Source organism: Dendrobates tinctorius, unplaced genomic scaffold, assembly GCF_039654945.1.
Source record: "Dendrobates tinctorius isolate UK_male_01 unplaced genomic scaffold, ASM3965494v1 ptg000133l, whole genome shotgun sequence".
In the NCBI taxonomy this organism is placed as follows: Eukaryota; Metazoa; Chordata; class Amphibia; order Anura; family Dendrobatidae; genus Dendrobates; species Dendrobates tinctorius.
Genome location: NW_027361801.1, coordinates 1565369 through 1637457, shown reverse-complemented (window position 1 = coordinate 1637457; position 72089 = coordinate 1565369). Strand labels below are relative to the sequence as shown.

Sequence of the window (72089 nt, the reverse complement as noted above, 5' to 3'; positions counted from 1 at the left end):
GTATCCCTTTTGAGCTTCGCTAAAGCCCACCAGGACTCCTTGCTTTGCGTGTGATTCCCACTTGGAATGTTTTTCTTTGGTAACATACATAAATGTTTTGCTTCCAAATATCCTGCGGTGCTTCATCATAGGCTTCTCGCAGTTCCATAGCTGATATGAAGTTTTATTGGTGGCTTTACCTGGCACTGTTTTGAAGATAGCAAGCTGTCATAATGGCTTCTCCCCAATATGTTGTAGGTAGATTCGCATCAAACAGCATGCTTCTTCCATTTTCACAGAGAGTACGGTTTTTTCTCTCTGTAATGCCATTTTGTTATGGGTTGTATAGAATGGTTGTCTGGAACACGATCCCATCCATTTTCAAAGTGGTTTGCACCTTACCATTTATATATTTGGTTCCATTATCTGCACACAGAGCTTTTGGCATTCTTCCAAATTTGTTAAACACTACAGCAAGATATTCTTCAAGTTTCTGTGGAACTTCTTCCTTACTGTGAAGCAGGTAGGCGACTGTATATCTGAAGTAGTCATCAATAAATGTGAGAAAATATCTCTTCTTGCTAGGAGTTTGAGCACTCATACTCAACCACATACATCTGTATGTATCAGATCCAGAGGCTGTGCAGATCTAGTGGAGCTTATTTTATTAAAGGATTTTCAGGACATTTTCCCTTTAAGACAGCTAGTGCACTTCATCATTTGATTAAACTGGTTGATTTCAATAGCATTTGCAAGTTGAGCTAGCTTCCTTACTGCTTCTGGGTCTCTGTGCCCAAGAAGTCTGTGTAATACATGGTTACAGTTTTTATGCAGATCCTGTCAAGTTCTCAGGGCCAAGCCTCACTAACCAGAACTACCAGTCCTGGAAATTCAAGGTGAAGATGCTGTTCATAAGAGAAGGTATGTGGGAATATACTCAGGAACAAGTGCCTCATCCATTACCAGATGATTGGCTAGAGAAGGATCAAAAAGCACAAAGCACAATTAGATGATAATCAGATTGTGCATATCTGCAAAGGAGATGTGGGAGTTACAGAAAGTGCAGATCAAATCTCAGCAATAAGCTTTATCTCATGAGAAAGCTGAATCAGTCTAAGCTAAGTGATGGACAGAATATGCAGGACTATATAAAAAAAAACACCCTAGGTATTGTGGAGCGTCTCATGGTTATTTGAGAAGCAACTGAAGATTTTCATGTTGCTGCACTTCTATTAAGTGGTCTTCCAGAGAGTTATGACACACTCGTGACTGCACTAGATACATGGCCAGATGATGAGCTGACACTAGAGTAGGTTAAAAGCAAACTTGTGGATGAATTCAAGAGAAAAATGCAGCATGTAAGAGGCAGTAATGAATCCAGGGCAGAACAGCATTAAAGACACAGGATTTCCCTAAATATAAGAGCAATGTAAGAGAAACTTGTGAAAGTTTTGTGTGTAAAAAGCCCGGCCACCTTAAAAGCAGACTGCAGAATTTGGAAAGCAAGAATGAGTCAGCTTAAAAGGTAGAACAAGCATCAAAGAGTTAAAACAGCTGTAAAGAAAGATTCTGCATATGTTGAAACTGCATTTAATGCCAGTACAGGCCCATCTGCAAAGCATATATGGTGTACAGATTCTGGCGCAAACAGCCATATGACAAATAACAAGGATTTCTTCAGTGTCCTTAATGAAAGCAAGACAGGAAAAGTCATCTTAGCTAATGATCACTATATGACTTCAGAAGGAGTAGGAGAATGCTACCTTCACTGTCCAGTTTACTCAGCACAAAGCAGAAAGATCCCTGTAAAGGATGTTCTCTGTGATCCCAGCCTTGAAAGCAATCTTCTGTCAGTAAAGAAGCTCACTTAAAAGGGGAATGTAGTTACTTTTAAAGATAACAGCTGCATCCTATCAAAGAAGGGTCACACTCTTGCAGAAGAAAAAATCCAACCTGATTTTTATCAGCTAAAATGCAAAGAAAGAGTGTACAGTGCTAGTGGACAGCTTCTCGGTTGCTCTGTGCTGCTTTTGCTTTGGGCTTCTGTTGATGTGTTACTCTGGGGTTCTTTGTCACTCTGGGGCCATAACCTGTTGGCAGTGGATTATTCAGGATACTTTGCAAAGCATGTGACAACAGAGCTTCTTTATTCAGGAATAAATTATAAGCTTAATAAATCAGGAATAAATCATTTTTGTGTCTCTATCTGACATAGGAAAGCATGAAATACAGTCACATACTCTCCCTGTGTGAGCCTCTGGGAGTTTTTTTGTTCTAACTTTATAAACAGCATACAAATCTAGCAACTAAACAATCATAGACAGGAATGAAGTTGTTGCACCAAACATATTCCAACACTCTTTTACTAAACTTTAAGGACTGACAGTAAAACTGACAAAATTGACAAGAAATTGAAGTTTACAGGAAACAAATATTAAGAATCATTCTTTCCTGTATAATGACTTGTATATAAGGCAAAATTTAAAAAAAGAGTTTGAAAAATAACAATTTAATTATTGAATTTTTTATTAATTTGTATTAATTTGTTATTATTTTTTTATAAAAATTGGAAATGTTAGTGTAATTTATGAAGGAAGCAAGAACTGCCAAAATTAAATGGAAAAGGGACTCAGATACACTCTGTATTAGACATCAAGGAGGGCCTCATACACATATGTTCAAATTGTCATGTAGAGGTACTGCTACAATCATAAAAGCTCTGTTCACAGTGCAATGTCATCTATACACCCTTGAAGGCACCAACTATAGCGCCTCACACAAATATTGTGTACAAAGTGTAGTTGTTGTATTCCTACATTGATAAAAGCTCAGCACACAGTGCAAAGCCTGCCAAAAATTACAAGCAGGGTCATCTATACACTTGAGGGCACCAACTGTAGCACCTAATCCAAATATTGTGGACAAAGTGTAGTTGTAGTACTCCTACACTTCTACAAGCTTTGCACACAGTTACCCACACACTGGGTGCAGAATTATTAGGCAAATGAGTATTTTGATCACATCTTTTTCATACATGCTGTCCTACTCCAAGCTGTATAGGCTTAAAAGCCAACTGCCAATTATGTAAATCAGGTGATTTGCATCTCTGTAATGAGGAGTGGTGTGGTCTAATGACATCAACACCCTATATAAGGTGTGCTTAATTATTAGGCAACTTCCTTTCCTTTGGCAAAATGGGTCCGAAGAAAGATTTGACGGACTCTGAAAAGTCAAAAATTGTGAGATGTCTTGCAGAGGAATGCAGCAGTCTTGAAATTGCCAAACTTTTGAAGCGTGATCACTGAGCAATCAAGCGTTTCATGGCAACTATCCAACAGGGTCGCAAGAAGCTTGTTGATAAAAATAAGGCACAAAATAACTGCCCACGAATTGAGGAAAATCAAGCGTGAAGCTGCCAAGATGCAATTTGCCACCACTTTTGCCATATTTCAGAGCTGCAACATTACTGGAATATCAAAAAGCACAAGGTGTGCCATACTCAGGGACAATGGCCAAGCTAAGGAAGGCTGAAAAACCACCACTTTTCAACAAGAAACATCAAGATAAAACATCAAGACTGGGCCAAGAAATATCTTAAGACTGATTTTTCTAAGGTTTTATGGACTGATGAAATGAGAGTGACTCTTGATTGGCCAGATGGATGGGCCCAAGGCTGGATCAGTAAAGGGCAGAGAGCTCTACTCCGACTCAGATGCCAGCAAGGTGGAGGTGGGGTACTGGTATGGGCTGGTATCATGAAAGATGAACTTGTGGGACCTTTTCGGATTGAGGATGGAGTGAAGCTCAATCCCAGACCTACTGGCATTTTCTGGAAGACACCTTCTTCAAGCAGTGGTACAGGAAGAAGTCAGTATCGCTCAAGAAAAATATGATTTTCATGCAGGACAATGCTCCATCACATGCATCCAAATACTCCACAGCATGGCTGGCCAGTAAAGGTCTAAAAGAAGAAAAAATAATGACATGGCCCCCTCATTCACCTGATTTGAACCCCATAGAGAACCTGTGGTCCCTCATAAAATATGAGATCTACAGGGAGTGAAAACATTACACCCCTCCAAACAGTGTCTGGGAGGCTGTGGTGGCTGCGGCACGCAATGTTGATCGTAAACAGATCAAGCAACTGACAGAATCTATGGATGGAAGGCTTTTGAGTGTCATCGTAAAGAAAGGTGGCTATATTGGTCACTGATTTTTTTTGTTTTGTTTTTGAATGTCAGAAATGTTTATTTCTAAATTTTGTGTTGCTCTATTGGTTTACCTGGTGAAAATAAACAATTGAGATGGGTATATATTTGGTTTTTATTAAGTTGCCTAATAATTCTGCACTGTAATAGATACCTACACAAACAGATATCCTCCTAAGATAGCCAAATCTAAAAAAACCCACTCCAACTTCCAAAAATATTAAGCTTTGATATCTATGAGTATTTTGGATTGATTGAGAACATAGTTGTTATTCAATATTAAAAAGAATCCTCTCAAATGCAACTTGCCTAATAATTCTGCACACGGTGTACACCCTTGAAGGCACCAACTATAGTGCCTCTTTCAAATATTGTGTAGAAAGTGTAGTTGTGGTATTCCTGCATTGATAATAGGACTGCACACAGTGCAAAGCTTGCCAAAAATTGCAAGCAGGAACATCCATAAACCCTTGAAGACAACAACTGGGGTGCCTCATTCAGATATTGTGAACAAATCATAGTTGTGGTACTCCTAAACTCATAAAAGGTCTGCACACAGTGCAAATCTGGCCAAAAAATTACATGCAGGGTCATCTATACACACTTGAGGGCACCAACTGTAGAACCTCATTCAAATGTTGTGGACAAAGTGTAGTTGTAGTACTCCTACACTACTAAAAGCTCTGCACACAGTGCAAAGCCTGCCAAAAATTACAAGCAAGGTAAATCATGGACCCTTGAAGTCACCAACTATAGTGCCTCATTCAAATATTGTGTGCAAAGTGTAGTTGTGATACTCCTATACTCATAAAAGCTCTGCACGCAGTACAAAACCTGCTAAAAATTACAAGCAGGGTCATCCATACACCCTTCCAGGCACTAACTGTAGTATCTCATTCAAAAATGTTGAACTAAGTGTAGTTGGAGTACTCCTACAAGGTCTGCATACAGTGCAAATCCTGCTAAAAATTACAAGCAAGATCATCCATACACCCTTGAAGGCACCAACTGTAGTGCCTCATTCAAATATTGTACAAAGTGTAGCTGTGATACTCCTGCACTCATAAAAAATATAAGAAGGGTCATTCATAGACCGTTGAAGGCACCAAATGGAGTAACTCATACACCCTTGAAGGTACCAACTGGAGTGCCTCATCAGATAGTGTGAACAAAGCATAATTGTGGTACTCCTACATTCATAAAAGCTCTGCAGTCAGTGCCAAAAATTACTGTCACAACTTTTGTCAGGTGTCCCGGGACCAGGGGCTCTTCCCTGTCTCTAACACTAGGGACAACCTAGCTTGCTCTGTACCCCGGATTACTTCTGATAATGAAGATGCTTGGGGCTCGTACCTTGCCTTAGCTCCTGAATCCACCCTCAGTCTGTACCTTTCCCTCACCCAGAGAAGAGGAGTTTTGTAGCGTGCTGTAATACGCCAAATAGACTAACAAGATAATATGAACAGGAATGAAAGGAAATACCAAATATACAAATATACTGACACAAACAAGAGAGGTATACTCCGGGAATGATGGGTAAAACCAAAGTAGGAGAAGGAGAAGTAACACATGCCAAAAACCTAGCACCAGTCACAGATAAATACATTGAACGCCAGCAATGTAGCATAAGCTAACTCTGACAATGAGTGTTAGAGTGAACATGTAATCCCTATAAAAACTCATTTATTATGTATTAATATATAAAAAACACCAATTTCCCAGTGAAACCATGGCAAATGCCACACTAAAAGACCATAACTGAGATGCTGCAATGCCCTAAATAGGCCTTTCTGATACCTTCCTAACCGTGGAGGTTGGAACCCTAGGAATCCCGATTTATTGGTGCCCCCACTCAGCGAAGGCTGTCCCTCACTGCCCTGCCGGTCCCTAGTATCACAGGCAGGAAAACAATAACAAGATAGTGCAGAGATGAATAGTAAAAATGCCCTGCGACTATTGCAGACAATCCCAGATACAATAAAAAACAAAAAATTACCACATCATGACATTAAGGTCCACCGCAATTTCAAACCCTAACCATACAGCAAATAGGTACATAAAGTGGCCACTTATCATTTGTGGAATACCCCAACGCGTTTCCCCACAACAGCGGTTCATCAGGAGGCAAAGCTGATAAAAGCGGTGTCCATCATGTCAGATATCAGGATAGGATGGCAATGAGTGCTAGCCAGGACCCAGATTATATAGGAGATGGGAGTGGCTTGCAGTGAACGGTTGAGATGCTGCGGTCTTCTGGCTCCTCTCTGTCACGGTAAACCCATGACAGTTACAAGCAGGGTCATCCATACTGTAGCACATTATTCAAATATTGTGTAAAAAGTGTAGTTGTGGCACTGCCACACTAGTAAAGGCTTTGCTCACAGTGCAAAGCCAGAAGAAAATGATAAAGAAGGGTCATTCAGTCTCTCATAGACCATTAAAGGCAAAAACTGGCGGACCTCATTCAAATATTTTAATAGTTGATGTATTCCTACATTCATAAAGGTTTGCACAAAGTGTAAATCCAGGAAAAAGTTATAAGGAGAGTTTTCCAGTCATCCATAGACCCTTCAAGGCAACTACTAGTGGGCCTCATTGAAATATTTTGAAAGTGTAGTTGATTTACTCCTACACTCATAAAGACTTTGCACAAAGCCAAGAGAAAATGATAAAGAGGGCAATACAGTAATCTTCTTCAGGTGTCCACTTCTTCACTTTCATCCGATTGCTCTCTGGAGTCTCATGGGATTCTGCCATCTTAGTCTCCTTGTCGTCCATTAAGCACATTACACTGTATGGATTACTAATTCAATCCAGAAAAAAGTGTTGAAAGTTTATTTGGAGTGTTATATACCACTGAAATGTAACACAAAATACAAAATACTCTATGGATGACTAATGGAATCCAGAAAAAAATTTGAATGCTTTTTTGGCTGTTATAAAACACTAAAATGTAACAAAATGCACATAATACAATATGGATAACAAAATAAATCCAGAAAATTTTTGAACGCTTTTTTGGGGCATTATATACCACCGAAATGTAACACAAAGCATGTAATACTTTATGAATGATTAATTGAATCCAGACAAATTTTTGAATGGATTTTTGTAGTGTTTTGTGCTACTGAAATGAAACACAAAGCACATGTCATGATCCAATTTCTGGATCTGTGGCAGATCTGCATTCTCACAAGTAAACTTTTTTCCTTTCAGGCCATCGGGAGTTAAAATTAGTTTTTCCCCCTGATGACTGGTGGTGTAATTACATTGCATTGCTAGGTGAGTTTTGCTGATGCAGGTGGTGACCACTCCCATCTTCCTTCAGAAGGTCACCTGATGCTTCAGCTAACTGTAGGTTATAACAGGTCTTTTAGAAACCAACCGTGCTGAAGAAAGGTTCTCTCTGGTGCAGTGATGCTTCAGATGAATGCTATGATCTGGTGCCTAACTCTGCTGTGCCGTGCATTGCAACAGAAAGCTAAGTGTCAGTTGTCTTATCTCGTTTGTTTATCTTCCCTTGGTGTTATATTAGTGCAGCGGTGGGACCAGTGTCCGCACTTGCCAATTCCCTATTGATGGATAGGTGCAGGGCAAGCAAGGGCTAAGGTATCCTGCTCAGCAACGGTTTGAAAGAAACCGTATAGGGACATCAGGATAGACCAGGGCACAGCCTCAGGAGAGTGCAGGAGGTGTCCATTTCCCCATTCCTTATTGCAGGGCCCACCGTTGTAATTGTGTCCCCGGTGTTCCCTTGTTTGTTTGCTGTTTGGTAACTGACCGATTGCTGGGTCGTGTCACACAGGGCCAGTCACTACCTGACAGCACATAATTCTCTATAGATGACTAATTGAATCAAGAAAAATATTTGAATGCTTTTTTGGAGTGTTATATACCATCGAAATCTAACACAAAGCACGTAACAATCTATGGATGACTAATTGAATCCAGAAAAATGTTTGAAAGCTTTTATCGAGTGCTATATACCACTGTAATATTGCACAAAGCATGCAATACGCTATGGATGACAATATAGTCAATTTTTTAACCCTCAAAAAATGTGGTCACATGCAGCAGTTATAAAGCCCTAAGCCATGCCTAGAGACAGTATTCAGCCACTCTCCCTGCTCCTGCAATGGTCCCTAGTCTAAATGCAGAATGTATCTGATAAAAACAGCAAAGCACTCTATTAGCCCTTAGAAGGACTGTTAGTATGATGGTTCAGCTTCAGCATCAGTATCAACACTAGAGGACTCTGATTAGTTAAACTGTACACACACGGTGCCTGGATAACTGCTCTCTCCCTCCAATCAGAACTGTCCCTGAGCTGTGCAACGGCATCAGTTAACCGAGCACAGCAGAGGCACCAGTCCTTTTATAACCTCTGATGAGGTAACGTGGCTAGCCAATCCCAGTAATGCTACTTCCAAGATGGCTACAGCATTGCAGTGACTGACAGGTATTGGCATTTTCAGCAATGTCATCAATGTGGTGTGACACAAACATGACATCACACTGGGTCTGCTTATCAGAAGAAGTGTTGGAGAAACTGGCAGATAGGAGGAGTTTTGCAGGACTCTGGTCTGGCAGTCACGAAATACTAACATGACCGCTGGACCTTTTCTCATCTCTGACCAACAGTATCATAATATTGAAATAAGCCTTTAAAGTAAAGAAATGTATACCAGTAAAACTGCTTAATTTGCAATGTACAGTGCATTTATAGAATGGTACCATGTCGAAATGAGAAACATGGTACAGGTTGTTTTGCCCAGTGTTTAAAAAAACTATGTGACTAATCAGTCCCATACACAATAGACTAATGTCAGCTGAGTTTAAGAGATGTCTCTTAGAGAAACCAGGAATACTCCTGTCTATGGAATAGATGGCCAGGATGACTGCGGCTGATGGACAGCTAAAGCATTGTTTGGCCAACTGCTATCTGGTGTGTATGGCTGACTTAAGTAAATTAAAGGGGTTGTCCACTGCTCATAAATCCTGTGAGTCCAACGTGTTGTTACTCCTCTGTAGATCACTTGTAAAGCCAAATCTAGAATATGGGATCCAGTTTTGGGCTCCAAATTTTATAAAGGATATTCACAAGTTATAGTCAGTTCGAAGATGGGCAACTATATTACTACAAGGGATAGAAGGCCTCTCATATCATGAGAGGTTGAAAAAGTTGGGCTTGTTTAGCTTAGAAAAAAGATGCTTTTCAGGAGATCTCATTTATTTGTGTAAATACAAGTATAATCAATCCAAAGGACTGGCACATGATTTATTCCTTCCAAAGACCATACTAAGGACTAGGGGCATGCATTATGGGTGAAAGAAAGGCAATTCCAACAGCTAAACAGGATAGGGTTACTTACAGTTAGAGCAGTCAGACTGAGGAATGCCCTACCACAGGAGGTAGTAATGGCAGACACTACAACAGCTTTTACGAACGGGCTGGGCAATTTCCTCAGTACACATAACATTGTGGGTGCTACAGTAAATAGTTTAGTGACAAGAAATGAATAATTGGTGGAAAAATGTTAAACTTGATGGGCCTAAGTCTTTTTTCAATCTATGTAACTGGGTAACTCTTTTGCAATCCCTTTGTTTTCCCCTTGTATAATAATAACGTCTATATTCACCTCCGGTACCAGCGCCATTCCAGGGGTATTGGCACTGGCTCTTCCGGGGATCCCAGCAGCCAATCATCGATGGCATCACTCTCTTCTCCTACGGATGACTCACATACATCTAGAAGAAATGAGTGAGAAGCAGGTCTCACTTTTTCCAGATTTATATGATATGTCTGAAGGAGGGTGGAATGGAGCCAGCACTGTTTGGCTGAAGGGATTCCTGGAAGAGCCAGTGCCAATACCACTGGAACGGCACCGGCACTGGAGGTGAATATAGGTGTTATTATTTTACAAGGGGGAAACATATGGATTGAGAAGGAGTTGTCTGAGTAGTTGACAATCCCTTAAGGTATGTGAAAGATATATGCATTGCACAAGTATATAAAAAAGAAGAACAGTTCTTTTTACCTGAACTGCTCTGACTATGCTACACCATTATTAGGATCAGTATATTCCAGTAGTAGAGGACAAAAGGCATACTCTATGCAAATTCAATTGAGTTTTCAAACCAATGCTGAATGCTAAATAATACATTTCCATACTGGGCTCTAAAAAGCAGAGTCAATCAACTGAGTAGCCGACTATCCTAACCACAAGGCATTGAGTTTGTGAGAGTCAATTATCTACCTTTGGGCGGAAGGTTCAAAATCAGAGCAGCTCGATGTGAGCTGATGATAAGCGGCTCGGCTCCCTTTTCCCTCTTTATTTGTGTTGTGTTTGCTCTCATGCAGTGAAACAGCATGTGCAGCATTTCATTGGGGATGTCTAGGGATTTAATCAGTTCAAAAAGAAATCTATATTTTTTGTTTTAAAGAAAATCCTAAGAAAAATAAAAAGAAACATTTAAGAATGTTAAATTCATAACGGAATTCAGTGGGAAATTTCATTTAACCTTTCAGGTCGAGGTTCAGTGAAAGATCACATCCCAGTAGGATGCTTAATGTTGGGATGTTTTTATGAATAGATACACTTTCTCTTTATATCTGCACATTGTGCTGGGAGATTTGGGACTGACTTCAGAAATAGAAATTAAATCACTGTAGATTAAGAGATACGATGAGTGACGGCTCGTTGTGAATGAAAATTGGAGACCAATGAGCGACTTTTACCTTTAGAGCTATGACTCTATAATGCTTTAAGACAATTTCTGTAATAGATCCACAATGACTGTCAAGTGTCATTTTTTGCACTGGTCTCCTTATATGGGGCAGTGGGACTCACCCCGAATGTGCACAGGTTACAGCAGAACACTTTGTGCACCTGTAACAGGACACTCTGTGATGAGTTCATTTTTAGGGGCCGTTCCAATAAAATGGAGTGTTCAAAGGAGTTAATTTCTTTATAACTTTGCATACTTTTCTATTAAGTGGCCCCATATCCAGGGAAATAATAGTAGGCATGCAATCTTTGTTTTTAAAAAGAAGACAAAAAAGGAAAAAAAGAGTGCAATCTATATTGGCAATGTGGATCAAGTTTAAAAACAGTTGGACTTTTAGTTTCAATTTTTCAATCACACAAGTAGTAGAGAAAAGTTGGTAAATCTGTGTTGTTGGTTCTGTAGTCACAGTTAAGATCCAGGAGTACCACAACAACAGGCTATCATAGTTCTCCTGATGAATAAGTTTGCTAACTTAATAAAGTGTTGATAATAAAACTGCATATAATGTTTTTAAATCACATATTGGATCTTTACTGTGACTAAAGAACCAGCAGTGCAAATTTACAAACTTTTCTCTACTACTTGATTACTACTTTGACAATCTCAAATTAGGCACAAACATAGCACATTCGGATTCGTGCAACAAGGTGGCATGGGGTGGTAGTCATGGGCGAGTCCATTAAGGCACAGTCAGTGAGCACCCCGGCCCCTTGCACATAAAACAGACAGGACATATGCAATCCCAGGCAATTTATCTTTTTTTCCACAGTCACTGCACCACAGGCAATAAGGGTCCAGGAACACAACCCAGGCACAGTTGTAATCCAACAGAGAAGATGCTTTATTGTAGAAAAGGAAGATGCAATAAACTGGATAAGACTTCCTGCACTTTCCTTAGCAACATTCACCTAAGTATCAGCGGCAACAGCATGGCAGGAGCAGTAGTAGTGGTAGCTTACAGCCGGTATCTGGATGCTTATAGTCCTTGGTGGGGCACTTACACAGTCCTGGCACCCACTTCACTGCCCATGGGTCCAGGGCAGCACTCCCTCCCCTCCAGGGGAGTGTATGGCTTCAGACACTGCTGAGCACCTGCCCTGGGCAAGCCTGCCCGGGCACTGACTGAGTAGTCGGAACTGCCTGCTCCTTTTGGGGCTGTTAGCCCATCCTCTTCATTAACCTCTTCTGTCCCTAGCTAAAACATGGGCACAAACATCATATTACAATACACAGAATTAAAGGGAACTTTACATAGTAAACCATAGTACAAAGCAAACGTAGAAAACACTACACATGAGACATGACATATTCAACTTACAAAAAGGGTCGCATCTGCTCCGTGTGTAGGAGAGGGGAGGCAAACGAGGGTCTCTGCCACTTCCTTACATTTGGACAACTGAGCATTTTTACAAAGAAATCGGCAAAATTCCACCAGAGTTCAGTAGATGATCGCTTTTCAACTAGTCCTTTCTTAGGACTTTGGCTAGGATAGTGGTGCTGTGATGGTGGGATGAGGTTAGAAGAGGTTAGAGGAGCGGCGGACTGAAACAAGGCCAAAATTTGTGAAGAAAAATATTTTGTGCTGGTAATATTTTTTGCCAGCCAGGAGAACACATTTGAAAATACAAATTCATTGTGCTAATAGCATGTTCCTAAAACAATGACACATTTCTGCAGAAAAATATTCCTGGCCTGCTGCACATCGTGTCCTCAAAATTGCCAACTCTTAAGGCCCCGTCTCACTAAGCAATCTCGGTAGCGAGATCGCTGCTGAGTCACAACTTTTGTGACATAACAGCGATCTCACCAGCGAGATCGCTGTGTGTGACAGCGATCAGCGAGCGGCCCCCCTGCCGGTATCGCTGATCGCTGGAAGAAACCTCTGGACATTTCTTTGGTCGCTGGTCTCCCGCTGGCCAGCACGCATCGCTGTGTGTGACAGCGGGAGACCAGCGATCAGGTGTAAAAAATAATAAAAAAAATAAAAAATATAGTTATTCTCACCTTCCGACGTCGCGTTCAGCCATCCCGCCTCTCTCCACGCTCCGGTCACAGTGATCCTTTGCACGAATGACCGCGAGACTTTGTTATCCCGCGAGACTGTGACATCTCGCGGCCATTCGTGCAAAGGATCACTGGGACCGGAGTGTGGAGAGAGGCAGGATGGCTGAACGGGACGTCGGAAGGTGAGAATAATATATTTTTTATTTTGATTCTATTTTTTACAGGATGGCCAGCGATTCCGGGCGCTCGGCATCGCTGTGCTGATCGCTGGTGAAGCTGTCTGTGTGACAGCTCACCAGCGATCACATAGCGATTTACCAGCGATCCTGACACCTTCATATCGGTGTCGGTATCGCTGGTAAGTCGCTTAGTGTGACGGGGCCTTTATACTGGTAGATTTCAACATTGCCACAAACAGCCCCACCTCCCCATCTGCAGCTCAGCCTCTATCTCTACTCACTTCTCTTGGCCTCTTGTAGTTTTCAACCTCTGCGACACAGAAAGTCGGTAACACCCTTGATCTGGTCTTTGCCCGGCTATTTTCAATCCCCTACCTAAATAACTCACCTCTTCCCCTCTCTACCCCAAGAAATTAGGACTAATGACAACTTACATAGTTTTAGGTGCCCTCTAAAACACATCTGTTTAGGGTGGCCCATCACTAGTGTTGAGCGATACCATCCGATATCCAGAAATATCGGATCAGATTAGATTGGCCCAATATACAAGAAGTATCGGGTATCACCGATTCCGATACCGGAAGTCCCATTCAAGTCAATGGAACAGAAATATCAGATTAAAAAAAACCCTTTCTTTCCTTGTACATCCAGTTCAGGAGGGGGGAAGAGTGTGGGCGGTGCGTGGGCGGACACTGTGCATGTCTGTGTGTGCGGGTGGGCTCTGTGCGGGCCTCTCGGGGGGTCTATACGGGCCTAACGGGGTTCTGTGCCGGCTGCCAGCGGTCTGTACGGGCCTGCCGGGGTCTGTGTCGGCTGCCGGGGGTCTGTACGGGCCTGCCAAGGGTCTGTGCCGGCTGCCGGGGGGTCTGTGCAGGCTGCCGGCAGTCTGTACGGGCCTGCCGGAGGTCTGTACGGGCCTGCCAAGGGTCTGTGCCGGCTGCCGAGGGTCTGTACGGGCCTGTCGGGGGTCTGTGCCGGCTGCCGGGGGGTCTGTGCCGGATGCCGGCAGTGTGTACAGGCCTGCCGGGGGTCTGTGTCAGCTGCCAGGGGGTCTGTGTGAGTGTGTGTGCAGGCATCGTCCGATGGGACTACAAGTCCCATCGGGCGATGCCTGCTACAATGACAGTGATTGACATATTAGCCAATGATGGGACAGTAGCAGTCCCATCATCCGGCTAATGTGTTGAATGTAAAAAAAAAAAAAACATACATACTACATACATACAACATACTGTACATACTACATTCATACAGCATACATACATACTACATATATACAACATTCATACAACATACATACTACATATATACAACATTCATACAACATACATACTACATGCATACTACATACATACTACATATATACTACATTCATACAGCATACATACTACATATATACAACATACATACATACTACATACATACTACATACATACTACATACATACTACATTCATACAGCATACATACATACTACATATATACTACATTCATACAGTATACATACATACTACATACATTCTACATGTATACAACATTCATACAACATACATACATACTACATACATAGTACATACATAGTACATACATACTACATTCATACAGCATACATACATACTACATACATACTACTTATATACAACATTCATACAACATACATACATACTACTTACATACTATATACATACTACATTCATACAGCATACATACATACTACATACATACTACATATATGCAACATTCATACATCATACATACTACATACATACTACATATATACTACATTCATACAGCATACATACTACATACATACAGCATATATACATACTACATACATGCTACATATATACAACATTCATACAACATACATACATACATCATACATACTACATACATACTACATTCATACAGCATACATACATACTACATACATACTACATATATACAACATTCATACAACATACATACATACTACATTCATACAGCATACATACATACTACATACATACTACATGTATACAACATTCATACAACATACATACATACTACATACATAGTACATACAGTGAGGCAAAAAAGTATTTAGTCAGTCAGCAATAGTGCAAGTTCCACCACTTAAAAAGATGAGAGGCGTCTGTAATTTACATCATAGGTAGACCTCAACTATGGGAGACAAACTGAGAAAAAAAAATCCAGAAAATCACATTGTCTGTTTTTTTTTTCATTTTATTTGCATATTATGGTGGAAAATAAGTATTTGGTCAGAAACAAGCAATCAAGATTTCTGGCTCTCACAGACCTGTAGCTTCTTCTTTAAGAGTCTCCTCTTTCCTCCACTCATTACCTGTAGTAATGGCACCTGTTTAAACTTGTTATCAGTGTAAAAAGACACCTGTGCACACCCTCAAACAGTCTGACTCCAAACTCCACTATGGTGAAGACCAAAGAGCTGTCAAAGGACACCAGAAACAAAATTGTAGCCCTGCACCAGGCTGGGAAGACTGAATCTGCAATAGCCAACCAGCTTGGAGTGAAGAAATCAACTGTGGGAGCAATAATTAGAAAATGGAAGACATACAAGACCACTGATAATCTCCCTCGATCTGGTGCTCCACGCAAAATCCCACCCCGTGGGGTCAGAATGATCACAAGAACGGTGAGCAAAAATCCCAGAACCACGCAGGGGGACCTAGTGAATGAACTGCAGAGAGCTGGGACCAATGTAACACGGCATACCATAAGTAACACACTACGCCACCATGGACTCAGATCCTGCAGTGCCAGACGTGTCCCACTGCTTAAGCCTGTACATGCCCGGGCCCGTCTGAAGTTTGCTAGAGAGCATTTGGATGATCCAGAGGAGTTTTGGGAGAATGTCCTATGGCCTGATGAAACCAAACTGGAACTGTTTGGTAGAAACACAACTTGTCGTGTTTGGAGGAAAAAGAATACTGAGTTGCATCCATCAAACACCATACCTACTGTAAAGCATGGTGGTGGAAACATCATGCTTTGGGGCTGTTTCTCTGCAAAGGGGCCAGGACGACTGATCCGGGTACATGAAAGAATGAATGGGGCCATGTATCGTGAGATTTTGAGTGCAAACCTCCTTCCATCAGCAAGGGCATTGAAGATGAAACATGGCTGGGTCTTTCAACATGACAATGATCCAAAGCACACCGCCAGGGCAACGAAGGAGTGGCTTCGTAAGAAGCATTTCAAGGTCCTGGAGTGGCCTAGCCAGTCTCCAGATCTTAACCCTGTAGAAAACCTTTGGAGGGAGTTGAAAGTCCGTGTTGCCAAGCGAAAAGCCAAAAACATCACTGCTCTAGAGGAGATCTGCATGGAGGAATGGGCCAACATACCAACAACAGTGTGTGGCAACCTTGTGAAGACTTACAGAAAACGTTTGACCTCTGTCATTGCCAACAAAGGATATATCACAAAGTATTGAGATGAAATTTTGTTTCTGACCAAATACTTATTTTCCACCATAATATGCAAATAAAATGAAAAAAAAACAGACAATGTGATTTTCTGGATTTTTTTTTCTCAGTTTGTCTCCCATAGTTGAGGTCTACCTATGATGTAAATTACAGACGCCTCTCATCTTTTTAAGTGGTGGAACTTGCACTATTGCTGACTGACTAAATACTTTTTTGCCCCACTGTACATAGTACATACATACTACATTCATACAGCATACATACATACTACATACATACTACTTATATACAACATTCATACAACATACATACAACATACATACATACTACATACATACTACATTCATACAGCATACATACATACTACATACATACTACATATATACAACATTCATACAACATACATACTACATACATACTACATATATACTACATTCATACAGCATACATACTACATACATACTACATACATACAGCATATATACATACTACATACATGCTACATATATACAACATTCATACAACATACATACATCATACATACTACATACATACTACATTCATACAGCATACATACATACTACATACATACTACATATATACAACATTCATACAACATACATACTACATACATACAACATTCAAACAACATACATGCATGAATACATACTACATACATACTACATACATACTATATATATACTACATTCATGCAACATACATACATACATACTACAAACATACATACAACATACCTAAAACATACTACAGATATACTACATACATAGTACATACATACTACACACAATACATTCATACATTCATACAATACATACATATAGACATACAGTACATATAACATAGAGTACATACTCACCATTACTTGTTACTTTGATCCCCGAAGCCAGTGTCATCTAAGAAAAATATGAAAAAAACAAACCACCAAATACTCCCTGTTCCGCAGAAATCCACGAGTGAGTGTCCCACGACGATCTCCCGTGGAGAACAGCAGCATCAGCTGATGCGACCGTTCTCTAGGGGCTCCAGGAATCTAATGACGGGAGGTAGGTATCCTTACGCACTGTATTCCTCCGCCACTGTAAAAAAAATAGTCCCTAGTTTCACTTTTGGCATTGCTGTGTGAGAAAGTTCCCACGCAGCTTTTGTCATAAAGTGAGACTAGGGACTATTTTTTTACAGTGGCGGAGGAATACAGTGCGGAAGGATACCTACCTCCCGTCGTTGGATTCCTGGAGCCCCTAGAGAACGGTTGCATCAGCTGATGCTGCTGTTTTCCACGGGAGATCGTCGTGGGACACTCACTCATGGATTTCTGCGGAACAGGGTGTATTTGGTGGTTTGTTTATTTCATATTTTTCATAGATGACACTGGCTTCGGGGAGCAATGTGACAAGTAATGGTGAGTATGTACTCTATGTTATATGTACTGTATGTCTATAAGTATGTATTGTATGAATGTATTGTATGTAGTATGTAGTATGTATGTAGTATATCTGTAGCATGTTTTATGTATGTTGTATGTATGTATGTATGTATGTAGTATGTATGTATGCTGTATGAATGTAGTATATATGTAGTATGTATGTATGCTGTATGAATGTAGTATATATGTAGTATGTATGTATGTTGTATGAATGTTGTATATATGTAGTATGTATGTAGTATGTATGTATGCTGTATGAATGTAGTATATATGTAGTATGTATGAATGTTGTACATATATAGTATGTATGTAGTATGTATGTATGCTGTATGAATGTAGTATATATGTAGTATGTATGTAGTATGTATGTATGTTGTATGAATGTTGTATATATGTAGTATGTATGTAGTATGTATGTATGTATTTATGCTGTATGAATGTAGTATATATGTAGTATATATATAGTATGTATGTAGTATGTATGTATGTTGTATGAATGTTGTATATATGTAGTATGTATGTATGCTGTATGAATGTAGCATGTATGTTGTATGTATGTTTTTTTTTTTTTTACATTCAACACATTAGCCGGATGATGGGACTACTACTGTCCCATCATTGGCTAATGTGTCAATCACTGTCATTGTAGCAGGCATCGCCCGATGGGACTTGTAGTCCCATCGGACGATGCCTGCACACACATAGACCCCCGGCAGGCCCATACAGACTGCCGGCAGCTGGCACAGACCCCCGGCAGCCGGCACAGACCCTCGGTAGGCCCGTACAGACCACCGGCAGCCGGCACAGACCCCCCGACAGGCCCGTACAGACCCCCGGCAGCCGGCACAGACTCCCGGCAGGCACGTACAGACCGCCGGCAGCCGGCACAGACCCCCTCTGGCAGCCGGCACAGACCCCCGGCAGGCCCGTACAGACCGCCGGCACAGACCCCTGGCAGGCCCGTACAGACCCCCGGCAGCCGGCACAGACCCCCGGTAGGCCCATACAGACTGCCAGCAGCCGGCACAGACCCCCCGGCAGCCGGCACAGACTCCCGGCAGGCCCGTACAAACCGCTGGCAGCCGGCACAGACCCCCGGCAGGCCCGTACAGACCCCCGGCAGCCGGCACAGACCCCCGGCAGGCCCGCACTGACCGCGCATCATGATCCGCACAGACCGCGCATCATGATGACATCATTTCAGCAGCCAATCACAGCCACAACAGTGGCTCATTGCATTATGGGAACTTCCGATTCCGGTATCCGATATTGAAAAAATATCGGTACTCGGTATCGGAATTCCGATACAGCGAATATCGGCCGATACCCGAGATTTGCAGTATTAGAATGCTCAACACTACCCATCACATTACCTGATCAAAATCCTTTTTGTATACTTGTATAGCCCAGTCTCTACTTCTCTGAACATAATTAGCCATCAAACTCCACTGCGCTTTAAAGCACTACAAATATTGGCTAGTGACTACCTAATGCAGCCTTTATCTGCAGAAAACACAAAACGATAATGCCAGCTCACTGTTGAAATTTGTAGGAGTCCAGCGTGAACGGAACCAGGAGCCGACCACTCATGTATAGCAATTGCAGGCAAAAGACGAAATTCTCCAGCTTGTGGTAAAATTTTCATAGTAAACTTTATTCCATCAAAAACAATTGAAAAAATATAGTGGACAGGAACAGGAGTCTTTATCTACCCCCCATTTCCTCAAGATGGCTGGACCATCATTTTAAATAAGCACCTGTACTTTGTGTCACCACCACCTAATTGTAGATTGTAAGCTCTTACGAGCGGGGTCGTCATTATTTTTAATTATTGGATTATCGTTAACTTTGTAACTTATGAGTGTTTTATATGAACTGCTGACTTGTAAAGCACTGCGGAATTTGTTTGCACTATGTAAATAAAGATTATTATTAGTAGATTGGAAATGGTGAAGTTCAAGCTCTCAGCTTTGACATGTGTAGGAGGAAATAATCTTTTACGGGACCAAAACTGTGTAAATGAGGACTGGCTGCAATGCTGACAGAGAGTGAAGTAGGGTGAACATGACAAACTGCTGTACTATGAGTGAGGTGCAGGCAGGGATATTATGGTGGATTGAGAAAAATTTGATGGGCTCAGTGTCTGAGTTCAGTCAAACTGCATGCATGTCCACTTCCGTAACAGCTGATGGGCTGTCACTCACCACGCCTGTAGTGGGTAAACAAGTAGAGGTTCTGCAGATGGAGACCTGAGCTTGAATAATCACCACGTTGACGGAGGAGAAAGAAGCAACAGATGTGGTTCATGGGGCAGACAGCGGTTGGCGAGGCTCGCTAGTCTGCATTTTAAGGCAGTGAGAATCCCAGACTAACGCATGTTGATCGTGCATGTGCCGGTTCATGCATGTAATAATTAAATTATTGGATTTTTGGCCTCTACTCAGTTATTTTTTTACACAGTTGGCAGATAACGTGAGTTGGGTCATCCTAATCGGTAAGAATGGACCAGGTCAGCCAACCCTTGCCACCACTGCGAACTGCAGACCCGCCACCACTGTTTGCCACAGACAGAGTGGTGGCTGAGGATGCAGTGCTTGTTGTCGTTGCATTGCTTAGTGTCTGTGTGGGAAGCCGCAAAGTAACCTACTTATCTTCCACCTCCTCCATCTACTCACCTACTCTTATGACTTATTCAGCTGCAACCTCATCGTTATCCTCTTTGCTCTCCCACTCCTTGTCCTAAGAGTCACCTTCCTTCTTTTCCTGCCCTTACATCAAAGTACAGTCTGCGTGCAACTTAGGTATCTGAGTCGCATCATGATCACCTCCACCCCTGGGGGTTAACGTCTGGTGACAAGTATCTAAATTCTGTTCGGACCCTACTTCATCCGGCCCTGGATGCAACTGAAAAAATGTGTGACCATCAGTGCAGATGCTTTCCTAATCTTGAGCCTGTGAATCTTTTGAGCTAACCTCTGATGTCCATGGAATAGAATGTACAAACAGCTCTGCAGACTTACCCATCTGTGATTCCCTACAATCAGTTGGGCGGTTGGAGAGTTGTGGTGTGGGGGGAAACAAGGGTAATTGGGGAGCCACTTCGGAGGACTGTACTGTGTGTGATGTTAAGGTGGAGGAAGAGGAGCAGAGGCCACTGGCTGCAGAGCCTTCCATCCACTGGAGCACATGTTCTTTCTGGCCCTCATCTACAAGGCGTACCGCTGTGCAGCTGCCAAAGAAATGGAGTCGAGTAGCCCATCCAGTAACAAAAGTCGTCAAAATGCTGAGCAATTACTCATTGCAGTGAAACAAACCTACTTCTCATCTGTCATATCATCACTCTCCACTCATCTCAGCTGTAGACTTTGCCTCATTCTTCAAGCAGAAGATTAACAACATAAGGCAAAGATTTTGCCTAAAGTCAGCACAGCCCCTGCTCATAACTACTCCACTCTCCTCCTCCAAAACCAACCTTTCCACAATCACGAAAGATCAACTTTCCTCTTTCCTCTCCAAATCACATTTCACCACCTATGAACTTGACCCAATCCCATTCCACCTGATTCCAAACCTTACCACAATCTTCATCCCAGCCCTATTCACCTCTTCAACCTGTCACGAACCACTGTTGTCTTCCCCTCATGCTTCAAATATACCTCAATCACACCCATTCTCAAAAAGACCTCCCTTTACCCATCCTTTGTGTATTGCCATCGCCCATATTACTTCTCCCCTATGCTTCAAAACTACTGGAACAACATGTCCATTTTGAACTGACCTCCCACCACTCCTCCTGCTCCCTCTTGGACCGCTTACAATCTTATTTTCAACAGCACCATTCCACTGAAACTGCCCTGAATAAATTCACCAACGACCTACTAATTGCCACATCCAAGCAACACTACTTATCTCCTCCTGGAGGACCTGTCATCTGCTTTCAACACAGTGGACCTTTCCCTCTTACTACAACTCTCTCACCACTTGGTATTACAGACTTGGCCCTTTCTTGAATCTCCTCATGCTTAACAGACTGAACATTCTGTGTCTCCCACTCACACACAACCTCCTCATCTCGCCCCTTATTTTTTGGCGTCCCCCAAGGTTCAGTTCTAGAACCCCTGCTCTTCTCCATGTACATCTTTTGGCCTTGGATAGCTCATATGGTCTCATGGATTTCAGTATCACCTCTATGTCTATGCAGATAACACACAGATCTACCTCTCGGGACCTGATATTACCTCCTTACTTACCAGAATCCCCCAACATCTGTTGCCATCTTTTTTCTCTGCTAGATTTCTAAAATCTAACATGAATGAAACCAAATTCATGATCTTTCCACCATTTCATTCAATCCCCTCAACTGATCTATCCATAAAGTCAATGACTGCCCATTTTTTCCAGTCCCAAAAGCTTGACTAATTTCTCCTTCAAACCTAAGATCCAAGCCCTTTCCTCTTCCTGTCGACTCCAATTCCAAAAATATGTCCCAGATCTGTACATTCTCAACCATGAATCTGCAAAAACACTACTGCATGTCCTCATCATCTCCTGCCTCAACTACTGCAACCACCTACTTTGTGGCTTCCCTTTAACACTGTTGCACCCTCCCAATCTATCCTAAACTCTGCTGGCCAACTAATCCACCTGTCACCCCACTATTCCCTTTCTTCTCCTCTCTGTCAATCCCTGCACTGGCTTTCAAATGCCCAGAGACACTAGATCAAAACCCTAAGTTTGGCATACAGAGCCATCCAAAACCTCTCTCCTTCCTACATCTGTGACCTAGTCTCCCGGTGCTTACTTGCAAGCAATCTCTGATCCTCACAAGATCTCCTTCACAGGAAAGGAAAAGAAGGAGAAAGACGTAGAACTGAAACCTAAGCTTCCATAAGAAAGAAAGACAAGTACGGAACGAAGGAGTAGAGAGAACAGAGAGGACATGGGTTAGAAGAGGAACCCTGCCTATAGGTTCTCAGCGCAAGGCCAGGGCCCGGTCCCCGAGGTTGTATGGACACTTATGGTTCTGCAGCAGACACCGGTGGAGTAGTTGGCTGTAAATGCACTACTCCCATCTAAGACTTGGGGCACAACAGCAATTGGATGGAGAGCTGGGACTCAGGAGAAGGGAGTCCCCGAAGCAGGCTACAGCTGTCTGCTGTACAAGTAGAGTTCTTGGGAACATCAGTTAGGAGGAACTCCAGTGTAACTCAGTACTAGGAGATCTTCACACTTTAAGTCACTATAGAGGAGTCGTTCAGAAAGGTACATGTTGGCGGAGTGTTGGAGGGGAGAATCCTAACTTTCCCAGAGGTTGATTGAGTCTCTGACCCGGAGGACACGGCCCGGAGGCAGGCACCTGTGTGTGTGTACAACGGACTGTGAGTAAAGCTTTGGAACTACAAGCCCGGTGTCCTCCATTCATTTGTGCGCTAACACATTCAGCACCGCTACAGCGGGGTACCATTCTCCACACCGCCTGCACCTCTCCTCTTCCATTGCATCCACACTGTCCTGGGGCTACAGCTTCACCTGTGGGAAGCTACACCATCTAGGCTGCAACACACCACCAGCCCTAGAGGATCTGCATCCAGCGTCGGCCTAACATCCTACTTGCCAAACACCACAGGTAGCGTCACGAATTATTCCATTAACTACATCCCCCCAATTGATTTGGGCACCCAGGGCCACGGACCGGGTCACCGCTGCTGCGACACATCCCTCTGACACCGGCCCGGTACCAAGTACCCCACTGCCCTGGGAGGCCGACCCACTACCTCTTCTGAGAAGTGTACAAACTGCAGTAGCCCTCCACCATATCACTGTTAGGCGTCAGGATGCTCCCTCTGCACAGGATGGATCCCAAGCCTTGTCTTCTCCTGCGGTCTCCCATTCAATTTCGACTGCAGTAGATGCTGCTCAGCAACGACATCGGTCTCAGCGTCTTGCTCAGACTTGAGATGTGCTTGTTGTTACAGCTGCCTCTCCAGGGTCAGCTATGGTAACTAACATTAGACAGCGGCGAGCAGTCATTCCTGAGGCTAAGTTCAGGATTTGCTCTACTGATCATGCTGGTGAGGTGGCAACCTCTCATTGGTGGTCGGCTATCAGCTGGTCAGGTCCTGCGCCAGCTTTGGATTGGCCCACGAGCAAGGTCTAGTGTTGAGCATTCCGATACCGCAAGTATCAGGTATCAGCCGATATTCACTGTATCGGAATTCCGATACTGAGTTCCGATACTTTTAGCATATCGAATACCGGAATCGGAAGTTCCCATAATGCTATGAGCCAGTTTGATTTGATTCAGCCAATGACAATCCTCAGAAGTGTGGGCACATCCTGTTAGGCATGTAGGCATGTTAACTAATGGCATGGCTGTGATTGGCTTCTGAAATGATGTTATGATGCACTATAAAAGCCGCCCCCGCCATTTCAGGTTCACTCTGCTTTGAATTCAGTTAGGGACAGGCTGCTGTTCAAGACTGTGAGGGACAGTTAGAGATCGTGATTTTCACAATCATAGTGTGCTTTACCCAGGCTACATAATCCACCACTGTAGCTTTCTTTTGCCTTGCAGCAGTGTTCACAGCTGTCTGCAAGGTCTGTGTGAGGCACCTCATGCTGAGTAGTGTGTCCTGCAGCCACGTCTGGTTGTAGGCCGCTCAGCGTGTGTCACTGCCTCATACATATTTTTCTTTTTTTGCTGCTCATTTTTCATTCTCCTATTAGTGTGCATCCATCTGTATCCATATACGTTGGTTGCAAACACTATAGGAGTAGACAGTGGAGCCTCTCTGCAGCCTTTCTGTGCTAGTGCCCACTTATCTGCACTGTTCACGGCTGTCTGAGAGGTCTCTGTGTGTGAGAGCAGCTCACGCTGTAGTGTTCCTACAGCTACATCTGGTTGTAGGTCGCTCAGCGTGCGTCACTGCCTCACACATATTTTTCTTTTATTGCAGCTCATTTTTTATTCTCCTATTAGTGTGCATCCATCCGTATCCATATACGTTGGTTGCAAACACTATAGGAGTACACAGCGGAGCCTTTCTGCAGCCTTTCAGTGCTAGTGCCCACTTATCTGCACTGTTCACGGCTGTCTGAGAGGTCTCTGTGTGTGAGTGCAGCTCACGCTGTAGTGTATCCTAAAGCTACGTCTGGTTGTAGGCCGCTCACCTTGCGTCACTGCCTCACACATATTTTTCTTTTATTGCAGCTCATTTTTCATTCTCCTATTAGTGTGCATCCATCCGTATCCATCTACATTGGTTGGTTGCAAACACTATATAGGAGTAGATAGAGGAGCCTTTTTTCTGGCTTGTGCCGTTCAGCTGCAGCCAGATTAGTATTACCCTATTTTTTGGAGCCTCATCTTTTGCATTGTAGGTTACCTTCCTGCATTGTAATAGCTCCAAAAAGTTTGTGATACTATCGCTTTCAATTCTTTGGTCACATCCTTTTAGTTTTTTTGAAAAAAAAAACAAAACAAAATAAAGTTCACCAAACACTCCATTTGACAGTTGTGTAGACCACATTAGCTCATATTAAAGTGTAGTCCACACACACTTCATAAAATTAGTGTTTCTTATACCTGTTACCAGCTGTTCTGGAATAAGCACACTAAGCCCCCCCTTTGTACTTTTCTGCCTATCTTTATCAGTCTACCTGTCATGATCCCAGTGCAGGTTTTTGAGCTGCACACCTGGGGTTAATGTCTGGAGCTCGGTGCAGGTTTTGACCTGCACACCTGGGGTTAATCATTGTGGCCTCTTTCTGGTTCTGGGAGAGCTTCTTAAACCCCTGGGAAGCTTCAATCCCTGCCACTTATACTTTTGCCTTTGGCCTAGTGTGCTGACCCCTGTGTGCCTGTTTGTTGCTATAGCTTGTTTATATGGCTCTGACCCGGTTCTGTTTCCCGTTGTGAGTTTGCCTGTTGATTTTGTACTGCGTTATTATCTCTGTGTATGACTCATTGCCTGTGACCTGACTACTCTCTGCTCGCCCCTCTTGTACCTTTGCAGCTATCTCTGTGTGTGACTCATTGGCTACGTCTTGACTATTCTCCCTGTCTATGCCCCCTGGTAACTTTGTCTCGCTGTACCCCACTGCTGCGGGAGGAAAAAAATGAAGCAGTTGTTGGATGGATGGCAGCTAATGCATTGACTTCAATGACTTCCACGTCCTCTCAGGGCCAGAGCACAGAAGAGCAACCTTCTGTCTCTTCACCATCTGCCAAAGTGCCCAGGCAGTCAGAGAGCCCTGGACAGGAGCCATCACAGTCTCTACTTCTGTTCTCTGAATCTGTTGGCTTAGAAAGAGGGGGCCAGCCAAGCAGCATTCAAGAATGTGAAGAAGAGGAAGTATGCAGTGATGCGCAACTTCTTTGTCCCTCTGAATCTGAAGAGGCAGGTGGGCCAGTGCCTATGGTCAGCACACCTCAGTACACATCAGATGATGGCGAGACTCAGGTGCCACTTTCTGGTGCATACGGTACTGGCAAGACTACCCAGGAGAAGCAGGTGTTTGAAGAGGGGAGTGTAGATGATGAGGTCCTTGACCCATCATGGCGTGAGGAACAGGAAGGTGGTGGGAGCAGCTCTGAGGAAGAGATTCCCCGAACGGCCAAAACAGGAGGGAGAGGGAGGGGGCAGACTTGGTTGCCTGTAGCCTCCACTTCGGCACCCGTTAGGAGCATTCCTCTAACCAAAAGCCAAAACGGGCACTCCCAAGACTTGCAGTGCGTGGTCCTTTTCTGACACAGTTGCAGATGACATTTGCAAGCTGTGTCATCAGAAAGTCAAAAGAGGGAAAAATGTCAGCAACCTCAATACCACAAATATGTGGAAACATGTGCGGACCAAGCACGAGCTCAAGTTACACAGACACACTGAAACGTAGGCCAATGTACAGCACCACCTACCACCTCTTCAGCTCGTGTTGTGGCCTCTTCCTCCAGCTCACACACAGCTGATTCGGCTTCCTCACAGGATCTCCAAGGAAGAACCTCTGGCACTGTTGTCCGGAGACCCAGTGACATTCCACCCACAGCACCACGTTCCCAGTCATCCTCACACTCCCAGGCCACTCTACAGCCATCGGTAGCACAGGCATGGGATAAAAGGCGGCCATACTCGGCAAACCAACCCCGAGCACAGGCTCTAAATGCTGGCATTGCCAAACTACTGGCCCTTGAAATGCTCTCATTCAGGCTGGTGGAGACTGACACCTTCCAGAACTTCTTGGCATTGGCAGTCCCACAATACACCATGCCCAGCCACGTTTATTTCAGCAGGCAAGCTGTCCCTGCCCTGCAAAAGCATGTGGAGGGAAAAGTAAAACATGCACTACTAAACGCCGTCAGTAGCAAGGTCCAGCTGACCACCGATGCGTGGACCAGTAACCATGGACAGGGACGATACCTTTCCCTCACTGCCCTTTGGGTCAATGTTGTGGAGCCGGGTACAGATCTGGAGAGTGGCGCTGTACGTGATCTGCCAACTCCACGGATTGCAGGAATCCAGTCTGTACACATTGACTCCTCCTACTCAAGTTCCTCAGAAACAGCGCTGCAGGAGCCTGTTACGACCGATATGAGCACAGCCATGGCCAAACATCAACAGGCCGTACTCAAATTAATTTCTTTGGGGAATCGAAGCCACACAGTGCAGGAGCTCTGGAATGCCATCAAGCAGGAGAGCGACGTGTGGTTTCTGCCAGCGAATCTCCATGCAGGCTTGGTAGTGTGTGACAATGGCCGAAATCTGGTGGCAGCTCTTGGCCTAGGCAACCTCATTCACATCCCATGTCTGGCACATGTGCTGAACTTGGTCGTGCAGAGCTTTCTGAGGGACTATCCCGATCTTGATGCACTGCTGCACAAGGTCCGCACACAGTCCGCTCACTTGCGGCGTTCCAGCACGGCAAGATCGCGCCTTGCTGCTCTGCAGCGCCGATTACACCTTCCGGAACATCGCATCATATGTGACCTACCCACCAGGTGGTATTCAACGTTACATATGTTGAAGCGGTTGTGTGAGCAGCAGGCAGCAGTAATGGAGTACCAGCTCCATCAGGCGCAAACAAGTCGCACTGTGCGCCGGTCACACTTCAGCACCACTGAGTGGGCCTCTATGAAGGACATCTGCCTCGTTTTGCATGCCTTCGATGATTCCACACGGATGGCGAGTGCAGATGATGCACTAGTCAGCATGACTGTCCCCCTTATCTGCCTGCTTCAAAAAACACTGCAAGCACTAAGGGAGGAGGTTTTGGAAGAGGTGGAGGATGAGGAGGCACAAATGTCATCTGCTTCTGGATAGTCTGCGCTACGTGGTTCCTCACAAAGGCCTAGGCAGGGGACACTTTGTGAGGAGGATGAGGAGGAGTCAATGGAGGAGGAAGACATCTCTCCAGAGGAGGGAGGTACACAATGCTCTAGTCAGTATGTACAGCGAGGGTGGGGTGATGCAGAGCAGGCAGAGATGACGCCTCAAGCAGGGGACAGCGTTTCTTTGGCAGTTGGGAGTCTGCAGCACATGGTTGATTTCATGCTGCAGTGCCTGAGAAACGACCGCCGCATCGCCCACATTCTCAACACGGCTGATTATTGGGTGTACACCCTCCTAGATCCTCGCTACTGGGACAACTTACAAAGCCTCATACCACCGTTGAACCAGGAGCGTAAAATGCGGGAGTACCAAGACACACTGGTGCAGTCCATCATGTTCTCCATTCCACCCGACAGCAGTGCTGCTAGTGCTTTACAAAGCAGCTCTGTGCGTCGAGGCAGTGGAGGAAGCTCTGCACAAAGAGGGAGCAGAGGCAGCGCCTCAGCACTACGCAAGACCAGTATGGCTCAAATGTGGCAAAGCTTTGTGTGTCCACTACAAATGTCTACACCATCACAGACGGCTCCAGTCAGCAGGAGGCAACGTTTCCGTCAGATGGTGACAGACTACATGTCTTGCCCTGTCAGTGTACTCCCAGACGGCTCTTCCCCCTTCAAGTTTTGGGTCTCTAAGCTGGATACATGGCCAGAGCTTAGCCAGTATTCATTGGAGGTGCTGGCTTGCCCTGCTGCCAGTGTATTATCAGAACGCGTCTTTAGTGCCGCAGGTGGTGTACTAACAGACCGTCGCACGTGACTATCCTCCGATAACGTTGACCGGCTTACTTTTCTGAAAATGAACAAGGCCTGGATCTCGCCAGAATTTGCGAGTCCTCTTCCAGAATAAATAATTGGTTGGCAACAGTATCCAGGTCTCCTGTTGTGTTCATGTTTCTACCACCTGAACTGTAATCCCTGGGCTTCAACACAGCCAGTTGTCGCTCAGAAGTGCCGTCTGCACAATCCACACTTGTTCCTGTGTTACTGGGGCTCAGTCACGTCAGTTGATCCCCTGATGTGTGTCCGGCAATGTCTCCTGCTCTGTCAACATTCCCATTACTAGTAGTGGGAATGTGGACAGAGCAGGAGATATTGCCGGACACACATCAGGGGATCAACTGACGTGACTGAGCCCCAGTAACACAGGAACAAGTGTGGATTGTGCAGATGCCACTTCAGAGCAGCAACTGGCAGGGTTAGATTCCAGGGGAAATACTAGAGACAGTGGAGCCAGAGGCCGAAGTGGAGCAAGGTTACAATCAGTAGTAGTCTACAACCTATATAAAACTTGCTGCAAGTAGGCCTCCGCCTGCTGCATGATTGTTCCTGGGCTTCAACACAGCCGGTTGTAGCTTGGAAGTGCCGTCTGCACAGAGAGAAACCCTTGCTCCAGTGTTAGTGGGGTGCAGTAATGCCAGCTGCTCCCCTGCTGTGTAGGCGGCAATATCTCCTGCTGCCTCCACATTCAAACTACATCACCTATAAAACTTGCTGCAATTAGGCCTCAGCCTGCTCCATGACTGATCCTGGGCTTCAACACAGCCAGTTATTGCTTGGAAGTGCCGTCTGCACAGAGAGAAACACATGCTCCAGTGTTAGTGGGGTTCAGTAATGCCAGCTGCTCCCCTGCTGTGTGGACGGCAATATCTCCTGCTGCCTCCACATTCAAACTACATCACCTATAAAACTTGCTGCAATTAGGCCTCAGCCTGCTCCATGACTGATCCTGGGCTTCAACACAGCCAGTTGTTGCTTGGAAGTGCCGTCTGCACAGAGAGAAACACATGCTTCAGTGTTAGTGGGGTTCAGTAATGCCAGCTGCTCCCCTGCTGTGTGGACGGCAATATCTCCTGCTGCCTCCACATTCACACTACTACTGATTTCAAACGTGCTCCAACTAGGCCTCTGGCTCCACTCTGTCGCTAGTATTTCCCCTCGCCTCCAACCCCACCAGTTGCTGCTCAGAAGTGGTGTCTACACAATCAACACTTGCTCCTGTGTTACTGGGGTTCAGTAACGTCAGCTGAACCCCAGATGTGTGTCCGGCAATGTCTCCTGCTCTGTCCACATTCCCACTACTAGTAGTGGGAATGTGGACAGAGCAGGAGACATTGCCGGACACACATCAGGGGAACAGCTGACGTTACTGAACCCCAGTAACACAGGAAAAGGTGTTGATTGTGCAGACGCCACTTCTGAGCAGCAACTGGCGGGGTTGGAGGCCAGGGGAAATACTAGAGACAGAGTGGAGCCAGAGGCCTAGTTGGAGCACGTTTAAAATCAGTAGTAGTCTACAACAGATATTAAACTTGATGAAATTAGGCCTTAGCCTACACCCTGATTGACCCTGGGCTCCAACATCACCAGATGCTGTTCAGAAGTGTCTTTGGCACGGGTACTCCCTCCTGCCTATCCTGGTTCCAGCACGCCTGCTGTTTCCGGGGAGTGTCAACGTCACTTTGCCACCAATACGTTGTCCTGTCGTGTTGCGGTCGGGTTAGCCGAGTCTATGGTGCCTGCAGTTTAGGTGCTTCCTATGTGGGCTGCGGGTTCTGGTAATAAAGGCTGGTTCCATAGTGCCAATAGGACAAGCACCCCCTGTAGGACTGTGGGTTTCGGTAACTGCGGCCTGCTCGCGGTCTTGCAACTTTGTTTATCATGGGTACCTTCTTTTACCCATCCGGGTTCCAGCACCGTCAGCTGGTTCTTGGCAGTGCCTTTGGCCGAGGTGCCTCCTTCTCGGTATCCGAGTTCCAGCAGCGTCTGCTGGCTCTTGGTAGTGCTTTTGTAGCACAGGTATCTCCTTCTTAGAAACCGTGTTCCAGCACCATCAGCTGGTCCACGGTTGTGCCATTGGCTCTTGTTCCTTCTGCTGCCACTCTGGGTTCCAGTACCGTCAGCTGGTTCTCGGTAGTTCCATTGACTCTTGTAGCTTCTGCTACCCATCCGGGTTCCTGCACCGTCAGCTGGTTCTCGGCAGTGTCTTTGGCCGAGGTGCCTCCTCGGTTTCTGAGTTCCAGCAACGTCTGCTGGCTCTTGGTAGTGCTTTGTAGCACAGGTACCTCCTGCTTAGAAACTGTGTTCCAGCACCGTCAGCTGGTCCACGGTTGTGCCATTGGCTCTTGTTCCTTCTGCTGCCACTCGGGGTTTCAGTACCGTCAGCTGGTTCTCGGTAGTTCCATTGATTCTTGTAGCTTCTGCTACCCATCCGGGTTCCAGCACCGTCAGCTAGTTCTCGGCAGTGCCTTTGGCCGAGGTGCCTCCTTCTCGGTATCTGAGTTCCAGCAACGTCTGCTGGCTCTTGGTAGTGCTTTGTAGCACAGGTATCTCCTGCTTAGAAACCGTGTTCCAGCACCATCAGCTGGTCCACGGTTGTGCCATTGGCTCTTGTTCCTTCTGCTGCCACTCTGGGTTCCAGTACCGTCAGCTGGTTCTCGGTAGTTCCATTGACTCTTGTAGCTTCTGCTACCCATCCGGGTTCCAGCACCGTCAGCTGGTTCTCGGCAGTGCCTTTGGCCGAGGTGCCTCCTTCTCGTTATCCGTGTTCCAGCAACGTCTGCTGGTTCTTGGTAGTGCTTTGTAGCACAGGTACCTCCTACTTAGAAACCGTGTTCCAGCACCGTCAGCTGGTCCACGGTTGTGCCATTGGCTCTTGTTCCTTCTGCTGCCACTCTGGGTTCCACTACCATCAGCTGGTTCTCGGTAGTTCCATCGACTCTTGTAGCTTCTGCTACCCATCCGGGTTCCAGCACCATCAGCTGGTTCTCGGCAGTGTCTTTGGCACGGGTACTCCCTCCTGCCCAGCCTGGTTCCAGCACGCCTGCTGTGTCCGGGAAGTGTCAACCTCACTTTGCCACCGACTCGTTGTCCGGTCGTGCTGCGGTCAGGTTAGCCGAGTCTATGGTGCCTGCAGTTTAGGTGCTTCCTATGTGGGCTGCGGGTTCTGGTAATAAAGGCTGGTTCCGTAGTGCCAATAGGACAAGCACCCCCTGTAGGACTGTGGGTTTCGTTAACTGCGGCCTGCTCGCGGCCTTGCTACTTTGTTTATTATGGGTACCTTCTGCTACCCATCCAGGTTCCAGCACCGTCAGCTGGTTCTCGGCAGTGCCTTTGGCCGAGGTGCCTCCTTCCCAGTATCCGAGTTCCAGCATCGTCTGCTGGTCCTTGGTAGTGCTTTGTAGCACAGGTACCTCCTGCTTAGTAACCGTGTTCCAGCACCGTCAGCTGGTCCACGGTTGTGCCATTGGCTCTTGTTCCTTCTGCTGCCCTTCCGGGTTCCAGCACTGTCAGCTGGTCCTCGCTAGCTCCATTTGCTCTTGCAGCTTCTGCTACCCATCCGGATTCCAGCACTGTCAGCTGGTTCTCGGCAGTGCCTTTGGCCAAGGTGCCTCCTTCTCGGTATCCGAGTTCCAGCAATGTCTGCTGGTCCTTGGTATTGCTTTCTAGCACAGGTACCTCCTGCTTAGTAACCGTGTTCCAGCACCGTCAGCTGGTGCACAGTTGTGCCATTGGCTCTTGTTCCTTATGCTGCCCCTCCGGGTTCCAGCACCATCAGCTGGTCCTTGCTAGTTCAATTTGCTCTTGTTCCTTCTGCTAATCATCCGGGTTCCAGTACCGTCAGCTGGTTCTCAGCAGTTCCTCAGCCTTCTTGTACCTTCTGCTACTTTTCAAAGTTCGAGCTTATGGAAATGATTTTTGGTTCTCACTCTGGATCTCCCTGATGACGACCCTGAAGACGACGACCCTGAAGACCACACCGAAGAAGACCAAAAAGATGACCCTGAAGAAGATGACCAAGAGGACAAAGAACATGAAGACAACCACCAAGATGCAGAACAACAAGAGACAGAAGACCAAGAAGTAGAAAAACCAAAAGCAGAAGAACATTAAGCATAAGACTAAAAATCAGAGCAAATGATATTATCTAAATTATAAGCAGAAGAAGACTAAGCAGTGTATGGGGGTGAGTCCGTTCCTCCTCGTGGTGCCCCTGGAAAATGCCTGCTGCTGCAGGCCAAACTGAACGCGGACAAATCCTGTTGTAAATCTTTTGTGACAGGCAGAACGGAAGGTGTAATCTTCAAACTTTTATAGATAGCAACTACAGGAATGCCTGTCACAAATAAGAATATGATGAAGAAGAAGAAGAATAGGAAGAAGATGAAGAAGTAGAATATGAAGAAGAATAATAGTTGAATAAGAAGAATATGAAGAATGTAAAAAAAAGAATAATAGGAAGAAGGTGAAGAAGAAGATGAATAAGGTGAAGAAGTTGGTGAAAAAGATGCTGCTGCTGAGGATGATGAAGGAGAAAGTGTGGGAGAAGTAAAAAAGAAGGCGAAGAGCATGGAAGTAGTGAAACATATATATCTGACAAAATATAAAAGAGGTTAACATAGTCAATATCTTTGTAACTCCGAACATCTTTGAAAAAAAATAAAATTCCATTTGATTGAGCTAAACCTCTATGGCTTTAATGTCTTCTACACCTCCCACAATACATTCTACATTATTATTAGTTGTTTTTCTTCATGTAGAATTAACCTACAAGGAAAGAAAGGTTTTTCTTTAGTTCCGATATTTCTGTCCCATTGACTTGAATGGGACTTCCGGGATCGGAATCGGCGATACCCGATACTTTTTGGATATCGGCCGATCCAATCCGATCCGATATTTTTCAATATCGGGTGGTATCGCTCAATACTAGCAAGGTCCTGTCAGACTGAACTTAATAGGGGAGCATATAAAAGGTTCTCTGGTGCGTGCATCGGCGCGATAAGATCATATGTGTTTGATGTGTTGGTGGATATGTTACCACCCTGTGTGCACGTGTGCAGCTACTAGCGCAGCGAGTGTGTGTCTAGACAGGCAGTGTAGGGTGGGAACCCCACTTGACTTAGCATCTGCACCAGGCATCCTAAGTTGCATGTGCCTTCAGCACAAACCGTGTAACAGTGCAAGTTCAACCACCAGTTTAGACTCCCTGGGGGAATAGCCATAGGGACCTCATCTAGCGTCATTACCTCTATGCTCCTGTGACGTCTAATAGGGCATAGCTTAGAGTACACTCAGTTGTTGTACTGCTCTGTGCAGCAACAGTGTGTCAGGTACTTTACACTCAGTTCACACCGAGATGTTTAACTTGGCATGTTTACGGTGCTTGCTCGCAGCTCCTCTCCGCCATTGTTCACATTAGCTGCAGTTTTACATCTCTGCACAGTGGACCCCCGGTGGCTAATGCACCTTATTATCATATTTTATTTGGTGCGTTCCACCAACCCTAACATCGCTGCACAACCAGCTCTACCCTCATCTACTGTATCCTCACCCATCCCTTGTAGATTGTGAGACCTCTCGGGCAGGGTCCTCTCTCCTCCTGTACCAGTCGGTGACTCGTTTTTGTTCAAGATTATTGTACTTGTTTTCTATTTGTACCCATTTTCATATGTAAAGCATCATGAAATAAATGGCACTGTAGTAATAATTGTGCCATTGAGGGTTCATTGATGACACTTTTCCTGGTATCTTCCCCTAATTTGAGCTGTTTTGGCAGCTTTTGGTTTTGCCTCTAATTGAAATAGGGTTTAAGTATGGTTGTTGAATTGTTCGACGAACATGTTTGGCAAACTTTGGGACGTGAGCCAAGCCAAATCGAACCTTTAAAGTTCGGTCATCTCCACCCTCTCACCTGTTGATGTTGCAGAAGCTGGTAGCACTGCTTTCCAAAACGCTAACTTTGCTGTGGGTCACACAATTCACAAGGTGAACAGTTACCACATCCTATATCCTTCACTGGTTAATCAGATAAAACCCTATTGCCCTTGTCTTGTCCCCCTTGTTTCTCCAACTCTAAATCTGATCTTATTTGTTATCCACTTTTAGATGAATGCCCCATTTACTGCACCATGTGTCGTCTAAAGTCTGGATATCACACCTGCATGCCAAAAAAACTTAATGCAAACTGTGTGCCCACAGCTTTGTTGGAAAAATACTAATTAATTGGTGTTGCACAGATGAAAGGGAATTTGTAGACATAAATGGTAAGATGAAGTCCACTGGCATACCTCTAACAGAGGCAGGCCATGCAGCCAATATGGGGCCTGTAAATTGGGGGGGGGCTGCCCCAGTATCACACTTTTAATTGTATCTGCATTCTGCATTATGTATACAGATCTGCATTCTAGATACAGATACAGTTGAAAGCAATGATTGAACAGGGGGCCATCATCTCTCTCCTCATTCTCACTGTGTGCCTGAGCCCCGATGTCTCAGTGTAGAGGATGCGATGACATCACTACATCACTCCTGCTGTGCAAAGATTCAGATCATACACTGTAGAGACCAAAACAAGTGGCGAACTGGTAGAGGTAAGTATTTTTATTTATTTATTTTTTAAAAATCAATGAGTACATTGTGGGGGCAATTATACTGTTTGGAGGGTTATTTGTGGGGTCAATACAGTATACTGTTTGCAGGGCTTCGTGGGAAGGCATTATTCTGCTTGAAGATCTAAATGGGGTAATTTTATTGTTTGGAGGGCTTTGTGGGTGTCATTGTATTATTTGGAGGGCTATGTAGGGGCCATTATACAGTTTTGTGGGCTATGTGGGGCCATTATACTGTGTGTGAGCCATTGTGCAGAGTGGATGGTTGTGTGGGGTCCATAATACTGTATCGAGCATTATGTGGGGACTATCACACAGTGTTGAGGATTGTGGGCCATTATACTGTATGGGGGTTATTATCCTATATGGAGGGCTGTATGGGGGCCATCATATTGTATGCAGGGCATCATACTATGTGGAAGTACTGTGTCGGGGCCATCTGGCTTTGTGTGGCAGTTTGCAGTGATGATGTGCCTGACTACTCATGTGACTGCAGCAGCCAAATACCTGTTTGAGTAACACACCCCAGAGATCAGTGATTGGGTGAATCCGTCACATGTCTGGTCAGGCACAATATATAAAGACAGTGGTGCTGAAATGGGAAAAGGAAAATGACACTGCCGGAATATCATAAACTTCATTTTCCATGGAAATATTTCAAAATAGGCATGAGAGTATTGCCTTTGCCAATATAAAGCTTCACTACTACAAAAAATAGCATTCCAAATAATGATTTTAGGAAAGAAATAAAGAGCAAGTGGCCCTCACCAAACTGCACTAAAAACGTGCCACTTTATTTAAGTCCAGACATAAACATACCATTAGCGCAACCTGTGTAGCTGCACGAGGGTCCAAGATGTAAGGAGGCTCATTTCTACCTCCAAAGTAGGTGGCATTGTGCATTATGATGAGTGATTCCTCTGCAAAGGCACGTATATTGTTCTTGCACAGGAGCCCACTTCTTTCTGTGGCCACTCCTGGTTTCAGGCAACAGTTGCTTTGCCAATTTTTACCAGAATCCGGCCTGAAATGCTCTACTTCTTTGGTTTATGATGCTATTTATCTTTGGACTTAAAGTGACAACTTTTTTATGCAGTTTTGTAAGTGCCGCTTGTATTAGGGGCCCGATTTATCATTTACGGTAATTTCACTTTGTATTATCTTGTGAAGCTCATTGAATTTTTTTGTGCCAAATTCATCGAAATGTTGCACATAGTGCATAAATTTTGCTCTAAATCAGAAATGATTTTTTTTTGTCTGTAACCATTTTTGTGGCTTTTTAGAGCATGTTTTGCAAAATATCACAAAAATTGCTAAAATTGCTAAAAATTTTCTGGTGTACATAAAATCACACTGGGGGACGGGAGTATATTTGCGACAAACTTTGTGACTTTTTGAAAAGTCTTAAATGATAAATCAGGCAAAAACAACTGGAAACCATACACCATGCCCACAGGGGGGACCTAAACAATGGACTTCAAAAAAGGCGCAACTGAAAAGATGAATTAGGTACAAATAAAAAAAAAAAACAAGAGCACCACAGAAAAACTCAACAAAAATACTGGCACAAATGCAAAAATGAATCTAGCCTCATGTTTCTTTTCTGAAATCCACAATAGATCTTTTATTATTGTATCTTTTCCCCTCTGTTACAACCTGTGTTTAAATATTTTGTAATCTGATTTGTGTGTGATACAATAGCTCTAAATAGTCCAGGTTGGTGAAGTGAAGTGAGAAAAATAAAGGCATAAATTAAATTTATGAGATCAAATAACTACAAATTGGTATGTGCATATGTATTTCCCCATTTTTATGATGCCCCTAAAAATTCCTGGTGCAAGCAATTTCCTTCATAAGTCCCATGCTCAGTGAAAGGAAGTCCACCTGTGTGCAATCTAAGCGTCACATTGTCTATTAGTATATACACACCTTTTCTGAAAAGCCACAGAGGATGAAACACCATACACCAAGAGGTACCAATAAACAAACAACACATGAAGTCAGGGACAAAGTTATTGAGAAGTACAAATCAGGGTTTGGTTATAAAAAAAATCCCAATCTCTGATGATCCCCCAGAGCATCATCAAATCTATTATCATCAAATGGAAAGAACATAGTACCACAACAAACATGCCAAGAGAGGGCTGCCCACCAAAACTCAGCCCGGGCAAGGAGGGCATTAATCAGAGTGGCAGCACAGAGACCAAAGGTAACCTTGAAGGAGCTGCATAGTTCCTAAGCAGAGACTGGAGTATCTGTCCATATGACCACAATAAACTGTACACTCCATGACCTTTATGGAAGAGCAGGCAGAAAAAAGCCTTTACTTGCGTACAAAACTTCTAATGCTTGTTTTGAGTTTGCCAAAAGACATTTAGGAGACTCTACAAATGTATGGAGGAAGGTGCTGTGGTCAGATGAGACCAAAATGAAACTTCCTGGCCCCCAAGGTAAACATTATGTCTGGTGCCAAATGAACATAGCTCATCACCCCAAGAACACCACCCTCACAGTGTAACATGGTGGTGGCAGCATCATGCTGTGGGGATGTTTTTCAGCAGTAGGAACAAGGAAAATGGTCCAAGTCGAGGGGAAAATGGATGGTGCAAAATACAGGTACGTTCTTGAGCAAAACCTGTTTCAGTCTGTCAGTGACTTGAGACTGGACTGGAGGTTCACCTTCCAACAAGACAATGACCCAAAGCATACTGCTAAAGCAACACTCAAGTGGTTTAAGGGGAAATGTGTAAATGTTGGGGAGTGGCCTATTAAAAGCCAAGACCTTAATCCAATTTATACTTGGAAGATTGCTGTTCACCAGAGGAAACCATCTAACTTGAAGGAGATGGAGCAGCTTTGCTTTGAGGAATGGGCAAAAATCCCAATGGCAAGATGTGGAAAGTTCATAGAGACTCATACACAGTGACTTACAGCTGTAATTGAAACAAAAGGAGGCTCTAGAAAGCACTGAATTCATGGGGTGAATAGTTATGGACACTGAAGTTTTCGGTTATTTTGTCCTATTTGTTGTTAGCTTCACAATAAAAAGAAAACCAAATGTTCACAGTTGTAGGCAAGTTGTTTACATGAACTGATGTGAACCCTCAAAAAAGATTATGAAATTCCAGGTTGTGGGGTAGCAAAACACAATAAATGCCAAGGGGGAGGGTTGGTGAATAGTTTTGCAAGCCATTGTAAATTTAATCCTGAAAATTAAGGAAAATATTTCACGTACAGGATTTTATATATCGTATGCCATACATGTCAGTTAATACATTATCTCCTTCAGACTTTGTCAAATATGGGGCAATGTGAATCTTAGGAGATGTTTGCAAGCTTTCAGCAATAAGGGGTTGTTTTCCTGACTGCAGCACATGCCGGGGGTATCCACAAACCACTAAGCTTAGGCTATTTGACTAGGATATTCAGATATAAGATTAGGGCTGTGAACTACATAATAGCAGTTTTTCAGTTACACCTAATGACAGTATGTAGCACACTGATATAAAGAGCCTATGTTATTAGATTGATATTGGCATGTCACCATCCATAACAGAGAAGCAAAAGACACAGCATGGGCTAAATTACTATGACATTAAGAAAATATGGTATATGAAGAGCGTAATAATTACCAAATTAATGGTGGCTTAAGCTCCAGCAATGAGGTGGTTAAGTATGTGGCCAGGACCACATTGTGCTTTGCAGCTGTCAAGAGCATGGAGCTCCTTTGTGAAGAGAGGGGTAGATCGCAGATTCCTCTTTTGTTGCCTTGATTGAGATTAAGTACATGTATAAAAAGATCAAAGGGTCTTCTATCAGGGCAGCCTTCCTAACCGCCATGGTATAATGAGCGAGAAGTGTTCTGAATAGCAATGTTCAAGCCTAGAAACAATAGACTACAGAGAAGACCTGCATTCACTGGCCTTTTTACCCAATGCTTGGGAGGTGACTTTTTGTGCTCGAACAGTCAACAAGACTTCTATACTAGTGAATATCAGTTTTGCGCAGTTGTTTACAGGTATGGAATAAATAGTTGAAGGCTCCAAGGCTGAAAGATAACATCAGTGCCTTGAGCTATTTATTAAAACAGATAGAACTGTTTCCCAAGCATGAGGCATTTGCAGCATGAATCTCTCTTCAGTGGTTGAAGTAAGCCTGCTCCGATAAAAGGAACATTGTGTGCACTAGGTACAAAAACCAGGCAATCAGTCTCCAACTTGTAGCCCTGCTGAAAATAGAAATCCTAACAGGAGCAACAAGAGCTCATGGAGATGCATGACCATGTCAGGAACACGTTTGCAGTAAATCAAATTGTAGTAAGGCAAAACGTAGTAGAAACATTTTTACTTCTGAAATCGGTTAACGATGGGTAGTAGTGTGGTATATCAAATCATTTGCATAAAGGAGAACCCACATAGAAGAGCTAGTCAGCAAAAGGCCACTACATTGTCTTCCCCCAAAAAAACTCTATTCCTGGTCCTCAGGGGGCACGTTTAATCCTCGGACCAGACAGAAGCAACTATTTAGCCTATAGTTATACCTATGACTCCAGGGATACCCTGGATAAGTGCTTAATATTGAAAAAATATATTCAAACTTTTAAGGTGGCCATACATCTAAAGGCCCCATCACACACAGCGAGATGGCTAGCGAGATCGCTGATTTTGTGATGCATCAGCGATCTCTCCAGCGATCTCGCTGTGTGTGACATGCATCAGCAACCCCCCCACAGGGTATCACTGATCGTGCAGGAACGTCCTGGGCCATTTTTTGATCGTTGGTCTCCTGCTGGCCAGCGCGCATCGCTACGTGTGGCAGCGGGAGACCATCGATCAGCGAACTCCAAGCGGAGTAAGCAGACGCTGGAAGCTGGTATCCAAGGTAAACAGCAGGTTTCTAAGCGCCGCTCGTCACTTAGAAACCCACTTTTTACCTTGGATACCAGCTCCCAGTGCCAGCATGCTGGTATCCAAGGTGCACAGTGGTAACTAAGCGACGCGCACGCTTGTTACTCACGTCGTCGCTGGTCCTGATCGCTGGTGAGATCTGCCTGTTTGACAGCTCACCAGATATCATGTAGCGACACACCAGCGATCCTGACCAGGTCATATCGTTGTTGGGATCGCTGGTGCATCGGGTGACGGGGGCTTTAGAGCTCTCTCAACCATTGGAATTTGAGCCAATCGCTTATGCGTTTACAATAGTGAGATGAAAGAAAACGCAGACCAATCTTTCTCTTCCCTTAAATCATTTGTTGGAGACACTTTAGATCCCCATGCCCATTAGATAATTGTCCTGTTTGACCAACTTTCTTCTTTGATGTGAGGGGACTTTAGCATAGACTCTAAGTTGTCTTCATTGTCTTTGTCACATTCGTTAAAAACCTCTATTACCCAACTTCAAAGGCTGTCTCGCTGACCAGAAGTCCCATGAAGGTCAGCCTAACTACCAAAACAGGGTAACTAACTGAAATACTTTTTAAAATGTCATTAAAAAAATTAGATCTGGAATCTGATTGAATACCTGTCACGGGTGTGTCAGAGATTGCAGACCATTGCACTGCATCTGACTGCAGGAGGTCTCAGCAGTTTGCGTTGCAGATTTCTTCCTGGTCCTTCTGACTCGAGGACCCAGTGGCAACCATCCTTCTACTTTAATTGACACACCTGGGACCAGGTGTTTATAACTCCCAGCTTCCTTATGGAAGTTGACAGTGATATTTCCATTTCTCTGTGGAGGCTTGAAGCTATAACAGTTGGCTATCTTCCTCTCTGGTGTTTGGATGATGTTTGTGTTTCTTTCTGAGCCTACTCAAGCTAAGTCTTCCCCTTGTTGATGTATCCCATCTGTCTTTAAAGGTAGTGGGGATTGACTAGTGCTCATCCTGTCCTTCAATATGCAGCGCATATTGCCAGGGTCAGGCAGGGGTTAGGTATCCGGCTCGGCCATAGGTACGGAACCTATGTAGGGACATTTAAGGCAGACAGGGTCACGTTAGATCTGCCTAGGGGTCTCCACTCATCTTTTCCCTATCGTTGAGTTCCCTTCCCCTTAGCGCTTTTTGTTGCACTGAGCCTTTCTTTCTTACACTGTGCATGTCAATACCATGGTTGGCTTCTTCACTGTTACAGGCTCACCCGGGGAAGAATATTCTCTAAATCATTGATCAGAGTGAGTAACACAGACAGAAGGTTATATCACAGTGGACAGAACTTGCCAGACATGGATCAGCTAGGGTCAGGACAGGCAGGCAGACAAATGGAGCAGGAAACAGCAAAAGACACAGAGCTAGGAGTGTAATAAGCACAGGAATTGTCAATGTATAATCAGTCCAGGACTTACAGCAATGAAATTGGGAATGGCATAAATATATACTATCAGCAGAATAATGGTCCTGGCAGCGGCACATGTAACCGATAAAGAAATAACTAACTGCATGCAGCAGTGATGAACAGGCAAATCGGATACTTGTTTGTAGAGAAGATGCATACTGTTGCAGCAGTGTTGTAGCATCAACAGCACCAGTATTGACAGAGATTTTGTTAAACTTACAGCAGATGAATGGTTAACTGCGGGTCTGAGCGAGGAAGTAAATGCAGATAGATGATCAATAAGCAGGAGTTCACTGAAGGGATGATTAGCCAATTTAGAGAAATAAATGATGAAGGAAACTCCAGAAGCTTTCTGAATACTCTGGCAGTACATAGCTGCCTAAATCAACCTTAAATTGGTTTATGTGATTATATTATTATTATTTATTATTATAGCGCCATTTATTCCATTTCGCTTTACATGTGAGGAGGGGTTATACATAATACATACAAGTACAGTAATCTTAAACAATACAAGTCACGACTGGTACAGGATGAGAGAGGACCCTGCCCGCGAGGGCTCACAATCTACAATGGGATGGGTGAGGATACAGTAGGCGAGGGTAGAGCTGGTCGTGCAGCGGTTTGGTGGATCGGTGGTTACTGCAAGTTGTAGGCTTGTCGGAAGAGGTAGGTCTTCAAGTTCTTTATGAAGGTTTCCATGGTAGGCAAGAGTCTGATATGTTGTTGTAGAGAGTTTCAGAGTAGGGGGGATGCGCGGGAGAAATCTTGTATGCGATTGTGGGAAGAGGAGATAAGAGGGGAATACAGAAGATTTTGTGAGGATCGGAGGTTTCGTGCAGGTAAGTACCGGGTGACTAGGTCACAGATGTACAGAGGACTCAGGTTGTTGATGGCTTTGTATGTCATGGTTAGGGTTTTGAACTGAAGTCTTTGGGTAATGGGGAGCCAGTGCAGGGATTGACAGAGGGGAGAGGCCAGGGAATAGCGGGGGGACAGGTGGATTAGTCGGGCAGCAGAGTTAAGAATAGATTGGAGGGGTGCGAGAGTGTTAGAGGGGAGGTAACAGAGCAGGAGGTTGCAGTAGTCAAGGCGGGAGATGATGAGGGCAGGGATTAGGGATATGGCAGATTCTTGGTTGAGGAATGTACGGATCCGTGAAATATTTTTGAGTTGAAGTTGGCAGGAAGTGGAAAGGGCTTGGATATGTGGTTTGAAAGAGAGTCAAGGATAACCCCAAGGCAGCGAGCTTGTGAGACTGGAGAGAGTGGGCAGCCATTTACTTTAATGGATAGGTCCATTGGGGGGGTCGCGTGAGATGGGCGAAAGATGATTAATTCTGTTTTGTCCATATTAAGTTTTAGAAATCTAGCGGAGAAGAAGGATGAAATAGCAGACAGACATTGAGGGATTCTGTTTAGTAGGGAGGTGATATCTGGTCCAGAGCTGTAGATCTATGTGTCATCAGCATAGAGATGATACTGAATGCCATGCGATTCTATGAGCTGTCCGAGGCCGAAACGGAGAAGAGCAGGGGAACTAGGACTGAACCTTGCGGGACTCTGAGGGATAGGGGGCGCGGTGAGGTGGTGGTGTGTGAATGGGAGACACTGAATGTCCAGTCTACTAGGTATGACTCAATCCAAGATAGGGCAAAGTCAGTGATAACAAGAGATGAGAGGGTCTGTAGTAATAGGGAATTGTCCACTGTGTCAAAGGCAGAGGACAGGTCCAGGAGGAGGAGGACAGAGTAGTGTCGCTTGGCCTTGGTGGCTAGTAGGTCATTGGTGACCTTAGTTAGGGCAGTTTCATTAGAGTGGTGTGGCCGGAAGCCGGATTGCAAGTGGTCAAGGAGTGAGCAAGAAGAGAGGTGGGAGGATAATTCTAGATGGACGTGTTCCAGTAGTTTTGAGGCATAGGGGAGAAGTGATATAGGGCGATAGCTAGATACAGAGGATGGGTCAAGAGAGGGGTTTTTGAGGATAGGTGTGATTGAGGCATGTTTAAAGCTTGAGGGGAAAACACCAGTTGTTAGTGATAGGTTGAAGAGATGGGTTAGGGTTGGGATGAAGACTGTGATGAGGTTTGGGATGAAGTGGGATGGATCGGGTCAAGTGCACAAGTAGTGAGATGTGATCTTGAGAGTAGAGTGGAGAGTCGATCTTTTGTAATGGTGGAGAAGTTGATTTTGGGGAGGAGGGCAGGGCAGGTAGGAGGAAGGGCACTGGGGGTTGTTGACCAAAACTGTCTCTGATGTTATCAATCTTCTCCTTGAAAAATGAGGCAAAGTCTTCAGCTGAGATGAGTGGAGAGGGAAGAGGTGCTGAGGGGTGGCAGAGAGAATTGAAGGTGTTGAATAACTGTTTAGAGTTGTGAGACAGGGAGCATATGCGAGATGAGAAGTAGGTTTGTTTTGCTGCAGCGAGTGTGGCCTTGAAAGTAGTGAGGGACTGTTTGAATGTGATGAAGTCCTCATTGGAGTGGGATTTTTTCCATCTCCGCTCAGCAGCTCTGGAACCCCGCCTCAGTTCTTTGGTCAGACTGGTGTGCCAGGGCTGTCTGTTGATTTTGCGAGCTTTGGTATGTTTGAGTGGGGCAACTGATTCCAAAGCTACAGCTATTGTGGTGTTATATAGAGCGGCAGCGGCATCCGCATTGTGTAGGGAACTTATGTCTGTAAGAGGGTGGAGGGATTCAGACAGTGAGTGTAGATCGAGGTGTTGAAGATTTCTGCGAAGGTGTGCGAGTTTTTGAGGTGGGGATTGTGGACCTGAGGAGGAGAGGGAAGAGAATGTAAGTAGGTTGTGGTGAGAGAGAGGAAGAAGTGAGTTAGAGAGGCTAGATAGGGAGCACAGGCGAGTGAAGATGAGGTCTAGTGTGTGGCCATCTTTGTGAGTGGCTGCAGAAGACCATTGAGTGAGGCCGAAGGAGGAAGTGAGAGCTAGAAGTTTAGTGGCAGCTGAGAGGGAAGTGTCAATGGTGATGATGAAGTCGCCCAAGATGATAGTGGGGATATCAGTGGAAAGGAAATGAAGTAGCCAGGTGGTGAAGTGGTCAAAGAAGTATCAAAGGAGCTTACCAGATTACTTTAGAGACCCAGCGTTGAGGGCTGTAATCGAGCTATTGGCACTGATGTCAGGACAGGTGAGTAATATCCACTATAAATAAATAATTAAAATGTGCGCTTAATAATGAACCCCTTTAGCTTGTAGTGACCTAAAAAATACACACAAATGAATTGGATTGCTCCAAGTTAGGTAGTTATTACCTTAAGGTGTAATCTGAGCGAATGTCTGGACTCCAGAGGACAAGTAAAGAGCGCTGCGTGTCTTGATGTGAAGTCAGATTGAATGATGTTTGCAAGATAAACGTGGGTTAATACATCGGCTCTTCAGGAGTGCTGTCCCGGCCTGTGACAGACAACTCCACGCTCCCCTCTTCCAGCGGCGCGTCGGCGTGCAGTGTGCACGATGTGAAGCTGTGGCTTGAGATGAGCCAACAGGACCTTTGTGATGTCACCGGTCATGTGATAGAATACAGGGAGCACAGTGGACCAATTCCTCTCCAACTAGTTTAGGAAAAAACACGGTTTCCTTCATCAGTAATATCCACTATTACCATTCTATAGTTATGATAAATCAGAAAGTTTTCTTGGATCTTCAGCCAGAATGCTCAGCCTCTCTTGTCAACTTAGCAGACATCTGTCCAACCACTTGGCAGTTGTCAAATATAAGTAAATTACAGTGACATGACCCTCTAATATTACAGGACAAAAACTCACCTTAAAACACGCAGAGAATACTTACAAACACCTCCAAGATGTTAAATCACAGGCTACTGATGATTGTTGTCTAAACCTGATCTATATGTGATATTAGAGCAAAAGGATATCTTCTTTCTAACTTGATTTGGTCAAGGATTACACGGCTACCTATTTATTTGCATGGTAGCAGTGTAATATTTCATTTTTCTTGAGTAGCATTTTTGTTGAAAAAGGTTTGTCTAATTTGGATAACCCTTTTATGGTACGATTTAGTCATATCCTTTCATATTCCATATCTATAGAGTAGGATATATAGCATGCATAAAATTACATGCATAAAATGATCCACACAATTACTTTATCCATGCTATGGACATTTGCTTATTTCGAAAAAATAACCAGCAGAGACGACTGCATAAACTCTTCACACCACTGATGTGATAACTTTCCTGAACAGAATTTATATGCATTATTGTGATGTGTGTCTTGCCGCTCTACTGCCTGAGGGGGCAACTGAAATGTCACTCTTCTCCTGTCTTATACATAAACATTAGTCTATAGGTGTTATGTACTCAGGTATGTATGTTGACAGTACTAGTGTATATCACCTATTAATTTGATTCTTGATTTGATCAAAAGCATTTACATCCTAACTGATTACATATTTTGGACTTTTGATTTAGCACAGGAACAGCCATACCTTTTTTATAAGTATGGAGTGTATAAAGTGAAAATCCCATCCAAAAACAGGCCAGATTCACATAATGGCCTACTGTGAAGTAATAGAATGTTGTAAGTAGTCACCACACCTTAGCAGATGGAGTATCAAGGTACAACATTTAGCTGCCACCATATAGACGCTAAAGGCCTCCACACATTAGACCAGTGATGGCCAACCTTGTGAGCTCGGTGTTTCAAATTTTGTAAAAAAAAAAAAAAAAATGAGCATAACTCGGGTGGTTTGTCACTTCTAGAAAAATCCATAATCGGGGGATATTTGTAGCTCTAATAACAAAAAGTTATATTTTTAATATATGTACTGTATTTATTAATAATAATAGTAATAATATTTATTAATATAGCGTCAACATATCCCACAGCGCTTTACAGTTTAACAGTTCCAAAACACAAGTCATAAGTAACAACGTTAACAATACAATAATTAAAGCAAAATAAGACGACCCTGCTCATGAGAGCTTACAATTTACAATGAGGTGGGGGAGATATAGAGTACTTGTGTGTATTTACATTGATGGTCCAGCCATATTGAGGGAGTGATTTATTAATAAAGCAAAAACAAATCGAAGTGCTACTAACTTCATCTGTCATTCAGGTTCTTTTATTGATTTTAATATTATTTAAGGTCTCACAAAAGTATGAAAAGGGAAAAATTGTAAGTAAAGCCATCGCTAGATTTTTCAGGGTGCTAAAAGTGTAATCGGTTCCAAGCACTACAAATTTCCTGTTCATAGTGTCACTCCTATATCAATGCTTAGGTCACAGCATGTTTTTATAAGAACCTTACATATTTTGCCTCTTGATGTACTTGTCGGCACTGATTCTAACTTTATCAACTCTTCTCCCATTGTGAGACTGTAGAATGCAGGTACGCGGGATGCAGTGACGAGCAGGAGGCAGAGCAAGATTTACAGGATTTATTACAGGGGATACTCCATGCAGGGAGAGTAAGATGTATGAGGGGAGCAATACTGGCTATTGTGTCAGGGTAAGAACAATGGTTTATGAAACAGTATAAACCCAAAAAAGGCCTAGAAAAAATTGTACTTCCAATTTCAATATGTACCAAATGAAGGAAATTAAGGAAGTTATATACCATAAAATAGATAAGGTAATTTTATTTCAAAAAGTCATTAAAATACATGATTAAAAGAGTGGGAACATATAGCAAAAATACCACAGCAACAAAAATCCCAAGGATTAAGTATAATAGCTAGTGCTAGTGCAAGTTCACCAGAAAAAAAAGCTTCCTATGGAGGCTATTGAAGCATGCCAAAAGTAAAAAAAAAAATGTTTAAAAATATAAAAACAAAATAAACATAAGTTCAAATCACCCCCCTTTTGCCCCAATCAAAATAAAACAATAAAAAAACAAGCATATACATATTTGGTATCACCGCGTGCAGAATTGCCCGATCTATCAATAAAAAAAGGATTAACCTGATTTCTAAACGGCGTAGCGAGGAAAAAGTCAAAACCCCAGGTTATGCTTTTTTGGTGGCTGCAAATTGCATTAAAATGCAATAAAGGGTGATCAAAAGAACGTATCTGCACAAAACTTGTATCATTAAAAACGTCAGCATGCAAAAAATAAGCCCTCACCCAACCCGAGATCACGAAAAATGGAGACGCTACGGGTCTCGGAAAATGGTGCCATTTTATAGCAAACTTTGGAATTTTTTTCACCACCTAAATAAAAGCGAACCTAGACGTGTAACTCGTAATGACCTGGAGAATCATAATGGCAGGTCAGTTTTAGCATTTAGCGAACCTAGCAAAAACGCCAAACAAAAAGCAAGCGTGGGATTGCATTTTTTTTGCAATTTCACCGCACTTGGAATTTTTTTCCCTTTTTTGAGTACATGACATGGTAAAAAAAATAGTGCCGTTCAAAAGTACAACTCTTCCTGCAGAAAAATAAGCCGTATTAATGGAAAAATAAAAAAGTTATGGCTCTGGGAAGAAGGGGAGGGAAAAACAGAAAAGCAAAACCGAAAAAGGGCTCCGTCTTGAAGGGGTTAAAATAAATTATATAATTGTGGTTTTGCTGTAATCATACTGATCCAAAGAATAAAGCAGTCATATCACTTTGACTACAGAATAAACGGCATTAAAAAAAAGTATGAAAAAACAAATCCGACTTCCTGGTTTTTGTTCATTGTCCCTCCCAAAAATCTGAGCAGAAAGCAATCAAAAATTATGTACCAGAATATGGTACCAGTAAAAATATCAACTCAGCCCCCATAAAACAAGAACTCACATAGATTCTAGTGGCACAAATATAAAAAAATTATAGCTCTCAAATTCTGGCAATGCAAAAACTTTTTTTGTATAAAAAGCGATGTTTTTAGTTTGTGATAGTAACTAAACATAAAAAACAATTTAAATCTGTTATCATTGAAATCTAATCAAATTCAGAGAAGAGCTATCAGGATGCTGAGTGGGTAAGCGGACTGTAAGCTATGCCCCACGATGAGCGATTAAAGGTTCTGGGAATGTTTCACTTGCAAAAAAGGAGACTTAATAGATGTGCACAAATATCTGAAGTGATGTCACAGTGTAGGGGAATCATCCTTATTCTCATTTGCACATGGAAACATGAGAAGCAATGGAATGAAACTGAAAGGGTGAAGATACAGATTAGATATTAGAAAAAACTTTTTGACAGTGAGGGGGTGATCAATGAGCGGAACAGGCTGCCATGAGAGGTAGTGAGTTCTCCTTCTCCGGAAGTCTTCAGAGACTGGACAGACATTTGTCTGAGATGGTTTAGTGAACCCTGCATTGAGCAGGGGGTTGGACAAGTGCACAGAACTGCACACAGTAATCCACATGACGCCCGACCAAGGAGGAGTAGAATTGGATAATTACTTCACATGATCTAGACCAGTGTGTCCCAAACTCTGGTCCTCACAGACCCCCACAGGCCATGTTCTCAAGATTTCGAAAGTATTGCACAGGTGAGATAATTCCTGATGTCTTGATGATACTTCCACCACCTGGGCAATACTATGGAAATCCTGAAAACATGACCTGTGGGGATCCGTGAGGACTGGAGTTTGGGAAACACTGATCTAGACTTTATGCTTCTCTTAACACATCCTAGAACTGTATTTGCCTTTTTTCCGCTACATCACTCATGTAACTCATGTGCAGTCTATAATCTAATAATATACCCAAGTACATGTGCTCTTGCTTAGTTCTGTTCTTCCTATTCCACAGATGTAATTTTTGTTTTTCTTGCAGAGATGCAAAATCTTACATTTCTCGCTGTTGAAAACCTTTCTTTTGGTTGCTGCCCATTGTTCAAGCTTATTTAGAACCTTCTGAATCCTTTATCTGCCTTCTCTAGTGTTAGCTATCCTTCCTAGCTTTGCATCATCTGCAAATTTGATTTGTTTACCTTCTGTTCCCTTTTCTAGGTCATTTATAAAATGTTGAACAACACTGGGGCCAGGACAGAGACTTGTGGTACCTCACTTGAAGCATTTTTCCAATTGGATGTGCAACCATTTATTACCACTCTTTGAGGACAATCACAGAGCCACTTATGAATCCACCTAACCGTAGCCTTGTCAATCCCATACTTGGTCATTTTTTCAATAAGGATAGTATGAGATACTGTATCAATTGCTTTGCTGAAGTCAAAAGATACTATATCTACCGCATTTACCTAATGCACCCAGTCAGTGATTTCATCATAGAAGGAAAAATAGATTAATCTGGCAATGACGTATTTGCTACAAACCCATACTGGCTATGTTTAATTACTGTATTCTCATCCAAGTACATATTCATACATGCGGTTTAATAATTTGTTCAAGTGTTTTTCCTGGTATAGAAGTAAGGCTCACTGGTCTGTAATTTCCTGGCTCCATCTTCTTTCCTTTTTTGAAGATAGGGACAACATTTCCCCTCCTCCAATCTTCTGAGACTTCTCCTGTTTTCCATGAATTTTCAAAGCTTCTGGTTAGTGGTTCTGCAATTTCCTCTGCCAACTATTTCAGTACCCTAGGATGTAATTCAGCTGGACCAGGATATTTAAGTTAATTTAAATTAGCTAAGTATTCCCTCACCATCTCTCTGTTTATTGTTATTGTGGATTATTTTATTCCTTTGATAGTACTGTGAAGATCAGTTGATGTTACAATTGATTTCTTAGAGAACACAGATGCAAAATAAGAGTTTAAAAGTTCGGCCTTCTCAACATCATTTTGACCACTTCACCCTTTTCATCTTGTAAAAATCCTATAGCATCTTTAACTTTTCTTTTGCTTTTGGCATACCCTCAAAATCCTTTTTTACTTCTTTTGTTCTCCCTTGCAAGTCTTACTTCATTACTGGTTTCAGCTGTTCTAACTCTTGTCCTGAATTCCCTGTAAACAGCATTGTATTCTTCTTTAGATATGCTCCCCTCTTTCCATTTGATATACATTTCTTTTTTCCTTTTTAACAAGCGATTAAGTTCTGTGTTCATCCATCATTGTCTGTTAAAATGCTTCAAATTCCTCCTTCTTTTAGGGATTGTTACTGATTGTGCAGTGAAAATTTCATTTAGCAAAATCTCCCCATCCTTCTTGGACATTTCTGTCCTTTAGAACATCCACCCATAGGACTTTTCCTACCCTCTCCATTAAAATCTGTCATTCTGGAGTCCAACTTTAAAGTCTGAGTCCTTGCTGATCTTCCTCCACTTGTAATCCAAAATTCAAGGATAGCATGATCACTGCCTGCCTCCTAAATTCCCAGCCACCTTTCCTTCTTCAACCATTTCCTCCATGTTGGTAAAAATTAAGTAACAGATTGCAGATGCTCTTGTTCTTTCTTCTACCTCTTGAAAGATAAAGTGTTGTCCCCTCCCTTCTAAGCCCCACAGTGTGCCTAAATCATATTTAGCATCCACATGTTTAGCATTTCTGTAGCGATGAGAGCTTGCTTAATGTACAGAGTGCATGTCTCCAGAAGCAAGAGCTGGGCACAATGTATGGGCACTGCAATGTACTGGGCACTACTACCTATGGGCACTACAATGCAGGTGTGCAATGTTCATTAAGCAACAGCCATTGCTGCTTGTTTCTGGAAAACACTCTCGCCAGTGCACCTCTATATAAATTACCAGAGGGCTGCAATTTCCAAAATGGGATCACTTAAGGGGGAGGATTTTGCTCTTCTGGCACATGGTGGCTCTTTATATAGAGTCTGCAAACTACAAAAATGTGTTCTTCAAGAGTCAAATAGCGCTTCTACCTTCCCGAGTCTCGCCCTGTGGCTAAGCAGTACTGTAAAGTCAAATAAAGGGTATTGCCATGTTCAGCTGAAATTGTATGACAAATTTTGATGCCATTTATAACCATTTCCCAATGTTAAAATGTAAACTCTTTGTATAAAACTATTTTTCTGTGGTAAAAATAAAAGTTTAAAATTCTGTCACCCACCTGTGGTGTCAATATAATCACTGCACCCCTAGATGAATTAACTGAGAGGTGCAGTTTGTAAAATGGGGTCACTTATGGAGGGCACTGCTGCTCTCGGACCACAGGGGCTCTGCCTATGTGACATGACAGTAGCAAACCATAACAGCAAAATCTGAACACCAATATGGCATTCCTTTCCTTCTAAGCTTTTCACTGTGCCTCAAAAGTAGTTTTCAACCACTTATGGGGTATTGGTGTACTCAGGATAAATTGCATAATAAATTGTCCTTGTCATTTTCTTTTATTACCCATTTTGAAAATTACAGACTTTGGGCCAAAGCATTTTAGTGGAAAAAATGAATAATATTTCATTTACTCAGCAAAATGTTATACCTGAGGGTTAGAAATCCTCATTGCTCCACTAAATGAATTTCAAAGAGGTGTAATTTCTAAAATGGGATCCCTTGTGGAGATTTCTGCTCTTTTGGCATGCAAGGGGCTCTTCAAATGTGACATGGCGCACTCAACCTATTACAGCCAAAATGGCATCCCTTCCCTTCTGAGCCATGTTCTGCACCCATACTGTACAGTAGTTTTCTACCACATATAAAAATTTTATAGTGCATTTTCTTCTATTGAAAATATAAAAAATGTGAGGCTAAAGCAACATTTTTGCACAAAAAATGTGATTTTTTTCATGGCTTAACATTATAAAAGTCTGTGAAGCACCGGAGGGTTCAAGATGTCAACCACACATCTAGATAAATTCCTTGAGGCATAGAGTTACCAAAATGTGATCACATTTGGGGCGTTTCCGCTGTTTAAGCAGATAAGGGGCTATACAAATGTCACATGGCGTCTGCTACCTATTCCAGCAAATTATGCATTCCAAAAGTCCTTCCATTCAGAGCCCTGCCAATGCGACCAAGCGGAAGTTTTCCACCACTTATGGGGTATCAGTTTCCTCAGGAGAAATTGCGCAAAAATGTTGCATGGTCCCTGTCACCCTTGAGAAAATGCAAATTTTGGGGCTGCTATAACTTTTTTGTGGGAAAAAGTAAAATTTTAATAATCCTTCATTATCGGTTTAATTCCCGAGAACCACCTGGTTAATAAACTTCTAGAATGTAGTTTTGAACACTTTGGGGGTGCAGTTTTTAAAATGGTGTCACTATTGTTTATTTTCTGTCACATAGGCCCTTCAAAGTCATGTTAAATGTAATGTGGCCCCTAAAAAAGTTGTTTTTTTTTAAATTTTGTTGGAAAAATGAGAGATTGATGCTAAACTTTTAACCTGCTATTTTGTGTGCTATAACTATCTGGTTTAAGGGTGTAAAAATTAAAAGTTTGAAAATGTTCTACATTTTCTCCCTCAATTCTGATATTTTCACAAATAAACGCCAGTGCAATGTTGATTATGGGATAACCACTTTAAGGTCTCTCTCCCATAAACCTAAGAAACTGCAAATGAACATACTGGATACCTATGATAACGATAATAAAGGTGATCTGACTAAGCTCATGTTTAGCATGCCTACCTTTTCGATCTCGCTAAGTGAGCTGTTATTTGCAAGCGACTTCGTTTCAATGTAATACGCTTTTAGTTGCTATAGCAACAATGACCATTTGTAAAACAAAAGGAAAACGGCTAAAAATATAAAGTCACATTTTGCAAGATTCTTTGCTTAGCGACGCACAACAGACAAATAGTGTCTGCAATAGACCATTACTTGTCAAATAATGCCCTAATGTAGTGACACCCTTGGCATTTCCTAAGGGGCTTCACTCTGTGCCCAGAGGGTATTAAGTGACAGTTAATGGCCCCAAGCATATGCCATTATTGCTCAATGAGATGTTTTGATAACGATCTACACTAAAAAATGATGGATGAAAAAATCTTTGTGACACAATGACAAATAAAGAGGTTCAATAATATGAAGCCGAAATGGTGTTTGTAGGAGACTGTCTGTGCTCATTACTGTTTATTAATTGAGGAATCTTTTTTTATTTGATTTTCTCACTGAAAAAACTTAACACATCTTCTCTACATTGCTTGTACAACCACCGAAATGTCTCAGTTAGTTACTAAATGGTGATGGGAAAGTTCATTGTTGCCAGATTGGGTAAAAAGATGTTGGCTCTGTAAACATTTATCAGCTATCCATGGGGTCCTTCTGTCTTCCCACTAATGTCAACAGGCTCATGCTGCCATCCAACTGAAGTCCATGGGGTCATACTGTTATGCTACTGATGCCCATGGGTTCCTTCTGTCATCCCACTGTTGTCTATGGGGTCCTATGCAGGAGTAGACAGAAGATGGCGCCTGTTCAAGTTCACATACTTTGGAGGTGGAAATGGACCACCTTACTTCTTGGGTCCCTGTGTGTCTGCACAGGTTGCACCAATAATATGTCCAACCTTGGTCCTACTGTCTCCCTACTGATGTCCATGGATTCCTAATGTCATTCTATTAATGTCCATCGGGTCCTACTGTTATCCTTCTCATGTCCATACTGTCCTAGAGTCATCCTACTGATTACTATAGGCTCCTACTGTCAGCCTACTGACTGCTATACTATTGATGTCCTTGGGGTCCTACTGTCAGCCTACTGATGCCCATGGGTCCTACTGTCATCCTTCTGATGTCCATGCTGTCCTACAGTCATCCTACTGATGTCTATAGGCTCCTAATGTTAACCTACTGATGTTCATGGGTCCTACTTTCACCCTACTGATAAAAATGGAGTCCTAATTTCATCCTACTGATGTCCATGCAGTCCAACAGTCATAGTTATTAGAATTGGCTCTCCAGTCCCCTGTTCTTCCATACAGAAGGCATGGAAACTGTCAAATTTCCATGCCTATCATAAAGCTGAATGAATTAGCAGCACGAACCCTCCGTAGAAATCATCTACATTGCATATGTGCTGGTAGGGTGAGTCAGGGAGCTTGGGTCCCCCATTAAGGCTATCAGTGAGGTCTAGTGGAGTGCCAGAGAATTCTTCTACAGCCCCAGGCTCTAACGCAAAATAGGTCCCAAGGTTTAAAGGGGTAACTCCATCTGGGTTATTTATTGCATTTATAGCATATAAAAGCAACTATCTTAACAATTCTCAGCAATTTTCAGCGCTCCTACACAAATAAATGGAGAAAACCTGAGGGTCCACGTCTCTAGTCCTATAACGTATCTTGCTTGCACACATAGTACTTTTGTGGAGGTGCTTCTCCATTTGCGAAAGGGCTCGACAGTGTTAGGATCTGAATCTGTTGGACATATGGGGCATAACCTGTCGATATTCCATAAACAGCCCATGTGTGACAGCGCCTTTAAGCAAGAAACAACCATACATGCGTGTAATGTTAGAAAAATTAATCACTTGCTACTAGGATGATCAGCACCCCTCAATTGCATTGAGTAGGATGCTGATGGCCATTCACCATGTTGAAACATCTTAAATTCTGCTGTCATTACTACAGTATCTCTGATTAAATCAGTTACTGTTGGCTTTACTGTCGGGTACCGGCTATGTAACTTGCACTGTGGCCATGCCTAAGGGAAATAAGATGAGTTATCATCATATCAAGAAGGAATACACTTAACATAAACCAGCAAAGTATTCATCAAGTACAATACCTTTGCATTGTTTCAGTATTTTAAAAGTAAGAAAAACTTAAAGGGAAATAAAGACAAGCAAATACATGTGCAAGACCCTGGTCCAGCGGCCATGTCAATATTCTGTGGTTGCTGAAAGGATAGTAATCTGCACCATCATCATTCTCATCTACTACTTTCTGTACTCTTCCTCCTCTCCCTCCATTGCATTGCCAGGTAAACTTTTGTGTGCGACAGAAACATGCATTCTGTTATTGATTTGCAAAAGAGTCGCATGAGCACAGCCCCAATGGAAGATATTTTGTTGCTATTATTTAAAAAAAAGTCGTGCCTGTTAAGTTTTGGCACAAAATGCTTACATTTTCCCTAAATTAAATGTTTAATGTTCTAGCAATCCAATTTTTTATAAATCTCACAATTCTCACCTTTCTTATCATTTTAAATTTTACTTTGTCTGTATCTAGGCAACTTTACCGTGTGCAGTATTGGGCCCCTGTGCAGGGCAGAGCACAAGGGTCAAAATTGTTGCAACTTATTAAGCCAAAATTCTAGGAATTACATAAATGAAATTTTTTTTCTTGAAATTTCACAATTTGTGTTAAAATTGGTGATTTTTTGGGGTAGGTGATTGGGCATATTAACAGGATAGGATAAGCTGTGCACGCTGCTCTGTAAATTTTTGCAGAAAAGACAGCTGGTGATCACGTGTTTAACCAGGATATCCTTCTTTACTCCCTCTACAAAAATGTGAATGAGTTTTTTGGGCATCACACCCTGAGTGTGTCATTAGAGCAAACAAATAACCAAAGCAGCGGCAGCAATTATAGCATATACTGTATGTCATGATGGACCAGTTGTTTTATCTGCCGTGGCACCATTTAAACAACCAGGTTCTATCATACCTATACTGTTACCTTTTCAGATACCCTAAGCCCCAATACTGTGGATTTCTGGCTCAGCAGTTTGGACCAATGGCAAGAACTGGCCCAGATTGCAATGAGTGTACTGTAATGTCCAACCTTCAGTGTATTAGAGAGTGGATTCCACACGGCCAGTGGCTTTGTCAAGCCCATGAATCAGGCATGTATCAATGCTGACTTTCATACATCTATGGCTGATTCCACAGACTATAACAGCCAGATTATCTGTCTGCCTGTCAGTTGTATATCTTCTACACATTTCTGTTTCCCACCAGTGTCAATGGCCCATGATCATCTACTCCCTTTCCACCATGTAATCTATACTGTAGTACTGATGTTGTACTGTAGTTGTTGTTACTAGACAACCACCATGCCAAATGTAATGCTGCTGCAGTGCAGTATAGCGCAGCCTCCACCAGGGGGTGCTGGTGAGGGAATAGAGGTTGCACAAACAGCATAGCACCACTGGGCAGCAGCACATGGGCTACCAGATGGCAAAAGAGTGGTCAGACGAGCCGAGTCAGAAACAGTCAGGAAAAACAGGACCAGAGGAAAAAGCAATACACGTGGTCAAATACAAGCCAATAGTCAGTGCCAGACGGGAGCCGAGAAAATCGAGACGTAAGACAGTCAAAAAGGTCAGAATACAAGCCGGGTCACAAGAGGTTCAAGCACAGGTAGTGAGCACTAAGACAAGCAGGGTGGTAGAGGGGTGGCAGGAAAGGGAAGTCATGGGAACAGAGTAAACGGGCAGAGGACAAAACACGGTATCAAGGGGTCATCTACTCTAGCCTGGGAGCATGAACTATCACTGACGTTGGTCTGCAGGCCACAGCAGACTGAAATAGCCACACAGAATCCAAAACGAGGCAGAGGTTAACCCCCGCATGACCAGACCAGGGAGAGAATAACAAGAATAACAAGAAACAAACCCCAGCCTGGATCATGACAGTACCCCTCTCTCAATTGGGGGCCACTGGACCCCCAGGTTTACCTGGATAATGAGCATGAAAGGCCCGGCCTAACCAATCGGCATGGATCGAACGTGCCGGCACCCACGACCCTTGCAATGGATCAAATACTGAAGAGAATGGCAGAGCATACGAGAATCCACCACGGGTTCCACCTCATACTCTGTCTGGTCATCCACCACAACAGGTGGTGGATGCAAGAGAGACTCACCTGAGGAAGACACCGATGGCTTCAGAAGCGATTTATCAAACACATTGGGGATGCGCAACGATGAAGGCAGGCGCAGACGAAAGGCCACAGAATTAACCACCTCTAAAATTTCATAAGGACCAATAAGTTTGGGACCCAACTTAGCAGAAGGAATCGTCAACCTTGTATTCTTGGTGGATAACCATACCTTATCCCCTACCTGGAGAGCCGGCCCCACTGAACACCGTTTATCCGCAAAAAATTTATACTTGACCTGAGCCTCCCCAATGTTCCTCTGAACCTCCCTCCAGACCTCTCCCAACCGCTGAAAGGCCAAATAAGCCCCTAAACAGCCTCAATACAGCCAGGAAAACTCACCAAAGTGAGGGTGAAACCCATAGTTGCAAAAGAATGGGGACGTACCAGTGGACTGATTGACACAATTATTGAAAGCAAATTATGCCATGGCTACCAAAGAGCAACAATCATCCTGTCTATACGTGGCAAGACTCTACAATATCTACGCCAAAGACTGATTGGTGCTTTCAGTCTGACCGTTGGTCTCAGGATGATAGGCCAACAATAAGGTAAGACTGATACCCAGCATTTTACAAAAAGCCCTTCAGAATTTCGACACAAATTGCACCCCTCTATCAGACACCACACTGACAGACACACTATGCAATCAGACCACATGCTAAGTGAACAGTTTTGATAGAGTCTCAGCATTAGGAAGACCCGCCAATGGTACAAAATGCACCTGTTTACTGAACTTATCAACAACTGCCTAGATCACGGTTTTGCCATTAGAGGGCAGGAGATCGGTGATAAAATTCAAGGAAAGATGAGTCTATGGTCTATCTGGAATTGGCAGTGGCACCAATTCCCCGGCTGGCCGGTTATGGGAAGTTTTGCAGGTGGACACAAACCCAGTGACGTCAGAATCTGCAATGTGTGCACACACCCTAAGGTGCCCACTTCAGCGCAAGGAAGGAACACAATTAGCAACAGTCGTTCCCTCATTGCATTGTTTTGTATTTTTGAATGGGAGATAACCTGTGCTCTGTATATGGTGTTTTAACAAGCTTAATAAAAGTTATATATTAATACAATTTTCTACTTGAGTGCTTAGTCAGTGAATATAATATTGGTTATTGTAATTTCTAATACCTCCTTTTTCGGTTATTATTGAATTTAAGTTAAAAAAAAAGTCAATTTTAATCTTGTTTGATTGTCTTATATTCTTGATAGTGGTTTGAAGAGATGTAGCGTACACATCCTTGGAGTGGCAATGGTTCAAGCCTGCCATTTGGGAATAGATACTTTCCAAGAAAATACTGATTGTTGTCAGTGTCACATTAATTTATATATTTAAAATTTTATAATTCTCAGCACGGTTCTTTTCTTATGCGGGACTGAAGAAAAAAGAAAAATTCACACATTCTTGGATATTCAGCTAGGATTTTAAATTGTCTTGATTCTGGACTGAATAATTAATATTTGCTACAGGCCATGAAGTCTTCAGCTTGGGTGTTACGCGCTTATCCAATATGCTTCTTGACACTGAGAGCTTGAAAAGTAAAACAGAGGAAGCATAAAAGAAAACAGGAGTAGTCCTGCTCCTCCCCTTAAGCTATGTTTTGATAATAATTGGTCAAAATGATGTTCCTGTTATTTTTAAATAAAGAGGCATTTAATTGACAATTTTTAAATACTCCATTTTACAAAAATACAATATTTAAAGGGAAACTGTGTTATCTCCAGAAGAGCACAATTTTTAGTCTTTTAGTTAGTTTGCATCGAGCCTCCATTCTGTTTGGCCAGAAATACACGTCCCTCATACTTAATGGTGGACAAAACGAGGGGTTGATCCAGCTTCCAGAATTTTTTGCAAAATATTTTCGTCCAAATGTGTAGATATGGTTGCAGCAAGATGGTACCAAAACTTTGTCCAATGTGATGGCCAATTACAAAATATTCATACATGGGGGGAGCTACACTCGAACTGTCACAGCACATCCCCCATACCGTCTGACCGCACTCCAAAGACGTGGCATTTTTAATTTAGTAAATTTTTTTTATTGTAGCTAATTTGTAGGCTGTTATTCCACCAGAGATCTGTGACATCAGCTAGCTGAATCATATATCTGGTACAATTTCCGTCACTTTTTTGGTGGACATTATAATTGTTCAACTACAGAACTCTTACTAAGCTCCAAAAATTATTTTTGAGAAATGCGAAAGGGCACAAAGTTGCAAAATGTTTGGTCAAACACTCCTTGTGCTCAAATACTTCATACGCCAAATAAGTCTTACGTCAGATTTTCCAATTTTTTGAAGCCAGAAAATGTGTAGAAGAAATAAAAAAAATCCAGACTATCTATTGTATATAATGAAAAGTGTTGTACCAAGTATATAAATTGTCCCTTAATAGTATGATAGGGGTATAAATTATTGATCATGAGGGGCCCCACAGTTGGGATCCCTACTAATCTCAAGAACGAGACACTGCAGAGCATTACAATTGGTAAGTTCTGGCAGTTTTATAGAGAAAACGGACTGGAGGTGCGCTTGTTTGCTCAGCCACATTCATATGGGGCTAGACCCTTGTTTTTTTAAATTGGTGGGGGTCCCAGCAGTAAATAAGTTATCCACTTTCCTATAGATAGAGGATAACTTACATACTTGGTACTATCTCTGATACACTTATGTCTTTGAACCCCCTTAGGCACCAGAACTCAGTTGTTGCTGCTACCTCTGCACACTCAGTGGATTCGCCTCTCATCCAAGGGAAGAAGCTCCAACAATCAGATAAGGCATAATATCCTAGCCTTCAATTTCTTTCATTGGAATAACCTTTCTTAGATTGGGGCTAGTACGATAGTTTAAATATGATACAGATGGTAAATGCAAAATATTTGTACTATGACAGTTCACCACCTCTACAATTATGCTAATGCAATAATATTTATACTGTTTTTATTGAAACCAAGCAATATTTTATTTTCTAAATTTTTTAATGCGCTTACATGTCACCTTTTAATTTAATTCAAACTTATGTAGGTTAACCATCTTAGCAAGTCTGTAACAACCTCTAAGAGCTGTGTTTGTGAGTAACAAATTGTGACCATTACACATAGAATAGATCTTACAGTTCTGTAAACTTTATCGATCTGATAAATGTCTGAACAAAATATAAAAAAAAGTACAGGTAAATAAATTAAAAAAAATAAATAAATTGGAGAATGACACAATTTTGGTGGAAGTGCTCAAGGGTGGTTTGCACTTCCATGACTAGGCCAATTTTTACAATTCTGACCACTGTCCCTTTATGAGGTAATAACTCTGAAACGCTTCCATGGATCCCGGTGATTCTGACACTGTTTTCTCATGACATATTGTACTTCATGTTAGTGGTAAAATTTCATTCAAATAACTTGCGTTTATTTGTGAAAAAAACGGAAAATTCGCAATATTCCAACTTTGAATTTTTATGCCCTTAAATCACAGAGATAAGGCACAGAAAAAACTTAATAAAGCTGGTTTCACATTAGCGCTTTTTAAGCGCACGCACGGCCGGGGGTAGCTCCGCCCCCGAGCCGGCTCTCTGCCCGGCGTGCCTGCCCCTTGCTTGTAGCACCGCCTCCTAGCGGACAGCGGCGCCTGCGATCGGCGCACCCTATCTTTAGCATAGGGTGCGCAGATCGTGCGCAGGCCGTGCGCTAGTTGCGCTTTGACCTGCGCTGCGCACTTTTGACGGTGCGCCGTGCGCGCCAAAATCAAACTTTTCGGATTTTGGCTCGCACGGCGCACCGTCAAAAGTGCGCAGCGCAGGTCAAAGCGCAACTAGTGCACGGCCTGCGCACGATCTGCGCACCCTATGCTAAAGATAGGGTGCGCCGATCGCAGGCGCCGCTGTCCGCTAGGAGGCGGCGCTACAAGCAAGGGGCGGGCACGCCGGGCAGAGAGCCGGCTCAGGGGCGGAGCTACCCCTGGCCGTGCGTGCGCTTAAAAAGCGCTAATGTGAAACCAGCCTCAGTAACATTTCACATATGTTTACTTTACATTAGCGCAATTTTGGAACCAAAATTTTTTTTTGTTAGGAAGTTATAAGGGTTAAAAGTTGACAAGCGATTTCCCATTTTTGCAACACCATTTTATTTTTACGGACCACATCACACTTGATGTCACTTTGAGGGGTCTATATGATAGAAAATACCCAAAAGTGACACCATTCTAAAAACTGCACCCCTCAAGGTGCTCAAAACCACATTCAAGAAGTTTATTAACGCTTCAGGTGCTTCACAGGAATTTTATGAATGTTTAAAAAAATGAACATTTAACTTTTTTTTCGCAAAAAAATGAATTCAGGTCCAATTTTTTTTATTTTACCAAGAGTACCAGGAGAAATTGGACTGCAAAAGTTATTGCGCAATTTGTCCTGAGTATGCTGATACCTGATATGTGGATGGGAACCACTGTTTCGGAGCATGGCAGAGCTCAGAAGGGAAAGAGCGCCGTTTGACTTTTTCAATGCAAAATTGGCTGGAATCCAGATCGAACGTCATGTCACATTTGGAGAGCCCCTGATGTACCTAAACAGTGGAAACCCCCACAAGTGACCCCATTTTGGAAACTAGACCCCCCAAGGAACTTATCTAGATATGTGGTGAGAACTTTGAACCCACAAGGGCTTCACAGAAGTTTATAACGTACAGCCATACAATTGAAAAATCATATTTTTTTCCATTTTTTCTCCCCCAATTTCTATTTTCCCAAGGGTAACAGGACCCTAAAAGTTATTGTGCAATTTGTCCTGAGTATGCTGATACCCCATATGTGGGGGGTAAATGACTATTTGGGCGCATGGCAGAGCTTGGTAGGGAAGCAGTGCCATTTGACTTTTTTGGCTGGAATTGAGATCAGACACCATGTCGCGTTTGGAAAGCCCCTCATGTACCACAACAGTGGAAACCCCCCACAAATGACACCATTTTGGAAACTAGACCCCCGAAGGAACTTATCTAGATGTGTGGTGAGAACTTTGAACCCCTAAGGGCTTCACAGAAGTTTATAACGTACAGCCGTACAATTAAAAAATCATATTTTTTCCACAAAAATGATCTTTTCAGCCTCAACTTTTATTTTTCCAATGGTAACAGGACCCCAAAAGTTATTGTGCAATTTGTCCTGAGTATGCTGATATCCCATATTTCAGGGGTAAACCACTATTTGGGCGCACGGCAGAGTTCAGAAGGGAAGCAGCACCATTTGACTTTTTTGGCTGGAATTGGGATTGGATGCCATGCGGCGTTTGGAAAGCCCCTGATGTGCCTAAACAGTGGAAACCCCCCACAAATGACACCATTTTGGAAACTAGACCCCCAAGGAACTTATCTAGATGTGTGGGGAGCACTTTGAACCCCCAAGTGCTTCACAGACGTTTATAATGCCCGGGCGTGAAAATAAGAAAATCATATTTTTTCCACAAACATGATCTTTTAGTCCCCAATTTTTTTATTTTCCCAAGGGTACTAGGAGAAATTGGACCCCAAAAGTTGTTGTCCAATTTGTTCTGAGTATGCTGATGCCCCATATGTGGGAGAAAACTACTGTATGGGCACACGTCGGGGCTCGGAAGGGAAGTAGTGACGTTTTGGAACGCAGACTTTGATGCAATGGTCTGCGGGTGTCATGTTGCCTTTGGAGAGCCCCTGATGTACCTAAACAGTGGAAACCCCCACAAGTGACAGCAGTTAGGAAACTAGACCCCCTATGGAACTTATCTAGATGTGTGGTGAGCACTTTGAACCCCCCAGTGCTTCACAGAAGTTTATAATACCCGGGCTTGAAAACAAAAAAATCATATTTTTTCCACAAAAATGATATTTTTGCCCCAATTTTTTATTTTCCTAATGTAACAGGAGAAATTGGACCACAAAAGTTGTTTTGCAATTTGTCCTGAGTAGGCTGATACCCCATATGTGGGGGTAAAACACTGTTTGGGCGCACGGCAGACCTTGGAGGGGAAGGAGCACCATTTGACTTTTTCAACGCAGAATTGGCTGGACTTGAGATCAGACGCCATGTTGCATTTGGAGGGCACCTGATGTGTCAAACAGTGGAAACCCCCCAATTCTAACTCCAACCCTAATCCCAACACACCCCTATCCCTAATCTCAACCCTAACTCTAGCCCTAACCCTAGCCCTAACCCTAACGGGAAAATGGAAATAAATATATTTTTTTAATTTTATTATTTTTCCCTATCTAAGGGGGTGATAATGGGGGGTTTGATTTACTATTTATGGCGGGTTTTTATGTTTGGCAGCAGTCATACGCTAAAAGATGCTTTTTATTGTAAAAATAGTTTTTGCATCATCACATTTTGAGAGCTATAATTTTTACATGTTTTGATCCACTGAGTCATGTGAGGTCTTATTTTTTGCGGGATGAGTTGACGTTTTTAATGGTACCATTTTCGGGCACGTGATATTTTTTGATCGCTTTTTATTCCGATTTTTGGGATGCAGAATGAATAAAAACCAGCATTTCAAGAATTTCTTTTGGCGGGTGCGTTTACACCGTTCCGCATGTGGTTTTTTATGTTTTGGCACTTTTATGCAATGAAAACAATTTTATATAAAAAAATAATTACTTTTGCATCGCTTTATTCTGCGAGCTATATCTTTTTTATTTTTTCACTGATGATGCTGTGTGGCAGCTCGTTTTTTGCGGGACAAGATGGCGTTTTCAGAGGTGCCACGGTTATTTATATCCGTCTTTTTGATCGCGCGTTATTGCACTTTTTGTTCGGCAGTATGATAATAAAGCATTATTTTTTGCTTTGTTTTTTATTTTTATTTTTAAAGGGGTTCGCTAAAGGAGTTAACTAATGGGACAGTTTTATAGGGCGGGTCGTTACGGACGCGGCAATACCAAATATGTGTACTTTTATTGTTTTTTTTATTTCCAAAAAATGAATTTATTAGAGAATATATATTTTTTTAATTTATTTAGCGATTTTTTATAAATTATTTTTACACTTTTTTTGCTGTGACAGATCAGCGACCTGACACAGGCAGTGCACAAGGCTTCCTCATGCCTGCGCTCTGCAGGCAGTGAGGAAGCCAACTCCCTGCAGGCCCCCGAAGGTCCCCGCCGCCATATTGGATCTGGGGACCTGCAGGGAAGGACGCCGCTGGAGCAGCGCAGCACATCGCGCTTCTCCGGGGGGCTCAGGGAAGCATGGAGGGAGCCCCCTCCCTGCCAATGCTTCCCTAAACCCCCGGTACACTGCGATCGTGTTTGATCGCAGTGTGCCAGGGGTTAACGTGTCGGGGGCGGTCCGTGACCGCCCCTGACACATAGTGCCAGGTGTCAGCTGTGATAATCGGCTGACACCCAGCCGCTATCAGCTGCGCTCACCACTGGGAATTAAGTCCCAAGGCACATTGACGGGATAGTACGTCATACGGCAGAAAGGGGTTAAAGCTTTGGTTTCATGAAGCTATTCCCAAGGTATTGCAAAGTTATGAATTTTTCAAATGTACTTTATTAACTTATTTTGCTTCCATCTTTAAAAAATAAAAACTATGCTGCAGTGCTGTTTCACATTGCCAACATAGAAGTTGCTTTCAACTGTTGCTCAGCCAAGATCTATATTCTTACATATTACACAGATGGTGTATTCCCCTTTCTGAGTATGGATGTTTGAAGCAAAGAGGCTCCACTATTCCACTATTCTGAATGTTCGCAAAAAGGCTATGGATCTTGATATTGACTGAACAACAGTTGAAAGCAACTTCTAAAGGAGCATGGACTCGCCATGTGAAACGACATAGTGTTTGGGAGAAAAAGTAACTTAATGTAGTGAAATACAGTACTGTTTAAAAGTTTTGAGGCAGGTGTAGAAAAAATGCTACTGCAAAATAAGACTGCTTTAAAAAAATAGAAGGGTTAATAGCTTATTTTTATAAATTAACAACATGGAAAGTGAGCTAAAAGAGAAATCTAAATGTAATGAATAATTGGTGTGACTTCAAGACAGCATCAATTTTCCTAGACACACTTGCAAACAATTTTTGAACTTGACATGGAGGTTGTTCCAAACATCTTGGAGAACTAACCACAGATCTTTTGTGGATGTCGTTTTTGCAGTATCTTCTGTCTCTTTATGCAATCACAGAGACTCAATGATGTTGAGATCAGGACTATGTTTAGCAATATCATTACTTCCAAGACTCCTTGTTCTTCTTTTGCTGAAAATAATTCTTAATGACATTGGTTGTATGTTTGGTGTAGTTGTCCATCTGCAGAATAAATTTGGAGCCAATCAGGCACATCCTTGATGGTATTACATAATAGATAAGTATCTACCTGCATTTCTCAACACTGAGAACACCAATAATCTTGACAAAATCCCAAACCCATTTTCAGAAATGCAACCTCAAACTTGCAAGGAGCCTCAACCATACTTCACTGCTGCCTGCAGACACTCATTATTGCACTTTCTACTCCTTCACAAATATACTGCCTATTCTATTAAAGAAAATATTTCACATTTTGTTTCATTAGGCAAGAGCACTTGCTGCCAGTTTTCTGCAGCAATAGGTACATTTTTTGTGCAGAGATGAGTAATTGGCCTTGTTTCCATGTCGAAAATATGGCTTTATAGTTGCAGTTCTTCCATGAAGACCATTTCTGGCCACACTTCTCGAACAGTACACTGGTTGCTTCTGATGGCACTGCTAGACATCTTCCAATACTGAATGGACGTAAAGAAGAAGCATCTTTCATCTGCTGCACTGCTTCCTTGATCGATTACTGCTTCTTTGCTCCTCAACATTGCCAATTTCTTGGTGTCCGCAATGCAATGAAAATACAGACAGACAGCTTCTTATCCATCATGTAATACCATCAGGAAAGCATCGAATTGGCTCCAAATTTATTCTGCAGCAGAACAATGACACCAAATATACTGCCAATACCATTAAGAACTATCTTCTGGTGAAGCAAAAGCAGTCCAGGCAGTGATTGGATGACCCCCACAGAGACCTCTCCACATTAGTCTGTGTGGAACTGCACAAAAAGTCAGAACATGACATCCACAGAAGATTTATCGCTGAGATGTTTGGAACAACCTCCCTGCCAAGTTGCTTCAAAACCTGTGTGAAAAAAACCCAAGAATAATTGATGCTTGGATGCTACGGTATTTTGAAGGCAAAGGGCGATCAACTAATATTGATCTGATATAGATTTCCATTTTGTTTATTCTCTTTGTATTTTGTTAATTGAAAAAAAAAACACTATTAATGGGTCGCCCTCCCAGGGCTGTGGGGTACTCGGTACCGAGCCGGTATCAGTGGGATGTGTCACAGCGGCGGTGACCCGGACCGTGGCCCTGGGAGTCCAAGTCATAGGAAGATGTGAATGGTGGAATGTAGTTAGATGAACAGTTTGTGACGCCACCTGTGGTGTTCGGCAAGGGAGGTGTTAAGCCGACGCTGCAGACAGATCCTCCGGGACAGATGGTGTGGTGCAGCAATGATGTTATAGCCCTCCACAGGCAGGGCTGTTGTCCCAGGGCAGTGTAGATATTGGGACACTTAGATGGTGTAGTGTCTGGTGCAGGGGATGTAGCAGTGCCAGACGGACGGATGCAGGAAGGAATGGAGGACACCAGGGCATGTAGTTCCAAAACTTTACTCACAGTCTGTAGTGCCCGCTTCTGTGCCGTGTCCTCCGGGTCAGGGACTCAGTCAACCTCCAGGCAAGATGGAATGCTCCCTTCCACACTCCGCCAACTAATGTGCCTTTTCTGAACGTCTCCTCTATAGCGCCTTTAAGTGTGAAGATCTCCTAGTACTGTGTTACACTGGAGTTCCTCCTGACAGATGTTTCCACGAACTCTACTTGCATGGCAGACAACTGTAGCCTGCTTCGGTGACTCTCTACTCCTGAGTCCCAGCTCTCTATCCGTGTTGCTGTTGTGCTCTCAAGTCTTAGATGGGAGTAGTGCATTTACAGCCCACTACTCCACCGGTGTCTGCCGCAGAGCCATTAGTGTTTATACAACCACGGGGACAGGGCCCCGGCCTTGCGCTTAGAACTTCTAGGCAGGGTTCTTCCTCTAACCCATGTCCTCTGTGTTCCCTTTTACTCCTACGTTCCGTACTTGTCTTTTCCCTTCTATGGAAGCTCAGGCTTTGGTTCAGTGTCCTTCTCCTTCTTTCCTTTCCCGTGCCAGCTGGCTCAGATCACTGAGGCAGCTGCAGCACTCCTTCCTCCATCCCTCTTCCAGGGATCCCCACTCCTCCCGAGTGGCTTCCTCTCCCAGACTCTCCGTTTCACTCACTCCGTCTGACTGAACCTCAATCCTGGAACCGTCCCGCTCTTTTATGTATTCTAAACTCCACCCACCTCCCAGCACGTCTAGTGTTTCAAGCAGGGACCCACCAAAGGTGCTCTGCTTCTCTCTAAGCAAGGAGCCGCAATGTGGTTTTGCTGAACTACTCTATTGTGTGGGGTGCGAGTGTTGGAGCGTGGTCAGGAGGCCCCAACTAACCTGGATGGTGGGGCACCACAACTTAGGAGAAGGTGCAGTACCTCTGTGGTGACTGAGCCTCAGGGGCGCCACATTAAGACTACTACTTTTTAAAGCATTCTTACTTTGCAGCATTTTTCCACACCTGCCTAAAACTTCTGCACAGTACTGTAAAGTACAAAAATACATAACTTTGCAATGCCTAAAAGACAATTAAATATTAAAAAAGTTTAGTAACTCTTTAAGTAATACAAAGTTTAGGATAATATCTCTATGGATAGCATTGTAATCTAAGAATTTCTGAAATGTTGCAGAGAAAAGATAGTGTAAGCTAGTGAGGGGCATCATATACGAGGGTCATTGTGTGTCTCCCAGGATGCACATAGAAGCATACTAAACCCGTTGGAGTGCATTCTAATTACAGACACAGCTGTGGTTACAATGAAAAATAAAAAAGAATGTGGATTTGGTCAAACTATTAAGTCAGTCTTAAGAAGTCCTGACATGAGCTTTTATTTTTGGAGAAATCTGCAGGATGGTAGTGGGGTGGATCTCTCCCTTCACTTCAGGTCTTCAAACTGCTTTGCTCTGGCTGTAAACTGGAGGATAAAGTTTGAGTTATATTTGTAAGTTACCAAAATAAATATGTTTAAGTTGGACTAACCTGGGCAACTGCTTCTTTACTGTCTTGAAAGTTGCTGCATTACATAGAGAATGCGGGTAGTGTGATCTAAGGCATACCCCCCCAAAAAAAAATGCATGTTGGTAATCAACCTACAATGCTACCGCTCAGGCCCACTGACAAGATGGAAGAAATACTGAAATAGTTGGTCCTCTCCAATGCACGGCAGCAGCAGCCTGACAGCCTGATTCTACAGCAGATTGCGGCCCTGCGAGAGGCACCCCCAGCACCCTCCCTGGTCCAACTCAGAACTAGGAGAAAGTCAGACAGGTGCTGAGGAAAATGAGTCCGGAGGATGACCTGGAAGCCTTCCTCACGATCTTCAAAAGAATTGCAGGACAGGAGAACTTGCCAGCCGACCAATGGGCTGAAGTGGTGGCCGTGTTTCTGATAGGAGATGCCCAGAAGGCAAAATTCGATCCCAATTGCGAGGACTTTGGAGACTATGCATGCCTTAAATGTGAGATCCTTGCCCGGATGGGGGTCAACACCTATGTACGGGCAGAAAGGGTATATCAGTGGACATTTGTGGATGCCCGACCCACTAGGTCTCAGGTTTTTGACCTAATGCATCTTGTAAAAAAAGGCTCCAGTCTGAGAGACCTTAACTCCATCCCAGATGGTAGAGAGGGTGTTGGCTGACAAGTTTGTGAGAGCTCTGCCAGCAGCCATAAAGCGTTTGGGTGGGGAAAGGAGACTCGGGCAACCTAATCCAGGTGGTTAAGCCGATCAAGTGTTATACAGCCTCCCAGGACTTCATAAGGAACACTGCCCTACTACGGCTATTATACTGTCTACACCCAGCTGAAAGGTTTAGGTGTGGTTTAGCGAGTTTGCAGGACTGGATCATGACGGTAATGCCTTTAGTAAAGGCAGAGCCGGTTTTAGACAAAGTGGGGCCCTGGTCAAAAGTTTAAAGTAAGGCCCCGAATGCTCACATATTGCACATCACACAAACATTTTGGGTGCATTTACATGCGCTGAGTTCAAGCCATTAAACGAGCATGATCGACAATATTGAAGTCATTCGAGGCTTGATTCCCATCCTCTTCACTCTGGCTAACGAAAAATGATGGGGACAGAGCAATCACTAATACATCAATCTGTCCCCATACACTATCATGTTATCAGCGGCAGCTCTGCAATTTACACCAGGGGATGTGCTGCTGAGAACAGCAGCCCCATAGAATGTAATGCAGCCCCCCATAGAATGTAATGCAGATCCCATAGAAGGTAATGCAGCCAGCTCCCACAGAATTTTACGCAGCCCCATAGAACGTAATGCAGCCCCATAGAATGTATTGCAGCCCATAAAATTTAATGCAGCCCCCATAGAATGTAATGCAGCCTCCCACAGAATTTAATGCAGCCCCATAGAATGTAATGCAGCCCCCATAGAATGTAATCCAGATCACATAGACTGTAATGCAGCCAGCCTCCATAGATTGTAATGCAGCCACCCATAGAATGTAATGCAGCTCCCTCATAGAGTATAATTCGACCCCATAGAATGGAATGCAGCCCCCCATAGAACATAATGCAACCCCCATAAAATGTAATGCAGCCCCCCATAGAATGTAAGGCAGCCACCATAGAATGTAATGCAGCCCCATAGAATGTAATGCAACCCCATAGAATGTAATTCAGCCCCCATAGAATGCAACGCAGATCCCATAGAAGGTAATGCAGTGCAGCTAGCTCCCATAGAATTTAGTGCAGCCCTATAGAATGTAATGCAGTCCCCACAAAGAATATAATGCATATCCCATAGAATGTAATGCAGCCCCCATAGAATGTAATGCAGATCCATTAGGATGTAATGCAGCCAGGCCCCATAAAATGTAATGCAGCCAGCTCCGATATAATGTAATGCAACGCCAATAGATAAATACAATATTTACCTCTCCTCATTCCCCGGTGCAGCGCGTCTCCTCACCTCAACAGATCCACTTCCGGACACAGCATGGTGCACAATGACATCATCGCACTGAATCAAAGGCAGAGGGGGATGATGGGAGAGGGAGCGTGACGCCCCCTCCTCCATCATTGCTGTCACCTGTATTTGCATCTATTATGCTGATACAGTTAAATGCAGGGGAGGGGGCGCTGGCACCGGGCCCCCCTGACTCACAGACCCCATAGCACCAGTGTGGTCTGCCGCTATTAGCAGCACACCACTGGGGCCCGAGGGGGGGCCCCAGATAGCTGCCTAGTCTTCCTGCCCCAAACATCCACCCTGGATGCCCAAGCAGTGCGCAGCTGAGCGTATAATAGAAAGGCCACAGTTAGGTCACTTAAACAAGGGGATTAGGTATTAATTTTAATGCCCACCACAGAAAACAAGCTAATGACCAAGTGACAAGGGCCATATGAACTCGAAGAAAAAGTTGGGCAAGTGTATTACAGGGTACATCAGCCTGGGAAGAGGAAACCTGAGCAACTACAGTTGTGTGAAAAAGTGTTTGCTCTCTTACTGATTTCCCATTCTTTTGCATGTTTGTCACACTTAAATGTTTCAGATCACCAAACAAATTTAAATATATTAAATAAAGATAACACACGTAATCATGAATTGCAGTTTTTAAATGAAGGCCTATATTATTAGGGGAAAAAGAAATTGTGTGAAAAAGTGATTGCCACACAACTGTATATCATGCAAATCTGCTAAAGGCATGGAAAGACCGGGAATATATGATTCTGGATGCGACTTCGGTCATATTGTCGGAGGACCATTCAACACCGGACAGGGAGGAGGCCAGGAGAGGTAAAGATAAGCAACGCTCTCTTTAAACAGCAGCGATGGGAGGCTTGGAAATTGGTGCACAGACGTATTCTTGGAATTGCCCTGACGAACATCTGTAATCCAACATGACATTGGCACTGAGCCTCAGGTAAGGGAATTAAACCATACCATGTGCCAGAGGCCAGAAGCAAACCATCGCAGCTGAGGTAAAGCAAATGCTCCTAGGAGTTATTGAGGAGCCCAGCAGTAAGTGGGCTAGCTCAATTGTACTGATTCCAAAGCTGGACAGATTGTTAAGATTTTGTAACAATTTCCGAAAATTTAATGAAGTGTCAAAATTGGACATTTATCCTATACCCCAGGT

The 72089-nt window shown here is 43.3% G+C and overlaps 1 long non-coding RNA gene across 1 annotated transcript; it reads right to left on the bottom strand.

The window, feature by feature from the left end:
• Positions 1-42545: 42545 nt before the first annotated feature.
• Positions 42546-45830, bottom strand: LOC141048062 (uncharacterized). The gene is made up of 2 exons (XR_012219956.1): positions 45226-45830; positions 42546-42913 (listed from the first exon to the last, which is right to left on the bottom strand). It is a non-coding gene; the product is annotated as an uncharacterized lncRNA (long non-coding RNA).
• Positions 45831-72089: the final 26259 nt, after the last annotated feature.